Raw genomic sequence first — 72,089 nt, forward strand, 5'->3', positions numbered from 1 at the left:
CCGCGTTTATGATGCCCATGCACTCAGCTTGGAATACCGTGTTATGGGCTCCTAGCGGAGTGGTGATTGACATGTTCAGGTCTTCTGAGAAGGTTCCAGAGCCCGATCCGCTGTCTGTTTTGGACCCATCAGTGAAGATTCTGAACTCCCAAGGATTGAGTCCTTCGTAATTGTCGTCCTCGTATAACTGTATTTTGTACCTTTTGTCGAAGATAGCTTGTTTATGAATCCGATCCGTGCCCGAATTGAGCACTGGAAATTCGTCATATACCTTATCCATGCAAGTTGTGTGAAGAGCTCCGAAAGCGAATTTAGTAGCAAATATGTAGTTTTCTTTAGTGTGCTCCTTACTTACTACTTATTATTATTAAGTAAGTCTTTGTACGAACTTAAAATAATACTTAAGATTCCTAACATGTGTAAAACTCTTTTCTTTTACATCAGATTAACCGCCACTACTTGGTATCACTAGGTTGTCTTCTCAGATATGCTCTTCAATAAGTATCTAACTCCTACAAGAACGACATTTCGTAATCGGCGACATCTGAGGGCCTACCGCGAACCACGTTCGACGTGTTGCCTCCCTGTCACACTTACATACGAATTTACAAGTGCGATAGAGAGGCAACACGTAGAACGTGCTTCGCGGTAGGCCCTCTGATAACGACCCGCAACAAGCTTTTTGCATAAACATAAGCCTACAATATATGACGTGATCCAAAGTAGGTATGTACTAACGATATCCAATCATAATAAACATCTTATTATCATGGAAGGGACCATCTAAAACATAAGAATTGCATTCAACTTTATACTTATTAAAGCAATAAAATCTTACATCTAACTACTTTGGCTTAGGCTGCGTCTTACGTAGGCGAACAACTCGCGAACGCGAAGCGAAGCGACGCGACGCGGCGAGGAAGAAACAAACCGTTGATACGTATGAAAGTGTCCTAGGTGAGCGTTCTTCGCGCGAACGCGAAGCGGCGCGGCTTGTCCGATTCCGAAGTGGGCGCGTCTATAATACACGTGTGCGGGTTTGATTCCAGAAAGATATCGACCTTATTCTTATTTAATACAGATTTTTGTATTGTGTGCTATAAATAAATATACTAGAAATAAAATTACTAGTGGCTCTGCGAGTTTTTGTAGACCTCGCAATAAGCTTCATAAGGTTAAAAATTTAAAAATAATGAATCTTAATTAGTTGAGTCATTATCACAGTGTATTTACAATAGTCTTAAGTGTCATTGACGTTACAGGCACTAAAGTCCTTTATCTCTATTTCCCCCATTTTGAACATTAACATAAATAGGAAACGACAAAAAAATATATCTAACTATCAAACAGGCTCACATAATTTCACGAAAATCGACAATCCGGACAATCGGAAACGGAGACCTTCGCTAACGCTCTTTTAATAAACGAAACTAGGGGCTCTGTGAGCTGTAGACCTCGCAATTAGCCTAAAAAATTTAATAATAATAAATAATTACTTTTTCTAGTCATTATCACAGCGAACTCACAATAGTTGTAAGTGCCATATGTGTTATTGGCGCTTAAGTCCTTTATGCCAATTTCCGTGCATTTCAATATTTTCAATATTCTTTTATTTCTTTTCTCTATAGATTACAGTAAAAACCTATAAAAAAACAAATGTGTTGACTAATCTAATCCGTTATTTTAATTTATATATATAAACGTAAAAGTCCTCACTGACTGACTCACTCAAATCAACGCCCAGCCCAAACCGTTGAACCTAGAGAGCTGAATTCTTCACAATAGGTAGTTTTTATAACGTTAGTATCCACTAAGAAGGGGTTTTTCAAAATGTATCTTATTATATTTTATTTTATTATTTATTATGTGCAAACAAGTGTCATTGTGAAGGACGAGGAATTGGAATTGGTTGATAGTACAGTTTTTCATATTGATACTCTTTCGAATAGACTGAGTTCTGCAGCTTTTGCAGCGAGCAAAATCCATGATGGGAAAACAGCTCGATTAGTATATTTTAGTTACTTCCATAGCGTTATGTCATATGGTATTTTACTGTGGGGTGGTTCTTCAGAGATAAATATCATTTTTGTTCTGCAGAAGAGGGCTATTCGAGCAATATATAAAATGAACCATGACTCACTTAGAGATAAATTTAAGGAAATTAACATAATGACAGTGCACTGTCAATATATTTATGAGAATATTCTATATGTACATAAAAACATTGCCAGTTTTAAGAAAAACTGTGACATACATAAGATTAATACTAGAAATAAGCATAAGCTTGCAGTACCCTTCACTCGGCTCCATAAAATTAAAAATCATTCATGGGTAATTGTGTAAGATTTTATAATAAACTTCCAAATATCATTACTGAATTCTGTTAATAAATTTAAAAAATATGTAAAACGTAAACTTATCTCTAAAGCCTATTATAGCACACAAGACTTCATGAATGATGAAACACCGTGGGACTGTGATTGAAAATAATTAATTATTTATTATTATGTTAATAATGATGAAATTGATAATTCAATGAATACCTATATTAGGTAATCCGTATTTTTTGACATTTAGATTTTTATTCTAGAAAGTTTCTAGTATAGTATTTTTTTTATACAATTTTGGAATAAATTGCTCTGACATTTAGATTAAGGTAATATTTAAAACTTGACAATTTAAAAGTGCTTGTTGCTAGGCCTATTTGAATAAAGAATATTATGACTTGACTTTGACTTTGACTTATCCCCTAAGGGGATGAAATGAGGGTCCAAAGTTTGTATGAGGTTCAAGTTTTATTTTAAGCTATGAATTGTAACCTTGGGTAAAAGATATATTTTGAACATTCATCCCCTAAGGTGGTGAAAAAGGGGTTGAAAGTTTGTATGGAGATCTAATATTTTATTGAGTGCGGGACTTGAATCTTTGTATAAAGGTATATTATTAGCGTAGAAGAAAAGTAATTTCAGCGATTTTAAAAATTCACCCCTTAAAGGGGTTGAAAAGAGGCTGAAAGTTTGTATAGGGTTAAAATTTTATTTTAAGCTAGGAATTAGAAATATCGTATATAGGTATATCATTAAAAGAGTAGAAAACTGATTTTAGCGTTTTTGAAAATTCATCCCCCAGGGTGCTGAAAAGGGGGTTAAAAGTTTGTATGGAGATCAAACATTTCGTTGAGTGCGGGACTTGAATCTTTGCATTTAGTCGTATTATTAGAATACAAGAAAACATATTTCAGCGTTTTTAAACATTCTTACGGGATGAATTTTTAAAAACGCTGAAATAACTTTTCTTGTGGTTAAAAAGGGGTAGAAAATTTGTAGGGGTCCTAATTTTATTTTAAGCTAGGTACTTGAAACTTTGTAGAAAGGTATTAAATTAAAAAGAAAACTTATTTCAGCATTTTTGAAAATTCACCCCCAAGGTTGTAAAAAAGAGGTTGAAAGTTTGTATGTAGATCAAACCTTTTTTTGAGTACAGGACTTCAGTCTCTGTATAAAGGCATATTATTAGAATACAAGAAAAGTAATTTAAGCGTTTTTAAATATTCAACCCCTAAAAGGGTTAAAAGGGTTGAAAGTTTGAATCCATTACAAATGCTTATTGAAACTTCTTAGCATCCATTGTATAATATTACAAAAAAAAGTTATTTCAACGTTCTTAATAATTCAACCCCTAAGGGGGTTAAAAAGGGGATGTAAGTTTATATGTAGTACAAGTTGTCGTTTAAGCTAGGAACATGAAACTTGGTAAAAGGGCATTATATTAAAATAGACGAAAACTGATTGCACAGTGTTTGAAAAGTTTGTATTAATAACGTTTGCATCGGGAGTATTCGGGAGCGAACATTTTTTTTTTAATAGTAGACTTGAAAATCTAAGTGTTCAGAGGGATTATATCGAGAACAATTTTTTTCAGTTAAGGGCTTGAAACTTCGTACTTTGCAAAAGACAAATTTCACGCGTTGTATAATTATTAACAAATGATTAACCGTCCCTACTGATATCTTTTGCTGCATAATGTTCTATGCTCATGTAAAATACATAACCACCAACATACAAATTCACGCGTACGAAGTCGCGGGCAACAGCTAGTCATAATCATAAAATCAAATGGATTAATCGCGCCAATTTCGCTTACCTAGGACACTTACATAGATAATAATGGTTTGTTTCTTCCGCGCCGCGTCTCGCCGCGCCGCCCGACGTTCGCGTGCAAATCGCGCCGCTTCGCCCCGCGTAGCGTTCGCAACGAGATAGGACACTTCTATGGGTATCAATTAGGGATGTTGCGGATGCCGATTTTTTGACATCCGCGGACGCGGATGCGGATGCGGATGTCGAGATTAGGCACATAAAAAACGTCAAATATTACACTTTAGTAATTTTTGTTTAAAAAAACGAAACTTTTAGTACCTATTTGAACAAGATTATAGGTGCCCCACAATCGCATTACTATACTAAAGTCCAAATAAAACAATCTTTTTACTTCTTGTCGCTGTCTGTCATAGGCTAAAGTGCTCGTTCGACAAATCACAAAAACGAAACTAGATTCCTATTGGCTAATGAAGAAATTACCTAGCACTTACGCCGCCGCTAAGAAGTTCCTGTACCTACCTGTTCCACATCCGCATCCGCATTAAGCTCCGCATCGATTTTATGCGGATGCGGATGTTGAAAATAATGCGGAAGTTCCGCGGTTGCGGATACGGATGCGAATATTCGCAACATCCCTGGTATCAATCAAAGGATTGATTTAGCCGCGTCGCGCCGCTTCGCTTCGCGTTCGCGCGTTGTTCGCCTACGTAAGACGCTACGTTACCGAGACTGATTGGCATAATTAAGTACTTTTTGTCATCGTCATTTTAATAGGGTTCCGTACCAAAAAGGTACAAAAGGTATCTGTCCGTCTGTCTGTCTGTCTGTCTGTCACATAGCTAAATATCTCAAGAACTACTAAAGCTATTGATTTGAAATTTGGAATAGTTATGAACAACGCTAACCCAAACACATTGGAAGGATATTTTTTTATTTCGTTTTTATTAATTATGGAAAATGCCCAATATAAAGAGGAGGCAAAATTTCAAAGTTTAGTTACTAGGTCGAGTGGGATATCATTTGAAAGAGCTCGAATTTAACATTACAAAACAATTTTTTTTTTATACTGGAAAAAAAAAGAATTATGAAGGAAAACTAATTAAATTAATTGAGGAATTATAAAAAAAATACCAGTCCCCCCCCCCCTTTGCTCCGGAGTTTACCAAAGAAAAAATATGATATTTTTACATAATAAAGTATGGACACGAAAAAATCTGGTCATGCATGATATGGTAAATCTTTTAAATGAATAAAGATTTTAAAGAAGCACTTTTTTAATGATTACAAAACATTTTTTTTTTATACTGGAAAAAAAGAATTATGAAGGAAAACTAATTAAATAAATTGAGGAATTAAAAAAAAATACCAGTCCCCCCCCCCTTTTCTCCGGAGTTTACCAAAGAAAAAATATGATATTTTTACATAATAAAGTATGGACACGAAAAAATCTGGTCATGCATGATATGGTAAATCTTTTAAATGAATAAAGATTTTAAAGAAGCACTTTTTTAATGATTTGTGGATATCAGACTATATAACAAAAATACAATCATAATATAACGTTAAGTTGATTGTGAGTTTCAGCATTACCCAAGTAGCAAATTATGTCGAATAAGCTTCACTCTTTCGACTATTAAGTCGAAAAACAGTCGTATGAAAGATCTCTCGTTATCAAAAAGCCGTATAAAAGCAACTCTCTCGACTGTTTAGCATTGAACGCTTTTTTGTCGCATAAACTTGTCGAGTAAACGTGCTCTCGACCAACTCATCGCTTTTACTCGATAATTGTATAAAGGTATCTCTCGATCGCCTTCTTACGACTGATATGTCGTAAGAAGGTTGTATAAAAGTAACCAAATTGCTAATTTGTCATCAAAACAGCTTTTATAGCGCCATCTTTCGACATTCAGTTCTGACAGCAGAATTGTTGAGTAAAGGCGGTTCATTCAACCAAATAGTCGTATAATGGCTGTCTGCAAGACTTTCTTTCGACTTGAATATTGAGGTTGAGAACATTTAATCGCTAATTTACAACATTTAATCGCCATTTTGTTGATGATAACAATAAAAACCGCGTTGGCTTTAGTTCAATTTAAAATGAATTACAACAGGTGGAAAAAAATTAAAAGAAGTGGTGGTTTCCGACCTAAAGTTTATAAATTGTACACTCGTATGATAGATCATACAACAGCGACATTGGGTGCAGCCGCGGGTGAAGTGCCATCAAAAAAATTGAACGAGGGTTCAGTAGAAAATATTCTCGATATTCCTGAACATGATTTCTGAAGCGTCTACTAGTTCTTGTACCGGAAATATCCCCATTAATCAAGACTCGGATCCTAATATTGAAAATAGTGATAATGGCAGTGAGAAATCGGTTCGGAGTACGTCACTTTCGGAGTACGTCACTTTCTGAGTATGTCACTTTATGAGTACGTCACTTTCGGATTACGTCACTTTCTGAGTATGTTACTTTCTGAGAAAGTGACATACTCAAAAAGTGACGTACTCCGAAAGTGACCTACTCAGAAAGTGACGAACTCCAGTAGTGACCTACGTAGAAACTGACGAACTCCAAAAGTGACCTACTCAGAAAGTGACCTACTCAGAAAGTGATATACCCAGAAATTGACGTACTCAGAAAATGACGTACGCCGAAAGTGACGTATTCCGAAAGTGACCTACTCAGAAAGTGATATACTCCGAAAGTGACGTTTTCGGAAAGTGACATACTCAGAAAGTGACGAACTCCAAAAGTGACCTACTCCGAAAGTTACGTTTTCAGACAGTGACATACTCAGAAAGTGACGAACTCCAAAAGTGACCTACTCAGAAAGTGACATACTCAGAGAGTGACGTACTCCGAAAGTGACGTACTCGGAAAGTGACATACTCAGAAAGCGATTCTGATGACTATCTTTCAACTATTTGGCTATTCAATGACACTCTTAAGATATTCTTTCAACTAAAAAGCTGAAAGAAGTGCGCCCAAATCGCCTCGAGAGAACGTCGTCGGATCCTTCTTTCGACCATTTACACAGCTATCTCTCGACCAAATAGCTGAAAGAGAAACGTAATGGTGCCTTTCTTACGACATAATTTGCTAGTTGGGTATATATTCCACCGTACCTATATTTTGTTAAACAGCGTTTCTGATAATCTTCACTCGCTTCCTACTACAATGCTACAATTGTATTAATATTTTCACAAGTTGCTTTGCGCTCAAACCATCATCATCTTACCAAAAAAATACTTGTTTTAACACTTTTCTACTGGAGGTAGTCAGGAAGACTTTCTATTCCAAGCACTGAAAGTTGTTTTTATATGGGAGGCATTTTTCTGTAAAAAAGGCAAATACACGATAATTAAAACACCGCCGAACTATCTCAATCTGAGTGAAGTCGACTAGAAAAATGTTAGCTATTGTGAAATGACGATGTAATAGGGTATAATTTGAAATATCAAGTTCCAAAATATTTGGTAAATACATATAATACACGGAACACTAAAAACAACTAGGTATATCATGTCAGTTATCTTAACAATTTCAGGAAAACCTATAATAAGTCATTAGAAGATGAACACAACCTTATAATTATAATACATATACATAAGTTCGTTTGCTTTGGTATGTCTGATGTACTTAATAAAAAACACATGAGCATAAAGCGCCAAAGATTTGGCTGTTTTTTTTTTTACTTCTATAGTACTCGTACACGCAAAATAGGCGCCAGTCGTCGAGTTGCGGAAAATCGCCCAAACTACAATAGTACTCGTAATTTGTATCCTTCTCTATTTATCCGCAAGTAACTAAATATTTTTATTAATATAAATACTACCTAATCAGTACGTATGTAAAGATAAGTTTCAAATACTTGTTGATATTAGGTAATGGAGTCACTGTGGCAAGTTGTTAACCAAGTAACGTTTTGCTATTAAGAAGGAAAATAAAGTGTGATATGGCCTTTATTGCAAAGCCACACGAGCAGTTCGGCCGAAACGTGTCTACGCGGAATGGCTGGATAACTAAGTCAGGAGTGCGTGCTTTATCGTCAGTTGCCCACACGCCGGCCTATCGGCGCATATTGCATGCCGTAGGTATGATACGTGCACTGGCTAACTATAATCACTTGCTCTGATTTACTAAGCGCTACCGCTGTCCACTTTACTGTTGTAAGTGCATTACGTTATCTGCTTAACCCAAAAGTTGACCAAGCGATAAGGTCTGCACAGAACAATGAGTCCACGTGACATAATGCTTTGTGCTATCAATATCCTAATTGATGGTAGAATAATCTAACTTCCTGGTCTATATTGAAAATAGACGTAGGTAATCTATCTGGAATAAAGAACAAAGACTTCAAACATATAATTATGCCGTACCTACCTAATCTGTATTAAATATAATAGTTTTCATACAAGACTGAAGAATGATGAAGATGTTTGTTACAGGTTACAGAAAGCAAAGGCAGCAGAATGTTCGGAGGCAACGGGGGAGGGTATGCGGGCAGCGGCGACTGCGCCGAGGGCTACGGGCTGGGCTACGTGGCGGGAGGAGGCCGCCTTCAGCAGTACGCGCACTTCCCGCACCAGAACGTCTGGCATCACCATCACACTCCGCACCACGACACTTACGGTACGTACCACTGCCACAGTATTCCCGGCGGTCGAAAAACGTCCGCAGGCCAGCGATTGGACAAACCAATTGTTACGGTCGTTATATACGGGCTTTTATGGGGTCGTAGTTATAATGTTCCCCTTGAGTCGAACAACCGACTGCGTTCGGCGGTAGGAACTAGGCGCGGAAATACGGAGCTATAAGCACAGAATAAGTAATAGTATTATCATACAGAAAGGCCACGCACCGCCCCGCCCCGACTCGAGTTACCTCGCCCCGCGATTGCTGGCTTTTCGCCGGCCGCTCAGTTCGGTTAGCGACGCGGTCACGCGATGATGGAACGTCCAAAATGCCGATGTATTGTGCGATGATTGCCTATCAAATTGAAGAAATAAAGTTTTTTTTTTAAATATGTACTTAATAATACTTATACCTACGTGTAGTGTACCTAACATGTAGGTACCTATATAATACTGATAATACATCAAATAACGCGTTTTCTACAATCACATTCATTATTATTACTACAATTTGTCGAAATCGAAAACGTACGTCAGTGTACGTCAATATAACAGTATAAAAGGTGTGATAATATTTAGATAGGTACCTACCTACCGATTTCAACAACCTGTTCGTTGAACTTGTGAATGTTGGCTAACATTCAACTACCTATAGGTAGGTACGTAGTAATCGTAAATATTTTGTTTTTGTTACACTTTTATTATATCAAATAAATATAATATCTACATATAATCGTTTAAATTTATAAAAACAATAATGCAAATACCTATTTATAATAATTCCGCTTTCAAAGTATATTACAGTTGAGTGTAAGATTATAAACCGAACAAGGACCAATTGCTTGGTGAACGGTAGATTGCCCATACAATTTCGTTTGTTTACGTTTCGGTCGGGTTATCCTGCGTGTACACGGCGGACCGCGGCCTGCTCGTGTCACTTCAGCAGGCCTCGAGAATGTTCGGCTCCGCCTTCGACGTATGTCAGCGCCGCAAGAGCGCTGTGTGTGTTGTATTTGAAACTTTAATAGTGTTTGATGTTATTACTTCTTGGAAAAAGATAAATTAATTTAATGTTATACTTTTAGTTTTCAATTAAGAGCATTGTCCTGCAAATACAACATGTACTTTTCTTTCACATTTTGTGCAAATAATCCGAGGAACTCAAACCATGATTAGAAATATGAACGCTGCGCTGTTTTCTCATAAATATGACGGGCATAAATGGGAAGAATAGAACTGCGTAATGTAAATTTTGCGAACTTAAAAATGGTTTCTTTAATTAAGGAATAAAAATATTTAGATATTTACATTAAGAGTATTACGATCCAACGCTCCGTGAACTCAAAAACATCTAAGTGGCAGCCCTAAGCAGCTTACGCACACAATGACGCGTGTACAAACGTGCCGTTCACACATATAAACGCAACTAACGCAAGCGAGTTTTGATGTATGGCGTGTCCGCCCTGTGCTATAAGCACAACAAAGCAGACGTGTTACAATGCTTTTGCGAAATTGATAAAAATGTCCCACGCAATGCGATGTTATGTTTTTTATTTGTTTGTAATATTTTATTAAGCATAACCTGGTACTATCTGTTAAACATAGCTAATGAGGAAAATGTCTCGACAAACTTCCTGTACCTGCGCATCTCATGACAAGCGGGTAAATTACGATAGAAAACCAAGAACAGTCATCGAAAAACCTGGAAGATTTACAATAACATTTGTGATCGTCTCAAATTTATGATTCCCTTTAGTAGGTAGGTGCCTAAAGAGCGACCTTAACGTGTTCATACGCCGAACGGTACAATGACATGTTTAAATAGGCATCAATGTTAGTAGTCAGTAAATCCTATTTAATACTTAGGTATTGTATGAACGTATGCCTTATGCTCCGACGTACCAGTAGGTATCAATAGTACAAGTAGGTAGCTAGCTCAATGTTGCTGAATAAACATTAATTAATTGTTAAATGAATATTATGTAAAACTTATACAATTTTTTATTATTTTCCCTTCTATTTTTAGAGTATCAATTACGCACAAAAAATACGTTGTCAAAAAAAATAAGAATATTATTTTACTTACCTATACATCTTTTACAAAATTTCATTAAAAATTAAAACTACAATCTACGTATTTACTGTTCAGGAGCGGAAAAGCTATATCAAAGCAACTAAGATGGTTTAGATACGAGTATCTTTTGAAATAGGAAGGGCTATTGGTTACGGGCAACTAGGTTTTATAGGTATAGTTACATAAATCAGTTATTTCTTAAGAATTAAAGATGACACAGCTAAAATTATTATCAGCAAATAATGTATTTTTCATTTAAAATTAAAAATACGTCATGTATTAAATTATTTTCGGAAGGCCCTTACTACTTAGAAAATACCGATTAGAGAAAATTATTTAAATATAAAGTAAAATGTTTCCTCTTAAACTGTACATAAAAATGATTGGTGGCAAAGTAGGCGATTTGTCGTTCGCGTGAATCAGAAGCGATAAGCACTGCAGACGTAGGTAGCGCGATCAGGCCGTGGCTGATGTCAGTCCGCGCCCCGACCTCTGACCGCCGAGTCGCGCTATCGGTCACACAGCCTTCAGCTAATTTATTCCGATACCTACATCTCGGTACTACCTGCAATGGATACCATCCCATTACTGCCTCCGAGCTGGTTACAAAATATTATTATGACAGGTCAGTTACCTATTTACATTTTAATTAGTAAGTAAAATTTGTTTTAGATAATGTAACTAAATTCACCGGTTTTATTAATGATTTTCTTTTTATTTGGTTATACATATAATAGATGAAATAATATACACCAAGCAAACGAGGTCCACTAATGTTTATCTTGTTAGCAGGCAGTAGCAGCGTTGGTGGCGTCAGCTCCATGGCCGGCGGCCTGTACCCCCAGAACATGGTGATGGGTTCCTGGTGCGCCCCATACGACGCACTGCAGCGCCCTCCTGCATACGGTAACATATTTACCTTATATTTTAGGGTTTATCTGACTATTACTTAAACGCTATAATTTTTTAATAACTTTTAATAAACGCTATATTTTAATATTATATTTAAGTATAATATAATGGACACAGACATCAAAACGGCTGAATTGATTTTAATCACATTCATGTCCTATTATTATTACATAGGACGTGTTGGACCAGTAATCTTATATCAATAATACAATAAATATTAGTGTTTCCTTACAAAAAAAAAACTTTTTTGGGGATGTTACAGCTAACTATATAGTATGTATATTGGTTGTTGGAAGAATGTCTAAGATAATTCGAGCGTTGACGTAAGCGATACGAAATGGTTGTCTCTTTCTTCGTATTTTTTTATGACTTAAATATTGTATTGCTGGGATTTCTAGCATACTATCTAAAACAACCCCGATAATTTTTGCTTTTTTCTGTAAAACAAAAAATCTGTCAAAAATTTTAGTACGTTATGCAAAATGCAATAAATAAGTTTATATAGGTTAATAAAAACTTTTATAAAACAAAGATAAACCGACTTCAAAAAGGATGAAATAAAATATTATTCTTTTTAGGGTTCCGTGTTTAAGTATATGCGTTACCAACTGATATGTTTGAAGTCGGTGCCAAGCCAAATTTTGAACCATATATTCATAGTGATTTTGGTGCAATTCGATAAGGGTGCGGCTATATAAGTATGTACGTTGGATTGCCTAACGCAGCGTACTACGTAGGCGAACAACACGCGAACACGAAGCGGCGCGGTACGGCGCCTTAATTAATCCTTTGATACCTATAGAAGTGTCCTACGTGGGCGATCTCGTTGCGAACGCGAACACCTTGGGCCGGCCGCGCCGCGCCGCGTCGCTTCGCTTCGCGTTCGCCAGTGTTTGCCTATGTTAGACGCAGCGTTACACGACGACAATAAACGAACTTTCTGTAGGTATTTAAGAACACACCTCAGAACAGAATACACGGTTGAACCTTCTTGGCGCAGTTCGTACCATGTTTGTCGGCACATTAGTGTAAATCTAATGCGTTTATTTGTCGTCGTATTTTTTAACGAGCATTTGTTACTAATTCTTGAACAGTCTATAGCACGCAAGTATGGGAATGGGACTGAGTTATTTTCTGTCGCTTATCCAGAGGACTACATTTCAAAATATAAAACAATTCATGGAACCTTCATGCCAAATTTCAGCTAAAGCGGTTCAGTTGTTTAGCCATGAAAAGGTAACAAAGAGGCAGACAGAATTACTTTCACGTCTATAATATTTATTTTTGACTGGTATTGTTACTACTTGGCTTGGCAGCGACTTCAAACATATCAGTTGGTAACGCATATACTTAAACACGGAACCCTAAAAAGGATAATATTTTATTTCATCCTTTTTGAAGTCGGTTTATCTTTTTTTTATGAGTTTTTATTTTTCCATTTTTAGTTTTAAGTCATTGTTAAGAGCGTGACGCATGAATGAAAAACATAATCATGTTTAACTCTAAATTCGTAAACTTTATTAAATAATCAAAATTTCCCGCCACTGACCCAATCCTTCAGACCCCCCGACCACTCAACCTCACAGCACATCAATCCCTGATCACTGAACCCCTCGACCCTAAACCACCAACCCTTCAACCGCCATTCCCCGACCCCTAACCCCAGACCCCTTAACTCCTAACCATAACCCCCCAATCCTTTAAGAGGCCGTAGTCGATTTTGGAGCAAAAATGTAAAATTGATAGATTTAGTCGTTGAAATTATACACGTTTTGTTACGTAATATCTAAATAACAAGTATTGATTTCTATTAGCACGTCTTCTCATCTTGCCTTTTAATAATGAGGTCGCGAGCGTGCGTCACCGGTAATGCATGAAGAGAAGGGGCAGTTTTTAAAAATTCATCAAAAAATCATGGTGGTAAATAATACAAATTTATGTATAAGAATAGTTTCAGCAAATGTTGTAGATTGTTTAAGTATCAAAATTACGTTGAAATTAAGTCGATTTTCAGAGAAATTGACACTTATTTTGAAGTAATTTCTGGAAAAAATTGATTTCGTCTAACTTTCATTTACACTACTTCAAAGTCATAATAATAAAAATGTAGTCTGATAAACGTCAAGTACAGGATATGTGTAATACAAAATTACTATGTTTAGCAGTCCAAACTTTACGAAATTTACAAATAAGAGCGACAAAATCAGTGCTTTATGCGCGTTTACCTAAACGTCCATCAGAAAAGCAAACATTACTAATTTAGTGAGTCTGTTTTCAAAAAAATGATCTGATAAAAGGTAAGATAAGAAGACGTGCTAATAGAAACCAGTACTTGTTATTTCAATTAGGTAACAAAAGGTGTAAAATTTCACGGACTAAATCTATCAATTTTACATTTTTGCGACTAAAATCGACACCAGCCTCTTAACTCCCAACCCCTCAGTCCCCGACCCTTCAACTCTCCTCCCCTCAGCCCCCAATCTCAAACCCCCAAACACTAATACCCTCTACCTTCACCTCTCACACCTACCCCTCACCTCTCAGTCTCTTTGGTTGTTTCCAACACTCCTTACATCAAAAATCATAATACACATACGAGGGAAGTTCCACATTTCGTCCGTGGTCTTCATTATCAGTAGCCTTACCGCGAGTTTGACATTGATATATTCGCTATCATGTGCGTAACTTACTGTTTATGCATCTCGCTCGTACTGGCGCATGGCTCATATTAATGTACAAAGTAAGTTACGAGGACGCTAGCGAATATTTAGTGTCAAACTCGTGGTTAGGCTACAGTTGCACTACATCAAATTGTTGGTTTTTGGGAGGAAATGCTTGAGTTACTTAAGAAAACACCAAAATCACCATACACGTGCCTTTAAAAATTGAGGTGTTCCCTCAATTCCTCACGGATTCCATCATTAGATCAAAACCTAAAATGTTACGAAAACACCTTGGAGGTAACTTCTTTCAAACAGAAAAAGAATGATTAAAATCGGACCATGGGTGAGTAATCGCTGAAATCATTAACATCAAAACAATCATCATCATCAGCTCCACTTCATCAAATTGGTGGTTTTCGAGAGAAAATGCTCGAGTTGCTTAAGAAAACACCCAAATCACCATACATGTGCCTTTAAAAATTGAGGAGTTCCCTCAATTCCTAATGGATCCCATCATCAGAACAGCACCAGATTAATGTGGGACCACCTTGGAGGTAGTTCCTTTCAAACAAAAAAAGAATTGTTCAAGTCGGACCACGGGTCTCGGAGTAATTGCTGAACATCCTACATTAAGAAAAGTAGAAACCACACAAGTATGGTGAGGAAATGTAGTTTATAGCCTAGCATAGACCGTAATTTGGGACTAACCTGATGACGTGGTAGACTTTCTCCAGGGGCCCCTGATCTTGGTTCCTTCGATGATGAATGTAGCAACCTCATAGGCTGGAGTCGACAGACGATCTTCTATTTGTGCTGGACACTTGGTATGGTTTTGATATTGGGTTTTTGAGCTCAAGCTTCGGAGCGAGCGATGCGACGGCGGTTTTCGTGTTTTCGATGTTTAAAATTCATTTGCTTACTTTACATGTTCGTCTTTGGGTCACAAATGTACATATGTTTACCAAAATTCAACTTAATGGTCCAGTAGTTTCGGAGAAAATAGGGTTCCGTTTTTTCCTTTTGAGGTACGGAACCCTAACCAATAACCATCATCATCATCAGGTCCACTTCATCAAATTGGTCGTTTTCGAGAGAAAATGCTCAAGTTGCTTATGAAAACACCCAAAATCACCATGCATGTGCCTTTAAAAATTGAGAAGTTCCCTCAATTCCTCAGGGATCGCATCATCAGATCAGAACCAGATTAATGTGGAACCAACTTGGAAGTAGCTCCTTTCGAACAAAAAAAGAATTACTCAAATCGGACCACGGGTCTCGGAGTAATCGGTGCATACATTAAAAAAAATAGCCACAACCGAATACAGACATGGTATAGTATCTCTGAAGAGGAGTAATGTAATGCTGATAATAATGCCATCTCCTGGTTATGCTGGACATCTATTCCTCAGCCGTGGTGCCCTGCTGAGCTAAAAAGCGGTATCTCAATTGAAGATTGAATGCAAATAAGTACCTTAAATTTTAATCATAACGTTTCATTTCCAGTTCACTCGTTTTTGAGATACCGCCTTTTAGTATAAGGAGGGCTGAGTGTGGCTAGATATAATTATTGTGTGTAGATGGTGGAAAACAAAATATACCAAACAAATATTTAAGCAGGTATCTTAATCGTATTTAATTAAATCTAGAAGAATATTATTTTAATAAAAAATGTTTTGATAGTGTTACTAACCTTACGTTGCAAATGAACTAGGAAACAAATTAAATTTGCAACGTAAAAATAGTTTTTTTAATATGTAGTGCAAACACCGTACAATGACAGATTGACGTATTATCTATACATATAATAAAGCGGAAGAGGGTCGAAAGTCTGTACATGGAAGATATTCGAAAAAAAATTGGCTGGGGATACTTAGAATCGATAACAGAACACATTCCAACAGTTTTTAGAATTTTTGTCTGTTTATCTGTTTGTCTGTTTATCTGTTTGTCTGTTTATTTGACCGCGCTACAAATGAAAACGGCTAAACGGATTTTGATGCAAACTTTACTAATCTGTCGAAAAAATCCACGGCCAGGTTATAGGCTATAAAAATTTGAGAAATTTTACCCCTAAGGGGGTTAAAAAGGGGATGAAAGTTTGTATGGAGTTCAAGATTTATTTTAAGCTAGCAATTTGAAACTTCGTAAGAAGATATATTATTGAAATACAAGAAAACTAATTTCAGCGTTTTTGAAAATTCATCCCCTAAGGAGGTGAAATAGAGGTTGAAAGTTTGTATGGAGTTCAATTTTTTTTTGAGTGCGTTACTTGAAACTTTGTATAATGGGCATATTATTATAATACAGGAAAAGTAATTTTAGCGTTTTCAAGAATTCGTCCCCTAACAGGGTTAAAAGGGGGTTGAAAGTTTGAATCCATTACAAATGCTTTGAAACTTCTTAGAAATGTATGATAGACGATTACAAAAAAACTAATTTTGCCGTTTTTGGAAATTTAACCCCTCAGGGGGTTGAAAAGGGGATGAAAGTTTGTCTTGGGGTGCAAATTTTATTTTAAGCCAGAAACTTAAAACTTTGCAAAACGTTAATTATATTTAAAAGCAAGAAATTTTTTTTCAGCGTTTTTAAAAATTCATCCCCCATGGAAAAAGGGGTTAAAAACTTTATCTTGATAACTATATCATTTTAGCTACTAGGCCAAGTTAGGTATCGTTTTTGTATAAATCGGGTATGCCGAATTCATTTATGATATCAAAATGACACCATTCCCGAGTGAAAACACAAAAAATATGAAAAAAACTTTTTTTAATTTCTCTTTACGCTTAAACCGCTAAACCGATTTAAATAAAATTTAGTATAGAGATAGTTTGAGTCCCGTGGAAGAACATAGGGTAGTTTTTATCCAAAAAATGGAGACTGCGTTTGCATGGAGAAGCGGCCGTGCCCTTTCCTCTTAATAATGGTCATGAAGGTGGGTACTTTAAAAAAAAACATTTTTCAGTAAATGTTAAACGATTTGGGACTTATACGCGTTACCATGCCTTCCCGAAAAAAATCGAATCTTTCGCGAGTCTCGCAATGCATTGCGGCCACAAGGGGCACGGTCTCAGGAGTCTAAGAAAAACCACGGTGCGAGACTCAGTGGCGCTCTAGCCAGGCAGGTCGCTTCGCTTTCGGCTGAAACGGCAAGCCAGCGCGAGTCTCGATTGTGATCCCAAATACATTGTACGCAATACATATGTAGGCGCAGATCCTGACGGAGTGTGGCGCCGGAGAAGCCGTGTTCATCCTGCGTATCCCCCTCATTCCGAGCAACTTCCCGTTCCGCTTTAAGCGCCTACAGGTCCCCGTGAGCGTCTGCTTCGCTATGACTATCAACAAGTCGTAGGGGCAGACGCTACGCAGTTGCATTTCCCACCCCGAAAACAAAAAAAAAAGGGGCAGACACTGCCCGCCGCCGGCGTCATGCTTAGACTGATTTCACTGGAGGACCGATTTGGATGACATGATTTTGATGGGAACACCCAAATATTCCGAAATACGTTTTTCCGATTTTTATAACCACGACTTTCATAATCCCGATTATTTATAAGTCCGAAATATCAAAATTACGATTTTTAAAAACACGATGGAATAAAATCACGAATGTGCTATTTCCGAAAACTTTAAATCCGATTGTCACTTGACAGAAAGCTTAAAGTTCCGATTTTACACTTTTCCGAAAATATTTTTTTTCCGAATTCCTAAATTCCGAAAAATCATTGTCCGATCGCAAATAAAATAATTCGGTATTCCGAAATTCGGTTTTTTACAAGATTGGAAAAATGAAGTCCGTGATATTCAAATGAAGACTCACGTTTTAGTAATTATTACGGGTACCTGTCGTGCCGCGTCATGTTAAATTCGGCATAAAATATTTTTGGCATAAAAATTCGGCATAAATAAATTAGACAGAACTGCGAACCCGAACTGTTGCTAGAAGTGGGTTAGGTTAGGTTAGAATTGCGACCCCCAAGAAAACGAACTGTTGCCAGAAAAGTGGGTTAGGTTAGGTTAGAACTGCGACCCCCAAGAAAACGAACTGTTGCCAAAAAAGTGAAAATTTAAAAATTGGGATATTTAAAATAGGAATCACGTTAATTCGGAATAAGGGCAATTCCGAATTCGTGATTTTGAAAATCGTAAATGTTAAATTCGGTGTTTGCCACCATCGGAATTGTTATAGTCGGAATTATGTAGTTCGGAATTTACAAAATTCGGCTTTTTGGGTTTTCGGAAATATAAATCTTCGTGATTTTCATCATTCGTAATTATGACAGTCGGAATTTTGATGGGTCGATCATTTAAAAATCGGAATGATAAAATTCGACATTCTAAAATTCGGAATAATTTTTTTTCGGAAATATGTAGTGTACCCGATTTGGATAGGTACAGTCAAGGACGTAAAAATACAAAAATGGTACTGTATCGTTCGATATACACCTACTACTCTATGCCGTTTAAATCACGTCAAAAATTTGAATAAGGGCAAAAAAAACATTTTGGAGTGTAATTTTATTTAGTGGTAGCAAAGAGGATGTAATATTATAGAGCGGTACTGTCATAGTAAATTTTGTAACCACACTAAATTCACTGCCATCTATCGACACACTTTAAAACTAAAAATGAAGATTTATAAAAATACGATAAAATGTATTTAAATATGGATAAATGTTTTTTATTTTATTTGCATTAATTATTTTTATTATTTTGACCCATGTTCTTTCACTGATATGCGTTAAAATTGTTAAATAATAACAAACGAAACCGTTAACGCCCTCTATACGAGAGTAGGCAAAAGGTAGTAGCGACATCTGATCGAGAATCAAATTTTCGTGATTTTCGAGGCACGTTTTTTCCTTAGACTGTATCCATCTATTACGGAGTTATATCTATCTTTGGTGGTAGGTACCTAATTGTAAAATATTTTATCTGGACTACAGTCCTCTAGCGTATCCATTTGTCAACTTTACTTTAAGTTCCGTCTCCAGGGGACAGGGAGATAAATTAGGGGTGAATTAGCCGCTTACTGACACAGACCGAATTCCACGCAGGCGAAGCCGCGGGCACAGCTAGTGACGAATAAAAAAACCAAATTACGTTTGGTTTGACGGGAAATTTTGAAATTATTTCTAAGTTGGTTTTTAATATAAATTCCGTTTAAACATACTTTAGATCAGATTTATGTTAAGATATTAACTAACAGCGTTTCTTTATATCACAACCAACCTTCTGAGTTGTGTTGAGCTTTTACTCATTCAACCAAACCAACGCAGGCAAGATGAAAAGCAATGGCGGCCGCGCCGAATCTGTGTACCTTCTTGTATGTACATCGGTACAAGAACAAGGTAAGTAAATTTTCGAGTATATATATAGTGCTCCGGAACATTTATTTATTATTTCATCTTTATCAAAAGCTTTGATAGAGGCTTCGGGCAAAGCATATTTATGAAATGTTGGCGATGGAACATTGTAACATTTCAATAACAACCGTTGAACTAGCACCATTCTTAGTGCCCGTCTTTAGATACACGTTGCTCTGATTATCATAACTAAGATACTGTTTTCCGTGGCTAGGTCTTAATCTGATAAATCAACTACAACCTGCCAAAATTGGAAAGACCTACATCTAATGACAAAATCCAAGCACAATACCGTTACCTTTGTCGACATTTTACATGAATTATATCCCGATTCACTGATTTCTTGTTACCTAACATTAAATGTGACAATAGCACACCCTTAAAATGCATGCTCAACACTTGTCCTGTTTCGCTATAAAATACTCTTTTTATAATTTTGATAACATCTTAATTGTAAATATATTTTCAGGTACGAGTATTAAAAAGCTTCAAGAATAAAGTTGCGACACGGCAGGTATCGATAAGTTTTTCGATTTTGTCAATGGCAATTTCAGTAAACCTAAAAAAGGAAAAATCTACCTATGCGTTGTAACACCCAGATGACCGCACCACAAATTGTGGTTAAAAAGCTGGAATGTTCTAAAAACTATTAAATATGCGACCAAAAATGGATCAAAATGAAATCAATAAAAAGTTGGATCAAACTATCAATGAAGCTTTCCAAGTTATTTTGGGATCATGAAGAAGAAATGAAATAGGTTGCCTCTAATTATTATTTAAAACATAGTCAGGAAATAAATTGTTACATACTATATGTACATACCTACTCGCTGTTAAGATATTTTCACGCTGTATTTGCATTTGTCTTAGTTACTTGGAATGGAACGTATGTAAATAAGTAGGTACTTATAAATAATATATTGTACTTGATTCAACATAAGTTTTCATTTATTTATTCTGAAAAACTGATTTATGTAGTTTTCTAAGCATATACAATGGAATTTGGTACGACAAAGAAAACTACATAAATCAGTTTCCAATATTAAAATTGTTACTTGTAGGTAAAGAACCCATAAGTATGTGTGTGTGAGTGTACATGTGTGCGTGTTTACTGCATATACAGTCTCATTAGTTGAGAGCAGGACCGCTAGGGGCAGCACTAGTAGAGACGTGAATGTGAAATGTCCGAGAGTTTCTTATCTATTACAGTAATAACATATACTAATCTATGTACAGAACCTCCTCCTTCTATGAAATTGAAGTCGGTTAAAAATAGCACTGAATACGCTTAACGGCCATTCTCACAGAGTCTGGTGTTTTTGGGTTCTTTCAACTCAGAATTACTAGCATATTCAATCCTGTTGAGACAAAAAAAATGTCCCAAAAATTTGTATGAAAATTGTACATTCCACTACGTCACGAACATGCAAGTGAAAAAAATTTCTCACTAAATCGTGACGTAATGGAATGGACATTTTGGGACATCTTTTTTAATGGCAAGATCGAGATTCTTAAGTAGAATGAGCCCAAGAACGTCCAGATTTTAAAGGATTAGGTTTTCAATATTTATTTTAGAAAACGCCCACGTATCGAAATACTTCACATTCGAGCATCATTAATAGTAATTACTAATAAAGTTTTTTCAGAGAAATACGTATTCAAATATTAAATTGTGGGTACGAGTGCTGAAACGTGTTAATTTTTCCTTGACATGGACTTTATAGTATACAAAGAACTTTGTCCTCATGCTTTGGTCTTCCCGCTTATCAGTCTTTCTTATATCTAATTATGAAACGTTGTATGTTCATAACGAATTATAAGTATTTACCCACTACTTACATAAATCCACATAGGTATGTATACTACTTAATAAACTTTATATCCTTATCTTTAATGTCGAATCAATACATGTCTAGGTTATATGTACATCCTTTGTTGGAATCAGTAGAGTAGTGTCACACAAATCAGTAATGCTCGGTGAGGAGACTTATTTAGGTACTAAGGTACCGACCTGCGCCTATGGTATTTTTTTATTTTTGTAATGTTTAATATGAACTTGCTGGTTTGTCTGTGGCACTAGTGGACATGGACGCAAAATTGGAACCCATTCACAGTTATAATAAGTATGAAATGAAGTAGGCAAGCTTAAGAACCGGGTCTTCTTTGACGCAGGTAGTACCTTATACGATACCGCCCGCCCCACATCCCTTAACAGCTAATAGTCATTTAACATTTTAATATGAAATTTATTGCGTAAGAATACGATAAACAATAGCGAGAGTTTTCCAATGGAGATGGGTGATTTGAAGTATGACAGAGTATTAATTTAAACATATTAAACTAACATAATTTTCACTCAGACCTGCCTGTGACCACGAACGTTACGTCACGTGCACGCGATTAAATCCCATTTCAGTTTTAAAATTCTGGCTGAGTACCTATTAGCATAGAGTAACTTATACTAGAGCGGTACTGTCATAGTAAATTTTGTAACCCCAGTAAATTCACTGCCATCTGTCGACACACTTTAAAACTAAAAATGAAGATTTATAAAAATACGATAGAATGTATGTATTAAATATAGATGAATGATTTTTTTTATTTGCATTAATTATTTTTATGATTTTGACCCATGTTCTTTCACTGATATGCGTTAAAATTGTTAAATAACAAACGAAACCGTTAACGCCATCTATACGACTGTAGGCCAAAACTAGTAGCGCCCTCTGAACGAGAATCAAATTTTCTTGATTTTCGAGGCACGTTTTTTCCTTAGACTGTATCTATCTATTACGGAGTTATATCTATCTTTGCTATTAGTTTAATACGTTCTAATCTGTATAAGGTGCTTTGGGGTATATTCGAAATATTTTTAGGCGAGTGTAGAGTATGTTAGGGTTTGGGCTCGTAAGTCAGAACCTAAGAACTATTCCTTCCAAGTAATGACATCTTTGCGAAATTGGATATATTCGTTTGTGAAAATAGCGTAATGGTACGGAACCCTTCGTGTGGGAGTCCGACTTGCACTTGGCCGGTTTTTTTATTTATTTGCATCAATTATTAGGATTGATTATGTTATTAGGTAATAAATATTTTAGTACATACCTAATCTATTCGAAAAAGTAAAAAAAAAACATGCATTTCTTACAAACCATAATATTTATTTGCGCAAAAATCAACTGATAAGATAAACATAAACGCGCTCAAATATAAAAGGGTTCCGTACTTTTTGGTATTCGTTGTTATAGCGGCAACAGAAATAAGGTCAGTACGGGTAAGTGTACCTACGAGGCAAGTGTAACTGACCTTCATATTACGTAAAATAATTGACTGCTATAATCTGTTGTAATGAGTAAATAAACTATCAATTGTAATTTATTACTAAAGGTGACGTTGTCAAGCAATTTTGAGATTATCGTCTTTAATAATTTCAACTTTTTGTCTTTTTCGTTAGGTGTTCATACTCGCGCCGTTTTATTTATCAACAAAGCTCTTAATTGTTAATTGTGTCAAAATGTTACACTAACACTGGCCATAACCAAAGAGGATATAATAAGATAAAGCGGTATTGTCATAGTAAATTTTGAAACCTCTGTAAATTCACTGCCATCTATCGATAATTCGATACTTTAAAACTAAAAATGAAGATTTATAAAAATACGTTAAAATGTATTTAAATATGGATAAATGATTTTTTTATTTGCATTAATAATTTTTATATGATTTTGACCCATGTACTTTCACTGATATGCGTTAAAATTATAAATAACAAACGAAACCGTCAACGCCCCCTTTACGAGAGTAGGCTAAAACTAGTGGCCCATCTGATCGAGAATCAAATTTTCGTGATTTTCGAGGCACGTTTTTTCCTTAGACTGTATCATCTATTACGGAGGTATATCTATCTTTGCCATAACGAACCACATAGTTACGTCCAGAATACAAATTTACCTTGTATATATATAGAATATTGTACACGTTCGATTTTATCTGTTTTGGTCGCGTCACTGCATGCTAGGAAATTACTAAACTTGGCGTTTAAGACTATTAGCCACCAGAAAAAAAGTTATGAGCTAAAAACGATTTACGCGACGACGTACCTCATTCGTACGTCACCAGTGGTGGTTAAGGGTTATACATATTTCCAAAAACATTAGATATCTATATTAGAATCTATATTCGGTTTTGCGAGCCATATACGTGCTCATCAGAGGAAATTGTAAAGGTCGCCGTTGTCGGACACAATATGGAGGACTATATATATTAGAAGGACTTGACTTTTTAGGCAGGTACTTCCCTACAGGAGGTTAATTTAATATTTTGTGTAAGATTTCTTTCGATTAATACCATTAACTAGTAAGACTACAATTAATTGTATGTGATAAACCCAGAACTTTGCTACGTACTCGTAACCGGGATAAGGATACATTAACAACATAGGCACTTACTGGAATCAATTGTTGTTTCCTTAATTATTGAAATCTGTTGTTACCCGACCACAGAATAATCTTTACAGTTTCAGCTCCCCGTCTACAATTAATCACAATTCCACCTACAATAATAAGGAAACTTTTAAATGCATAGGTACCTATGTACTTACGTTAGCTTATTAACAATGAATTTGCTTATGTACTACTTTAGCTCCTTATTCCCAAAGTAAAAATAACATTCCTGTGAATCATGTGTATCGTATGCTTGATTCTATTTTGTGAGCATGGCTGAGTGTCATCAGATTTGTCAAAAGGAGGCCAATTTGAAGATTTTTTATGATTAGGTACTCGAGTGTATTTTAGTTAATTCCAGTAACTTTACTCGCTGAAATGCAATTCGCCAAAAAAAAGTGAAATAGTTCCTTTATGTAACTTTGTTATTTACTTGCCGGTGTAAAGCATACTTGCAACCTTGTTATTTTACATTAAGAACTCCGTTATTTAAGTACTACAGTTCGGCTAGTTATTACTAAATATCTCTTGTTTAGCGTTAACAAAACAAAACAGTAAAAATATTGTAGGTATTTGAAAAGATAGGTTTTAATAGTCCATTGGCGAACAGATGGCGGTCTGGAATCTTACGAAGAGGGTCGTGAGTGTGTTAACTGCGGCGCCAATAACACCCCGCTGTGGCGCAGGGACTCCACGGGGCACTACCTGTGCAACGCATGCGGCCTCTACCACAAGATCAACGGCGTGAACCGGCCGCTCGTCAAGCCCAGCAAGCGGCTGGTAAGTGCAACAAACACATAGTAACGCGCTCTGTTTTGGAACAGGTGCGGACGCGGAGCTACTGACGCGCTTCTATAAGGACGGCTCCGTGCAGAGATGGATGAGTGTGGAGGGCATGGCCAGGGGCATGAAGAAGGTGAGTCGGTGGCGTGTAGACTAGTGCATGCTCCCTGTCCGTATCCTTTCGACACCAGCTACACTCCTCGCACGCGCTATCAACTTCTTTTCACATTTTTTTGGCTTTAGCGAGTGATAGGAAACTACACGCCTCCGCTCCCTTCCCGATAGCTGAGTCAGCATTTAGATTAATGTGGGATCCGTTTTTGTTATAATGTCACTATTTAAAATAAAACCCTGTGTTTATAGTTAGATAAAGTATAGCATTCTTAATGAAGCTTCGGAAATGTTCTGTCGTATCTCGGCACGCTCCGTGTCGCCCACGAGCGTGGCTGATAGCAAAGTGCTACGTTTTGCACTCTCGCGATCATAAACATAAACATCACAGTTCAACTACACGTGCCAAGATAATCTAGGTATCTTATGTAGCTCCTAGGGTTCCCTAACCAAATAAAAATAAAAATCGGATATGATATCAGTATTTCAGCAAAGCCATTTTACAAAGTTGAAGCGAAAATAACGGCTTGTCTTTCGCGACACTGGGACTAATCCTCCTAAAGCTCCTAATACCCTTGGGGTGGGTAATTGGTTGCACGTGCTTGTTTGTTTGTTTTATTTTATACCTACATAGATACCTAACTAAGTATGTTACATCGACATACTAATCATCAGATAGATAGGTTTACTGCTCGCAGATCCTTATTTGGTTAATGCAAGGTCATAACTAATTGCAAAAAGGAGAGCATTAAATAATTGAATGTCCCCTAGTGAAAAAATAGCACTATAATATTACATTACGCGAACCCAAACACTACTAGGACCAACGCGATTACTGCGACAAGTAGATAACGGAACGTACATGATAACGCAACCAAGCCATACACAGGGAGCACTTACCGGGAGACACATTCGCCGATTGCAGGACATTATCGACATTGAATATTGAACCTTGACTAGCAACCATCAATGGCTTATCACGATGGAAATGGGCGACGTTCACAATGCGTTGATAGAGATAGCTATGTACGCATAGTGATGATAGAACCAGAACGTCGTCGGCCTATAGCGTGCGGCTCCGCCCGCACCCGCGGTCGCGCGCCGCGCCGTACCGTGTGCGCTCTCGGTAGCAAATACGGATTACGGAACCGTTAATATACCGCAACTCACCGACGCGGTGGACAGTAACATTGCTTGAGTAGGCGTTTATAGACAGATTTTATGAAGCTTTAATTGTTGTACACTTGTCATACTTATATACTGTCAAATTTGGTGATGGGCTGATGGCGCTTACATAATTTTTAAGGGTTTTAAGACAATAGCAATATGTAATTTATTATACTTACAATGTTCGTACCTCCGCAATGTGCAATACATTTTCCGACCATTTGTTGGTACCGGTATCCGACTAAGATGAAATTTTAAATATTAATGTATACTCGGTGCCAATTCTATAACACTGCAACCTAATCGAATTTTGACTTATTGGTGGAAAGTACATGACTATTTAAAGAAGACGATAAAAGCTTATCTCAAATTAAATTTTACATAAATAATTGAGATAAAGTACTCCAAGTAATTAAGTAGGTGAATGTTTGACCATGATGACCACGCGGAAATAAGTCCTACCCAAAGGGTAAAATCGGACCCTTATTACTAAGACTCCACTATCCGTCTGTCTGTCTGTCACCAGGCTGTATCTCGTGAACCGTGATAGCTTGACAGTTGAAATTTTCACAGATGACGTATTTCTGTTGCCGCTATAACAACAGATACTAAAAATTAAATTTATACGGAACCCTCGGTGGGCGAGTCCGACTCGCACTTGTCCGTTTTTTTTAACCGCTAACTTAAGTACATTTAAGGAAACTAAATAGCTGTTAATTTTCAAAAATTTGTATATTTTTATTATTTTTCATAAAACATGATTACATGCTGCATATAGCGTTGTTGTACCTGGCATTAACTCAACCAAACAATTTAAAAAACTATGACATATCAATATCATTTCGAACATCGATCGTCCGATCGTATAGATAATACTTGTGTTCACTAGCAAACTATGTATAAACTTAAACTAAACACTAATCAATGTGTAATTAGGCCCCAAGGCATGTGTATACGCTCGTAGGGGCCTTATCAGATAACAATAAATTATTGATTATCTCAAAAATGGAGTTACCTAATTGGAATACCTATGTCTTTGAGAAAGTAGAAATGCACCCTTGAAATTAACGGAGCTTTGACAAAGCAGGGTGTATCCCTTTAACGGGCATAAGCGTATCAGAAATTACGGAAAATAAAACCCTGTCACTTTGTAATGAAGTTCAAAATCATTATTAAGTATAGGTTGGTCATTTTGCCATATAAAATCGAAGTTTGCCCGAAGGGGCATGCCACATGTTATAAAGATATTGTATCGTATGTAATTACGAGTACAAATAGTAGCAAGTAATCACAATAAGGCCCAGTTCCGTCATATCAATCTTAATGCATCTAATATTGCATGAATGTAAATGATCAAGTTTCGCTTCCTGATAATGTGCTGGGTATGTAGTTACCTACTAACCTCACCACTGCATAGCTAATTAGAAATGATCATTGTGGGTTAATTCGGGTAAACCGAGACCGCGGCATACGAGTACCTATATTCACGGTTTTATCTGACAAAACTCATATATCGAATCGGTACACTTATTTGCAGGCATATCATTATTTTCAAACCTGATCTGCACTGCATTAGGTTACAAATAATGAATTATAATAAATGAAGGCTACCGCGTTTAATTTCGCTGCTAGGGACGCTAGTGTAGATGGAGGTCTTTCAAAATGTAAATTGCATAGAAGTTTGGGGGATTTCAAGCTTTTTTATCGGGAATTTTCACTCCTTATTCATAATTGTGGTAAATGTTTGTCCATCTTTGATTAATCATGGTAAACAATAAATATAGACATGGTAAACAATAAATGTTATGGTTTAAAAAAAAACAACTAAAATATATGCAAAATTAAACAGATTGAAAAAATGACACATTTAGACGTTAAAATACCTTTGTGTATTGATTTTATAAAAATAAGCATAGAAGAATTTTGAGATCTGTTTTTCTGGACCTACATCTACAGTGGCGCCAACTGGTGAGCACAAAAACGGTAGTCCTCATTAAATAATGAATAGATTAAAAATATTACCTTGTTGCCGCCGTGATGTCATGCATGTAGTACCTACATATGTCAGACAACGCTATTATTAGAATAAAAACAAAATATTTATGATCCTAGTACCGTAAAATGGTCCTACTTTGCTCCAATATTTGCTCCACTTTAAGGAAATTTTGAATATTTTTTTAGACTGTTCAGTATTAAATATTCTTACGAATTGAATATTAAGAATAACATCTTATGTAACATATTTTATCGGTAAATCAACTTTATGAAATGTTGTTTAATATAAAAGGAGCACAAGATACCCATTGTTTGGGGTATTTTTGCTCCTACCTATAGTTTACTTAGGGGTGCAAAGTTACCCCATTGTGCGGCAAATTAATAGGCTTCGCCAAAAAAGAGAGATTAATTTTATGACTAACGTAGCAATTCAAAATATATATAGAATTTCGTTTATCTGAGTATATAAATAACCTACAAACAAAGAACCCGCCTAGCGGGTCGATGGCAGTGAATATTGTGCGAAGCGCTACGTCGTAGACCGTAGCAGCAGCAAAGATTAGTACAACGCTCGCGAACGAGCATTGACTCAATGTCATACGTCACTCGGTTAAACATAAAATGTGCTAGGCTAGACAAAGACGAGGGATACCGAGTATTGAAGGAACTGTTAGTCCGGAAATAAGGGGGTTAATGTGGCGTAAGAAGGTAGGTGTAGTGTAGTGTGTAACGGGTTGCGTTGTGCGTTGCAGTCGGCTGCGCGGCGCCACGGGCAGTGCTGCACCAACTGCGGGTCGCGCAACACCACCCTGTGGCGGCGGAACAACGAGGGCGAGCCAGTCTGCAACGCCTGCGGACTCTACTACAAGCTGCATGGTATTAATCGGTATGTACAAATACTTTATTTTTTTGATACAGTTTTATATGTATACATTTTATACCTTAATCCATTGCAATAATTGTTTATTTAATACAGTGCAAGCTTACAGTACTACACCAATTCACTTACACCCTAGAACAACAGATATATAAATGTCAGGAAAATTACAAAAAAGAAACATGCAAACAGATAAAATGTCAAGAAAGATACAAATTCAGTCAAATAATTACAATAAGTTTATAAAATGTCAAGAAAGATAAAATGTACAATTCATTACAATTAATTTAATTACAATATTTAGAATTTAGAAAATGTCTAGCAGTATTGCATAAGTATGCTAAACTATTAGCGAACATGTCGGCATCTGTGTACTGAGCGAACATTGAATGCAGTCATTAGAGTGCGCGAGGTTTGAGCGTGCCTCGCGTAGCATGTGCGAGCGGAAGACCGCTGCAACAGGCATGGCCAGCGGCGCGGCGCTACCGCCCCGTCCACGTCCTGGGCTATCCTCTTAGGAACTACCAATCTCAACCTCTCCAACACCTCTGGACTGTCGACACGATGATGAACGACCGAGAGATAGTGAACCAAGAGTAACAACTTCCTCCTCAGTTCGAGTGTATCCAGACCGACCATCCCCGAGACAAAGATGGAGGGATACAGGTACGGATAGTACCCATAGGCTTTTTTATATAACCAGCGAGCAAATTTGCGCTGTATTCTCTCCAACATTAGAGAGTACTTGTCCTCGTAAGGGTCCCAGACAACAGCACCATACTCTAATTTGCTGCGCACATATGCATTATATAGAACTTTAGCCACTCCAACATGAAATTGTTTACATATCCGCATAACAAATCCTAAAATTTTACTAGCTTGGTTACTAATTTTAATGACATGTGTGTGAAAGTCAAATTTATCCACAAGAATTAAGACTAGGTCGCGGATTTCGCTAACTCGCTCCAGGGTGACATCAGCTAAACTGTATTGAGTTAGGAGTGGCGAACGTTTGCGTGAGAAAGTTATCACCTTACACTTACTCACATTAAAAGGTAACCGATTTAACACACTCCACTCGGTTGCAGCATTGATATCAGCCTGTAATGTCGCACTGTCAGCTATACTACTGATACCTCGGAACAGCTTCAGGTCATCAGAAAAAAGAAGGCATTTAGCAGTGCGAGTCACGTCAGGCAAATCATTTATCATAAGGAGAAACAGCGTAGGTCCCAGAGTACTGCCCTGACTTACTCCAGACCGGGTGTAGTAATCGTCTGATTCAAAACCGCCCACCCTGACATACTGTTGTCGATTGGACATGTAACTAGCGAATAATTTTAAAAGTTTTGGCGTAAAACCAGCTAGTGCTAGTTTCCCCAACAGAATGTCGTTGTCGACCAGGTCGAAGGCCTTCCTGAAGTCGAAGTACGCAGCATCGACCTGGCGTCCCTCATCCATCTCTTTGCAGACATAGTCAGTGAGAGCTACGAGATTAGTTGTTGTAGACCGGGACTTACGGAAGCCGTGCTGGCTTGGGTGCAGACGCTCAGCCACCTGACGACTTATGTGGCGGTTAAGTATGATTTCGAAGACTTTTCCAAACACTGGTAGAACTGCTATAAGTCTAAAAGAGGTAACGTCAGTGTCCGTCTTCCCTTAGGAACTGGCGTAACTCTGGTGGTTTTCCAACAATTTGGATATATGGACTGATTTACCGAAAGGTTGTACAAGTGCAACAAAGAAGTCTTTAAGGCAGAGTCACAATCTTTAGCCAAGAATACAGGGATACCATCTGGCCCTTAATAGCCATCATGAAGTCAGTCTCACAAACAAAGGGAATTAAGGTCGACCTTGAGTCGCCCGAGGAGTAAGCTACACGCGCCGCCGCTGCAGCGTCTAGGCATGGCTTGTCCTGTTGGAACACTGAGCTGAAGTACCTAGCGAATGCATCCGCAGCAGCCTGCCCTCTCACTATCTCACCATCAAAACGAAAAGAGTCATCACCGTGATGTCGTTCCCTTTTTTTGTCCTTAACGTAATCCCAAAATTTTGCCGGACAATTCAGAATACTATTTTGGAGATTGATGATGTGTTGCTTATAAGTTTTATCAATTAAATATTTCACATGCGCTCTATAATATTTAAACAAATGTCTATTAAAATCTTTGCCCTCACTCCTGTAACGCTTCAAATGGAAAATCTCTCCAGTGTACCATTTTGGATAAACATATTTGGAATGGTGTCTAGAGCGATTTTTTAGGGGAACAAAACGATTGATGCAGGAGTAAAGTTTGGCATAGAACATTTCAGCAGCACTATCGACATTATTGGAGACTAAGAGATCGGTCCAATCAATAGCAGAAACGGCCAAATACAGTGATTCAAAGTCAGCCTTATGCCAGTCCCAGTCTGGACAGGAACCCGCGCGTGGAGACGGTGCCACCGCCTGCAGCGGCGAACGCACGCCGCACGGCAGTGTGGCTGAAACCATAAGTGGCGGGTGGTATGCATCCATAGGAACTAACATTTTAACTGCTCCCGCGTATACCGTGACTCTTTCTCCATCCAGATCACACAGCACGAGATCCAACATGCCTCCATGTTCATTTACAATATTTTGACACTAGTAGCACACGAATTAAGATTAAAATCACCGAACATTATAAAACACAGATCGGGGTACGTACATACTACATTTTCAATACATGTCAAAACATTCAAATATTGTTCCGCATTATAGCTTGGCGGCAAATATAAAAATACAACATAAAAATGTAATATTATTAAAAGTAACAATAGCAAATAACAATTCCATATCAAGCGTAAGCCCATCGATGTCATGGAGGACACGCATGGAATATGGCTCCCGCACAGCCAGCAGCACTCCGCCCCAGCCGGCGTCGCCCGCGCGGTCTCGGCGCGCGACGCGCCACCAACTGGGGAAAAGCTCGCCGTCGCTAACAGAGCTTGTCAAGAATGTTTCCGTTAAGGCAATAACGTCACAATTACACTGGCTAACATTCTTAAAAAACATATCTGTTTTCGATCGCAATCCCCGAACATTTTGATAATAAAACAAAAGTTTCTTATGCCGGGGGCGGGCCGCTGACGCGGCTTTTCCCCCGGCCCGAACGAAAGTTCTGTCACCAATATTAGACGCATATACCTTCGGCCCAGTTATTAGCTGACAGCACCAGCTCAGAGAACTTTGTGGGCCCCCCAAGTTTAAACGATGAATAGTTCCCACGGGGTTTAAGGGCATCAACCGTACACACATCACTTTCACACATAGTGTTCAAATGAGTCCGCACATGCTCCACTGTAGTACCCTCCTGGACGTAGCACAGATGCAGTTGCTGCAGACGCTTAGCAGATAAGGGAGTTGTGCCGGGCGGAGCCGTGCCGCGGCATACGCCACCTTCGGCGCCCGCTCGGCCCAATATGCGTCCGTTAACACTGCTACCACGTCTGTGCCCTCGGTCGCCGCTGCCAGAGTGGCTGTCACCCCCGGACATGCCTTCGGTACCATTACCACCTTGAACTCCATCGGAGGGTGTGTTAGACATCCGCCCTCTCTTGTACTGCACATTTTTCCAAACTGAGTCGTTATCTGCTATAGCGAAGGTATTGCCAAAACTATCATTTTCACTTGCATCACCGTTAACAAGGGTTACTTTCCTGCTCTCCTGTGTCTTGGCACTCTTGGCTGCAGGTTCTGAATGAACTGGGGGAGCACTGTCTGGAATGAGTTGTTGTTTAGGGCCAGGCGCAGTCAAATTGTTAGGGGAGTTTACTCTACCAACGGAGGTGCCAGTGGTAGAAATAGGCAAGTTCAATTTAGAAGTTTGAGGTTTGGGTGGTGATTGTGCAGATATATTTGCCGGCTGCGTTTTCTTACATGTGGTAGACGGTGTTACAGATGCCGGCAGGGTGGTGAACTCATTTAGTCTAGTTAATAGCGCGGCCTGGGTGTTTAGAACCTCATTCATTAATTGTGTAAGCTTGTTCGTCTTGGGCATGACGGCATCTAAGAGCCACGAAGGGTCGCCGTCAGTAAAGACAGCTTTAAGCTCTTCCCTTATAGTTCTCAGCGTCGCACCTCCTCATGCACACTTGGGCAACTCGTCCACTTGATTAATATTCTGTGAGTTCTGTGACTTGTACTGTCCTCGTCCTATGGTGACATTTAACAATAAGGTGGAATGACACAGCCACTTTGTCAGTAGAAAAGGCGGCAAATTTAAAAAAACGTAGGGACGAAGGGTTGACCTCCCGTAGAAAATTTGGCGCCTTTTTCTACTTAGGCCAAGCAATAAGAAGGTATAGAGGGAAATGCTAGGAACACAATTTTTGACTTCGTAGCTTTGTTTGGACTAGTTAGGAGGTGAACATATCAAGTCCCCGGCCGTAACCCTGGTGCTGGGGGGGAGAGTGGGGTTTGAAGGTTCCATTTTTCGGTTTTTCGTTTATATCTCGGAAACTATGCGTCTGAACGACATGGCCACTTATACAAAATGAAAAGTGATTTAATTTGTTATAAGGTTTATTAAGTCAAGATTTTCGATATCTTGTATAATTTTTGAGATATCCGCTCTTGAAGGTTTATTTAGGGCTCTCATTTTTATCTTGATTATCTACAGAGAAGCTGATAGGCCAGGTTTGGTAACGTTTTCGTATGAATCGGGGGTGCTGAATTAATTTATGGTATCAGCATTGACACCTTTCCGAAGTAAAAAGAAAATTAAAAAATGTTTTAAAAAATTGTAAATCGTGGATTTGTATGTTGGTGGTTATATATTCTACATGAGCATAATATAGAACATTATGCAGCAAAAGATATCAGTAGGGACGGTTAATCATTTGTTAATAATTATACAACGCATGCAATTTGTCTTTCACAAACTACGAAGTTTCAAGACACTAACTGAAAAAAATTGTTCCCGATATAATCCCTCTCGACCCTCTTAGAAGATTTACAAGTCGATTATTAAAAAAAAAATATTCGCTTCATAAACTATTATTACAAACTTTTCAAAAACGGTGTAAGTAATCAGTTTTCGTCTATTTTAATATAATGCCCTTTTTACCAAGTTTCAAGTTCCTAGTTTAAAAGAAAATTTGTATCACATATAAACTTACATCCCCTTTTTAACCCCTTTAAGGGGTTGAATTTTTAAGAACGTTGAAATAACTTTTTTGGAATCCTATACAATGCCTTTCTAAGAAGTTTCAAAGCATTTGTAATAGATTCAAACTTTCAACCCCTTTTAGCCCTGTTAAGGGATGAATATTTAAAAACGCTTAAATTACTTTTCTTGTATTCTAATAATATGCCTTTATACAAAGATTCAAGTCCCGCACTCAAAAAAATATTTGATCTCCATACAAAATTTAAACCCCATTTTTATTACCTTGGGGGATGAATTTTCATTAATGCTGAAATAAGTTTTAATCTCTTTTAATTAAATATCTTTCTATGAAGTTCCAAGTACCTAGCTTGAAATAAAATAAGGACCACGCCAAACTTTCAACCCCTTTTTAACCACTTTAGGGGATAAATTTCAAAAAATGCTGAAATCACTTGTCTTGTATTCTAATAACATGTCTTTATGCACAGATTCAAGTCGCGCATTTAAAAAATGTTTGACCTCCATACACTTTCTACCCCTTTTCACCACCTTAAGGGATGAATTTTCAAAAACGCTGAAATTAACTTTCTTCTCTTTTAATGAAATGCCTTTTTACAAAGTTTCAAACTCGAGCTTAAAATATAATTTGGACCCTATACAAACTTTCAACCCCTTTTTAACCCTTTTAAGGAATGAATTTTTAAAAACGCTAAAATTACTTTTCTTGTATTCTAATAATATGCCTTTTTTACAAAGATTCAAGTCCCACACTCACAAAAATATTTGATATCCATACAAACTTTCAACCCCCTTTTCACCACCTTGGGGGATGAATTTTTAAAAACGCTGAAATGAGATATTTTTTTTAATTATAACTAATTTATATTATAAAATTTGAACCCCAAGACAAACTTGTATCCCCTTTTTAACCCCCTTAGGGGTTTAATTTCCAAAAACGTCAATATTACTTTTTTTTGTAATCGGCTATTATATCTTTCTAGGAAGTTTCAAAGTATTTGTAATGGATTCAAACTTTCTACCCTTTTTTAACCCATTTAAGGGATGAATTTTTAAAAACGCTGAAACCACTTTTCTTGTATTTTAATAATATGCCTTTATACAAAGTTTCAAGTCCCGCACTCAAAAAAATTTATGATCTCCATACAAACTTTCAACCCCTTTTTCACCACCTTAGGGGATGAATTTTGATACCAACCAACCAAGCCAGAAACTGTTTATAAGTAATTTATAAGTAGATTAGTAGATAATACCAACCAACCAAGCCAGAAACTGTTTATAAGTAATTTATAAGTAAATTAGTAGATGATACCAACCAACCTAGCCAGCAACTGTTTATAAGTAATTTATAAGTAGATTAGTAGATGATACCAACCAACCAAGCCAGCAACTTTTTATAAGTAATTTATAAGTAGATTAGTAGATGATACCAACCAACCAAGCCAGCAACTTTTTATAAGTAATTTATAAGTAGATTAGTAGATGATACCAACCAACCAAGCCAGCAACAGTTTATAAGTAATTCTTTGTTGGGTGGACTTTGTGAGTATTTGATCATGATCCTTGAAAGCCTTGAAACATTGTCAAAAATAAAGATGAAAAAAAAAGGAATCTATAACGAATAATTCCAATAATTTATAATTATGTTTTCATTTTTCATACCTACTCATTGTGTAACTTTGAAGCGGGTTGAAAGTGATACGTTTCGACCCTAGGGAGTTTAACCTTTCAAGTTTATATTTTTTAACATTCGATAAGCAATTCGGTTTATAGTGAATTAGTTGTATAAGTTGTATAACTTCTATTCTGATATTTAACTCTCGATTCCATAAATAACGTTCCTTTACCTCAATTGTTCAGCGAAAGTTACATTAAGAAAAAGTACAAGATTAGGTAGGTATACATTATTTTTCTTTCCTCGTATCGAAATGTAGAACTCTCACAGAAAAGTGGTTTTGCAGTTTTACACGTGTGAAAGCACCCATTTCTGACCCGTGCCATTGGCCTATCAATATTTCGTCAGAAAACGTAGGGGAGACCAAGGAGACTTGAAACAGTTTTTTTCCTTTTTGGTCATAACTCAGTTGTATTACTCGTAGAAGCTACATTTACGAAGTCTGTATCATCTGATAGCAAATATCACAACCATTTACCACCCGAAATAAAAAAATATAGTACTTGGAACTATTTCAAAACAATTGTTTTCTCCATCGATCCGATCTGTTTCTACTCTCCTTAGCCAAGGTAACTTGAAACAGTTACTGGAGGTAAGATGACAAATCTATAATTTATGAATTTAAACAATAAATAGCAAAGTATCTGTAAATTATTTTCACCGGTAACCGCAGCTAGATTTAGAATTTGAGTTTTCAATTTCGTCTTTAGCTGGTTATAATTATAAAAAGAAAAATATGCTACATTAATCACTATTTTTATCTATTAGTTGTCAGTGACTGAAGCATTATGAAATGAAATACACGTATTTTTCAATAAGCTTTCAATTGGCAACCAAAATGCTAAAATAAAATTGAAAAATATGATTTCAACAGTGGTATGAATAGCCTCTGCCAAACTCAAACAAATAATTGACAAGGTAAGTTGTAACAAGGTGTATCAACATACCTCACCCTTGTATTTTTCAGATGGTTACACTTCTTTGCATTTTTATTTTACAAAACATGGACTTTACTTAAAAGTATATCGAACAAATTACAAAACCGATAAAGAAATGACCTTGAAAGAATGACGAGAAACTTACTTTTAGCAATATTTTATCTCTAACCGCAGTAAAACATCAACTGCTCATCTGAGGCCTAAACCATGTATGATGAAGTTAATTAGAATGGAAAATAAAGCATTTATTTTCTTGGGAGTCATACTTCTAGCGTCTATAGTTTGCGAGATATGGATACTGTCAACTTATCGTTTGTTAATCTACCTCGGTCTCCCCTACGTTTTATCTCTTGTAACAATCAACTTTTTCAGTTAATGATAGCAACATGAGTGAATTGGAAAAAAAATCTTATTCTTGTTCTTTCAATCAAAAGCAAAATGTGGTAACTATGTATGAACCGTAATAATGAAACAATACCGGAGGCCTAAAACTTAAATATTGTGCGCCTATACCCCAACACTTCGCAATAGGTAGGTACGTAGGTAATCAGATGCAGAGAAACACGATTCCCATCTGCTTAGCTGACTACTTAACTTTAGTACAAAATACGCTCACATTTTTGTAAAGTGGACCTATGAAACTACTGAGAAATGGAAATGACCACCTACATAATATACGTACATCACATATCGTCTACATTAGGGTAGGTACCTACACTACATCTAAATATTTATCTCCTAAATATTTTCGAAAACCTATTACAGGCCATTAGCAATGAGGAAGGACGGGATTCAAACAAGGAAAAGGAAACCGAAAAAGTCTTCTAATGGAGCTAAATCCGCACAAGAAAGTTCCAAGAAAGAAGGACAATGTTCACCCGGTGTTGATGGTAAATAAGATTAACTACAATAGTTATTTACGATACAAGTGCGGAAAAGAGGAAATTCGAAACGAGTGGCGATAAATTAAAACACGATCGCAGGGAGTGTTTTAAATCGACACGAGTTGCGAATTACCTATTCGCACGTGTATCGTACGTTTTACAGTACATATGGCCCTTTAAACTTTCGACATATGCACGAAAAGTGCTATTTTACGCACTAGTGCGAGAAAGTAGCACCATATGTACTGTAAAATTACTTTATCCTTTTTTAAAGTAGGTAAACGACGACTTAAAATCGCTCACGTTTTATAAATCGAAAATGGCTCGCCATGTTTCGCTCCATAACGAGTCTGCGCGCGCGCACTAGTTGAAGCTTCTCGTTATGTAGCTTAATATGTTGAGCAATTTTCGTGTAACCAGTTTTAATGTCATATTTAATATATGTCGAGTCAGGCGTTCATTTTATTAAATTTATTTTATTAAATTATTTTTTTATATGGATTTATATGCAAACTTTGTTTGTAATTTCCAGAAAGCAAGCCAAGCGTTTCAGAAGTGCCATTGCCTTTAACGGCATCCATGGCTAGTCATGGGTCCCTCTCAAAGGCCCGCGCAGAGGCACACTCGTCGGAGACGTCCCCTCACGCGCACTCCCACAGCCAAGGGCACGGGCACACGCAGTACCCCCTGGGCCTACCCGCGGCTCCTGGCTTCCTCTCCAACCCTTCGATCTTCAACATTAAGAGTGAGCCAAACGCCCCCAACAGCTACGACGGATATGCGACTCACTCTGGCAGCCATTACCACTCGCAACAGCACTACTTGCACGCATTACAGGTAAATAAATATCGTCTCATTTTTACAGCCCAATAACATTAAAAGGCGGGTCATGTTTTTCAAGTGAATGCATGTTTATGTTGTCTATGTTTAGTACCCTTTAGCCTAAACCTGAGGGAATGGATCGTACACATAATTGGTGGTTGTGTAATCAGCTTTCTCTTCCCTAATTTGAATAATATAACATATGTAAATAGGTACTCAAGTAATAGATATTTGTTAAGAAAATAAGCGTTTTCTCTATGTAATATTTAAATATCTGGTTGGCAACAGTACGGCCTCGGTAACAGCGAAGAAGAGGAAAGCAGCGGGTTTCTGCATCAGCGCAACGTGACCGCGCACGCCAAGCTCATGGCCTCCACGTAGCGCTCTCCGAGCCTGGCCACTGGACAACGACACTAAATCATAGCTACACTTGCATACTATCTCATTTAGGTACGTTTAAGTTATTAAACTCTTTGCACTGCCCTTACAAGGTTGCGAATAATTCCAATTGACTGTCGTACTTATTACATAATATGTACAGTGTACTCATATTACTTTTTGTGTTAGATATACTTATGTAGAGAATAGTGAACTGTTTAGTTTAAACAACATCAGTTCATAGTGTTCATACGCATCTCTGTGAAAAACAGATAGAGAGAATAACTATGTAGGTTATTATAGCGGCACGGTAATGAATGTCTTATAAACGTATCCTATCTATGAGTATCTACATACGAGTGTTAGTACTGTAAGTTTTTAGAATATATAAATGTCATAATACCCCCCTGATCTCTGATTTATAGTAATAGACATTGACAATCAATGTCTATTACTATAAACACAGTAGCTTAGCACATCAGGCGGAGTAGTAAGAGAAGTGAGTGGACTGTAATATATGTATACGAATAGGTAGGTACCTCGGTAGTTTGTCACGAAAATATTAATCGGTAATCGTTTTAATTTTACTTTCAATTCTATATGCATACCTGCGTACTTTCTTGCTCGCCACGCCTAATAAACATATGATTCATTCAAAAACTCAATAACTTTTATTTTTATATTGAACATGCCGTGTTAGAATGTGGGTCAGATCTGTAATTTATATTGAACATGCCGTGTTAGAATGTGGGTCAGATCTGTAATTTATATTGAACATGCCGTGTTAGAATGTGGGTCAGATCTGTAATTTATATTAAACATGCCGTGTTAGAATGTGGGTCAGATCTGTAATTTATATTGAACATGCCGTGTTAGAATGTGGGTCAGATCTGTAATTTATATTAAACATGCCGTGTTAGAATGTGGGCCAGATCTGTAATTTATATTAAACATGCCGTGTTAGAATGTGGGTCAGATCTGTAATTTATATTGAACATGCCGTGTTAGAATGTGGGTCAGATCTGTAATTTATATTAAACATGCCGTGTTAGAATGTGGGTCAGATCTGTAATTTATATTGAACATGCCGTGTTAGAATGTGGGTCAGATCTGTAATTTATATTCAACATGCCGTGTTAGAATGTGGGTCAGATCTGTAATTTAGTAGATAGAGCCCGTGTAAGCTAACTTGGACCCACTTGAACAGAACAAATTCAGGGAATGAACATGACATTATAAACGGCATATTCTCATATAAATTAGACAATAAGCATGCCAATGCCACACTTTGTCGTTGCAAATGCCATACAGTGTTAGCTTGGTCCAACTCTAGGTACACTTACCTACGTAACTTGAATGACAATGCAATGTTTGGGAGATGGTGGAGACCAAAGGCAAAGGTGGCCACAGGACTCTTGATAAAAGAAAAACAACTTCATTGACTTCAAGCTTGTCAGAATCGTCTGATGTTTGAGTTTCTACCAAAAATTACTGTTTCATCAAAAACTTTTGAAATGAAATGAAATGAAATATTTATTTGCTTAAACATGGTAATTACATACAGATATTATAAATTAATTGATTTAGTATCACATGTTTAGCCAAAAAATGGCATGCAAATTTAAAACTAAATAAGAATTTTTAATACAATTTCAAAATTAATATTAAAAAGCAATTTTATTAAAATGATTAATATAACATGCAAGTCACATATTTTTTTTATAACAAGTCACATAAAGTTTAATAGTACATACATTCAAGTATATTATTTAATAATCCATTAAGTATTATAATTATATCTAGTCTAGTGTCTAGTAAACAGAATCATTCAGAAAATCGTTTAATGAGTAAAAGCATTTGTCTTTTAGCCATTTGTGTAATCTGGTGGTAAATAATTTGTCAGGTAATTGTCTGATTTCATATGGCAACTTATTGTATACAAGAATACTCATTACATAGCAGTTATTCTTAAATAAAGAGGTGTTACATAGGGGCATCTGTAGCTAAAATTCATCCCTGGCTCCTAGTCTATTGTTAGTAGATGACGGTTTAAAATAATGTGGAAGTTTCCGTACTATGCACCCTAATTCTAGTATGTAAGTACATGTCAAATAAGGTTAGCAGTCCATGTTTCCTAAACAAAGGTCGGCAAGAGTCTCTCGGCCTAGCTCCGCATACCGCTCTAACACACTTTTTTTGAATCAAGAACGCTTTATTAATATCTGTTGTTGTGTCTATTTTATTCTCGCAATACAGAAGGTACAAGTTTAAATTGGGTTTCCATTGTTACAAGCGGTTGTTATGCGTGACAAAGCGGCGCTCTGGTACGTAGAGTATTTTTTAATACAGTTGCTTAAAAATGTGCTACTTTACGTAGCTGTTTAGCGTGCGGAAAGTTGGTTTTCGCGAACTAGTGCTTTTTACTTTTCCAATTTTTTTAAATTTATACTTGTTCCAATTCATGACTACTTATTGATGACTGGCACCCTGCACTGGCACTAGCATGACTGATGAGTGTTAATATTAGTTTCCTTTAAACGTCGTAACCTACATAAAAACCTACTGTTAATGTAAGAATACGATTTTTTTTTCAACACACTTGCTCGTAACATGGAAGTTATTGAACCGCTTTTAGGCTAATAATTCTAGATATTATTGCTTTTTAATTATATTATACGAGTAGCACCTGTGTGTAATGAATGATAATCTGACTGAGTTAAGAAGGTAACCAATTCCTAATAACATGTATAGAAACGGAGCCTTCTTAATTGGTAGAGTAATTTTTTTTAAACCAACTATTATAAGTAAGCGATCAAACATCAAACATTTATTCAGCAAATAGGCCACAGGGGCACTGTTACATGTCAATTTTTACAAGCAATAAAATTAACCAAAAATTACAAAAAACAATTACACATATCGATGGAATCAATAAAATATTAGATACTTTGTCAGAGATGTATCCAGTCTAAATGTCAAATTACACAAAAAAAAAACTAATAAAAAATATACAAACAACAGACAAGTACTAAAATTGTTTAGAGATGTAAAAGTCTCTAGGTGTCAGAGATAAAATATATACAATAATAAAAAACGATCATCAAATTATCCTTAGAGGTGTAAAGGGTCTCCAAGACTTGAATAGTTATATAATTAATAAAAAGACAAGATATTAAATCAGACAAACACAGACAAGAACCGAATGAAGTGTCTCACGTTAATGCCACTCAAAAGTAAAGTGTACATAGGTACTTATAAGTTATAACGTAACATGAAGACCGTATAAACTTAAACAGACCGGTCTCCACAAACAGCACCCGTTCACGAGTATGACGCGTATCTCAGCCATCGCCTCCCTCAACCTTTATTCGGGAAAGTGGCGACCCGATCAACGACGCCACCGTAAGCAAAGACTTTAAAGCGAGCATGACATGTTCAAGCTGCCGGGCTGTATTAATATATATAAAGTAAATTAATTCAGTGAGATACAACATTTGTGCTCGTATGTTACATTAAAGACGGCATAGCGCCACATAATCACAACATAATTCGTAATAAGTATGCCAACCTACAAATAATTAAATTACAAATTTAAATTGACATAGAGATGTAAAGGTCTCTGCCTGTCAGAATCATTAAAAATATAGGTTACATAAAATAATTTAATAAGGTCTCTAAGTGTCCAAAACTAAAATTAGATTTTAGAAGTTCAGAAGTTTTATCTCGCAAAACGTAATTTATCGATTACATTCTCTCGTAAATTACAATAATGAATAAACATAACATTTGTTCGATTTAGTCTAAATCCAGCATCGCTTATAAATATAGTACAGCGGCCAGATGGCCTAAAACACCATTCGATGTGACTGTACAGTACAGTATACTACCGACAAGTGGTATCATTGTGTTCGGTAGAGTCTACTGAGTACGTCATTGTCACAGTCATTGTATATACATTTTGGACTAATCCATTCAGCCATTTTCAATTTAGAGCAGTTCAAAATCAACTCAGGATTGTGAAATTTTTGAGCGTTTTCAAATAATTTGTTAGACCAAGTAGTGAAAACGTTAGACTATGTTATATATTTGTAATCTACTCACAATGCCCTTTCATTTGGTACCCCACATAGTATGTTTAAAAGAAAAAAGTTAAAAACTTTGTACTGCCGATTTTGTGACGTCACAGTTATCCCCCACACTCTTAGAAAGTGACAAGTTCTTATTTCGTACTCAGTAGACTACTGAACACAACAATATGTGCTACTCTATTAGTCATTTATATTTTTGATTGCAGGTTGTAGGACAGGACACCATATCGATTACCACATATAAATAAACTCAAATTAAAGAAAACTAAGTACATAATTAGTTACCTCTAACGTTATTGTTAAAAAGTCGCGCTTGACATGTGGAGTAGCGCGAGCGCGCTACAATCCAAGTCATGCTAAGCGGTCTGGTCTGGCATGACTGTAAAACCTGGTCTATCCCTAAAAGTCGCGCTTGACATGTGGAGTAGCGCGAGCGCGCTACAATCCAAGTCATGCTAAGCGGTCTGGTCTGGCATGACTGTAAAACCTAGTCTATCCCTAAAAGTCGCGCTTGACATGTGGAGTAGCGCGAGCGCGCTACAATCCAAGTCATGCTAAGCGGTCTGGTCTGGCATGACTGTAAAACCTGGTCTATCCCTAAAAGTCGCGCTTGACATGTGGAGTAGCGCGAGCGCGCTACAATCCAAGTCATGCTAAGCGGTCTGGTCTGGCATGACTGTAAAACCTGGTCTATCCCTAAAAGTCGCGCTTGACATGTGGAGTAGCGCGAGCGAACTACAATCCAAGTCATGCTAAGCGGTCTGCTCTGGCATGACTGTAAAACCTGGTCTATCCCTAAAAGTCGCGCTTGACATGTGGAGTAGCGCGAGCGCGCTACAATCCAAGTCATGCTAAGCGGTCTGGTCTGGCATGACTATAAAACCTGGTCTATCCCTAAAAGTTTCAAATTACAAGTAGGTACCTACCTAACTTTATTAAGTCTATTCTTTTGTCATGATCTTAGAATAGGTATAGAAAATAGAAACGTAGAATATTATATTGTATTAAGTATAATAAAAATAAAACACGTATTTTAGTTAAAATAATGTAAAATTTTAGTTGGAACGATTTTTTATTAGTTATTTACCCCACCGTGTTATCCAGCAAAAATTAATGTCAATCATTTGAATAAGTAAGTCTGCACTTTAAATGAAGCGTTGTTATAAATTAATTTGAAGGGAAACAGGCATTTGATACAGTATTCGCAGGCAACTGTTCATTGGGAGTTTGAGAACATGGTAATACTATACTCGTGATCTTGCCAGTTTTGCTGCGGTGATAGATAGGTATAGTAGCATAGGAACCGTCTGGCTGATATATGTATGTATATGAGCCAGTTCTTCCCGAGTGACAACTCGAGGATATTAGAAGCCTCGTAAATGTCAACTGCCGCTCCGTCAGTGGGTTGAGGAATTTTGCATATTAAAATTTAAAAATGGCGTTCGGCTTGGTTTTTAACAAAAACATTTTTTTTGTAAAATTGCACAGAGTAATTATTGTTTTATATCAAATTCCCCATCGAATGCGATTTTTTTGTAGCGAAATAAGGCAATGTCCCCCTTTTCTAGATTTGGGACCACAGTGCGTCCAGAGCCTTATGCAAATGTATATCCATTCAAAATTTCATAAAAATTTATATGTACAGTCGATGTTGAAGATATTCTGTACATTTATCGATTTATTATAAAATTTATAAAGGAGATTAACATTAAGGTAGAATTGTTGGCGCGCTTTAGTTTTTTTTGTACAACTTCCACAGTTTTTGTCGGAAATTAAAAATTTAAGCAGTGACATATAGTTGAATAACTGGTTTCTTTTATATTAGACGCAAAATTGTTATAACGTTTTTAGTTGAGCTATAAAATATATATACACGAACTTTTCTCAAAAAAAGTGGTTTTTCTTTGTTTGTAGCTCCTAAAATATACATTGTTTTTATAAATAATGTATTAACAAATCATAATATATTTAATAACCTTTCGTTTGATATAGCACACGTGTATGTATGACTCATGGTATAGTTATAATTTAGATTTTGCAAATTTCGGTAGTGGTCACATGTATGACGCCATTATTTGTCACTCAGGCACTATAGAGATTGTCTCCCAGCATTTTTATGATCCTTTTTATATTGCTAATAACATACTAGAAGCTTATGCGGATTATCCTGAAAATGACCAATTTTGATTTTTTTAACTTTAATGCATTTGCTCTAGCAAATACCTACATTTTGATGCATAATTTTCAGATTTTTGGGCTGATTTTGATTATTTTGATATCAGTGTATGGCTTGAGACATCAGCTTTAATTTTGTAGTACATTGTTTTAACGTCCGACTTTTGGTTTGGGTGAAAAACCCAAATAATCGTTTTTTTTTTTTTTATTTTTTTTTAAATTTCTCTTCTTATTGTATATTTTGCTACATAGTGTTATAGTGAAATATATAATATTTTATTGGCTTTCGTTTAATGTGTATGTGCAATGCATAGTTTGGGTGTAATATGCAATATTCGCACCGAGGCGGGAGTCATTTTGATGACGTCATTCCGCTGAAGTAGATGGCCGGCGCCGCTGTCTCTCGGCAGTTTTGGAGACCCAGTACCATACCCAGCAACATACTAAAAGTTGAAAGCGGTTTCCGGATCTGAACTATATTCCCATAAGGCAGTGCACTAACAGGCTTTTTGTAACGTAGGTACAACATTATACCGTTGCGCTATAATAGTTTATGCAACTGATACATAATGAGAGGCCTTAAAACACAAGTGTGGTTTTATGAAACGAGTGTCAGCGAGTTTCATAATAGAGTCACACGTGTGTTTTAAGGCCTAATTATGTACAGTTGCATACACTACTTTATCTACACACATATCATAAGTACTCTAAGATGGGTTCAGAAGCCGTAGGGAAATGACCTGCATTGCTACTAGTGCTACCTGTAAAATATCTGTAGACTATAGACATTAAAATAATGCAATAAAAATAAATTTGAACAAAAACAGAAAAACACAAAAACAAACTACTCATATGTTCAACTAAAATGTAAACCCTCCAGTGAATGAACAAATCACGTTTTTTGTCTAAAATAAGAAATATAGCAATTTCTACCACTTGTCGTATTTTTTTCCTATAAACAACTTTATTTCTTATGCAATGGCAACCCGTGATACATTTATTTTTGACCAGTTTGAATGTGACTGGCTTTTGAAGTTTACGTGTTTCTGGTATTGAAGTTTTGTATGGAAAAATTAGATCTCACATAAGAACAGTGTACGTTTGGAGCAACATATGAAGTGCTTATTTAATGTTTACCTGTACAAAGTTTAGTTATTTGGATAGATTAAGAGTTAAACCTTCTATAAATGCACACTTTGTCGACGTATTCTGCGATTTAGTCCTTATTTTTTATTGTTCCATTACTGGCTTATCAAATGTTCTGAATCCAGTAAATGAACGGTGTGTTCATTTACTGGTGTCGTCTAGATTCCATTTTTTTCTAAGTTTATATGTAAACGAAATGGTATTGAACTGGTTTTTTATGATTATGCATAGAAAACGATTCTGATTCATTTAGCCAGTATTGGAACAAACCAAATTTCTATAGTCTATTTACTAGATTTTTCATGCCTATGTATGAACAGTACAAAATTTGGCTTGTTAATTTATTGGGTTTCTACTAATTCTATGTATAAACAATGTAACCACGAACAACGCAATAAAAAACCTATTATTTTAAGCATTATTTGCTAAGCCTCACCTTATTTCATCTAAATATGCACGTTGTTTCTTGTTTTAAAGATTTGATTCTTTTTCTTATTAAAATGTAACAGATTTTTGTGTTATTGGTGAATAAACATCATTTTATTACATTCTAATATATTTAAAATCAATATGGAGGGGATAAAAAGATGTGAACGCTTTCGCTATACCTACTAAAGTAGAGCTGAAAACGGGTTTTGTGTTAAAAATTTTTTTTTAATGCTGATTAAAAAGATCGAAATTATGTTCATTCACTGGGTTTTGCGGTGTTCATTCACTAGTTTTCATGTTCATTCACTTGGTTTTTGGGTACTTTTTGATAAATTATGCTATAACTCAAAAACTATGAAGGTAATAAAAAATCGCAGAAATTACTTTCTTAATTATTAAATGAGGATTGATTAAATTGCAATTAATTATTCCAATTATTAATGAATGAGCTGAGAAATTATTTTTTAAACTTGGATAATTGCTTAAGCGTTCATTCACTGGTGGTTTTACCCTATACTTTTGTAACAGCAAAAAACCAACAAACAAATGACAACAGTAATGGCGGCAATTCGATCCTCCGTCAAGACGAATGTTGTTGTTTTTTTTAAATTATAGAAAAACGAATGAAGTCCCTATTCTCATGTCAGTCATGTCACTCAAGATCAAATGTCGTGCGGTTTAAAAAACATACTGAATAGACTATTTAACTAATTTTTGAAAATGGTTTTAATTTATTGTTTATGACTTAATAATTACACTACATTGATATTTCCGTAAAATTTCCTTTATTAAATATTTAAAAAAAACAATGTTAAAGTTTATTTATTTTGAACGCGCCTTAAACGCTGTTTTTGCAAAGGGGCTAAACTAAACTCAGTTAATCTTATGGTTTATGTGCATTGAATTCATTATTTAACTGTAAAATGGTATATAAATGGTGTATAGGTATAGTGCCGCAATGTTCAAGTACGACTATAAAAAATTAAGACAAATCGTTTGATTCCATTCCAACGAATCCCAATAAAAGTAAAATGTGTTTAAAACTAGCGCGAAGAGACCCAAAGAGCATTTTAGCGCATATAAATATGTGTCAAGACCATTTCGATGTAAGTAATATTTAACTGTAAATAAATATGGTAATTAAAGCAGCGGATTTTGTTATTTAACGAAACAAGATCTAGGTATTTAATGTATTACTACATAACCTCATAACATAGCTCTTTCATCATTAGTAGGTAGTTAGTAGCATACTTTTTCTTTCAAACTAAAGTGCAGTATGGAGATACTATTCTCGTCATCGTATTCTATATATATATCGTCGTCGTATTCGTATCATCGAAATCGAAATGTTCGTAAATAAACAATTTCTACGTATACTTACACAGCTGTTTTTACATTTCTAAGTTCCGCAGCATAGTAATCCGGATTATCTTTAAAGAAAAGTGCAACCATTAATGCGTCTATGTCTGGTAGGTTGCCGCTAACAGCTTTCACATATTTCGGCTCCATTTTGAGATTCTTATGAATATTGTGCTACTAGATATACGGATAAATCGGAATATATCAGAAAACTGTGGAACAATAACTAAAATTAACTAAATACAAATAAAACAGTTAAAACACTCAAGGCAATCAAGAATGTTTACCCGCGTGTGACGTCATCCGAGCGTTGACCAATCACAGAGCGTTCACGTCCCTGATGAAATTTCAAAAAATATTAAATTTTCTTTCGTTTATTTTCCAAAAAATAAACATAATTTACAAATACAAATAGTTTATTATCATAAAGGTTGTTTACATGTGCATCGATATATCCGTCAGACTCCAAACTAGGCTGAGCCTGTATCTTGGAAGCGATTGACAATTATGTCCACGTTATTGTACATATCTTAATACTAAAAGTAATTACTACAATACAAGCTAAAGAATACAGAAACTAAACTAAAAGATCTAAACATGATATTCAAGTTTGGGTGTGAGCGTGTGTTTGTGTGGGTGGTGTGTGTGAGTGTGCCAAAAAGGAGTGTGTGCATGTTTGCAGGTTTGTATTATGTGGGTAGGTTAAGCCTTCGTTGTCAGTTTTTCCGTCTCAGCATAAGATAAAGTATTCAACCATCTTGTCACTTAACTTTGACATTGTGAACCGACAATGATTTTATATCTAAAGCCCTACAAATATTGTTATAGGTGTACGGATGTGCGAAGTCTGGAGACTTTCTGGCCAACTCAGACCTAACTGGGGGTAGACGGGCTTTGAAGGTTCTCTTTAGTAGCATCTCCTTATATGACAAAGAGTTAAGTAAGGATCGGTGGGTATGCGTGACTGCTTTTAGGATGTAGAGCTGACGCACCCTTAGTAACTTGGACTCAGAGTACAGCCGATTGGTAGGGAAACGATAGCGTTTTTTGTACATAACTTTTATCACGGCTCTTTGTGCGCGTTCAAGTATTATCATGTGGCTTTTTGCTGTGCTACCCCAGACAGCCACTCCATATTGTATAACGGACTGGCACAGTGCAAGATATACGATGCGTAGCACTTCACGAGGGGCGCAATCCCGGAGTCTTTTTACGACGTAAATTAGTTTCCTAACTCTTGCGGCAAGGGTGGTAATGTGCTGGTTGAAAGTGAGATGCTGATCAAATAGTAGCCCCAGATACTTGACAAATACGCGCCTCTCAATTGCTTGACATGAGCAAGGTTGTTCTGGTGAGATGGATGCGGCGACAGGGTTTGATAGACACGTGTGGTATTTTATGACACGATCTGCCGAGGGAGTGAAATTTCGCGTTTTTGAAAATGTGACGAAGTTAGTTTTGTCTACATTCAGTGTGAGCAAGTATTACTTAGCCATGAGGCGACTTTAGTAAGTGCATTTTCCGCTTGACAGAAGGTTTTGTCCCATGTTTCGTCGTGAACCAGGATCACAGTGTCATCAGCGTAGCATAAAATATCTGTGTTTTTAAGTTTTATGTCGAAAATGTCATTGATATATATATATATATGAAAAGAGTTAACTTAGTTATAAGATATTGACGTGTAAACGGACGGACGAAATAGGTCTGTAGTTACTTGGTGTATCTTTAGTTCCATTTTTATAGATAGGGGTTACCAACTTTCCAACTGTTAGGGAAACGGCCGCACTGAAGACTGAGATTGCAAATAAAGGTGAGAGGTTCAAGAATAACTTCTTTCATTTCTTTTACAAGCCAAGGTTTTACGCCATCTGGACCTGGTGCACTATTTGGTTTAAGGTGAGAAATAATTCTATCTACTTCATACTTATCCGTAGGATGCATGAAAAATGAATGTACTACAGCTGTCTGGGTGGGTTTATACTTGGCTGATAAGGACTCTTGTGTTTCTGAGAGCTTGGTTAATATATTGTCAGCGAGTTTCTTCCCGTTTTCAGCAAAATACTGGTTGCAATTATTGAGGCACTCCAGTTTAGATTTTCCACTAACATTCGTGAGATTTTCAGCATCACTCATGCGTTTTGGATTCTGACAGATAGTTTTAATTGATTGCCATAGTTTTTGGGGGTTGTTCTTGTTGTTTGTCAGTTCTTTGTTTTGGTAGTCATTTTTTAATTTATATAACAGGTTATCGAAGAAGTTCCTGTATCTCGTGTAGGTTAGGCGTAAAATCGGGTTTTGTGGGTCCGCTCTAGCTCGTGAGTGTAACCTATCTCTATGCTTCATACAGCGCAGTAACCCCGGCGTAATCCAAGGCTTAATGGCGAATTTTGATCGACTAATTTTGACTGAGTGGGTATTGTTTTTGATGGCATTTGGGATTAGTTGATCTAAATTTGCGGCGGCCTCGTTTACATCACTCGCACCGATGATACTTGACCAGTCTGTTGACCTTAGTTCTTTAGCCACTTCTTCATAGTTAACTTTTTGTATGAGACGGTTACTCTTCACAGAATTATGCATTTTGCCGGGAAGCCGAAGCCCAGCCAAGGCTAAATCATGGTCTGTAACTGAACAAGAGCAGACAGCTCCTACTGATTCATGATTATATTTGATATAAATATGGTCAATACATGTCTTTTGTCTAGTGGGTTTTGTGATCGCAGGCAAGAGTCCGTGGGAAGACATTAGGCAAGAGTACTCAGATTTATTATTATCAAAATTATTAAGCAGGTCAATATTCATGTCACCAGCTACTACGATGTGAAGATTTGGTTTAATTTTGTTGAGTATGCCGTCGAGCGAGTTTAAGAAGCGATCAGTGTTAGAAAAAGAAGGAGAGCGATATAGTAAAATTATTTCGTCACATATATTAACAGATATACAGTTTGCATTATCAACAACCGGTTCAGTAGCCAGAGCATTGTAGGTGTCTTTGATATAAACAACAACTCCACCACTTTTGTTAATAATTTTGGTTGAGTGAAACGACTTATACCCGGGCAGTTGATCTATAATAGATCCATCACTGAGCCAGCATTCGGTTAAGATTATGGCATCGAACTCTACGTCCATACACTTCAGGTTAACTGCGAAAGTCCCAAAGTTGCGTTGTAGGCTCCTTATGTTTAAGGTAAGAAGTTTAAATTTATACTGAGTGGATAAGACATTTTTGCACTGATTCAGACCATTTAGCATATGACATTCAATAGTGATTGACTGTTCAACATCATCTAGTGTTTCATGTAATGCCATCTTCGTAGCAATAGCGTGTGGGTACATTTTTATAATACGTAATGGTCATAGCTTTTGTAGGAATAGGGACTAAAACAAACATTACACTTTATGAGTTCAAAAGAGAAACCAACGAAGGAAGGCAGAAAGAATAGAGAATTAATTGTTGTGTGTGTGTTTATGTATATGTGAGGTGTAAGTGTTTTAGAATTTGAATTATTATCTATCATGCAGCGCACACAAATGTACAAAAATATTACAGGCAACTGGAGATAAGAACATTTACTAACTACTGGTAAGAAAGTGGTCCTGCGGGATGAGGGCCGTGGCGCCGGCTTCCAGGATTTGCTCGGAGGGGGGAGGCACATCAGCGGAGGTCGATCTGAGGCAGCGTTCAAGGTCTGCAGCGCTCCTAATTTGAATTCCAGGGCAGTCATCCTTCTTGCGGATGCAAATAGTACCATTTCTGGTCCAACAGAACTTGTAGATGGCCTTACTAGAATGAAGTCGGGAGTCGCGAAATAACTCACGATTTGCTTTAGTGAGCCTTTCATTGAAGAACAGTTTTCTGCTGGGGCCGTTAATTTCGATGGCATTCGTGTCCAAATTTCGTCTGCTTTTGGCGGCCTTTAAGAATTCGTTCCTCTTGGCCCGGCGAACAAATTTTACAACTAGAGGGCGTGGAAGTCTGGTTTCAGATTCTGGTAACTTGGCCCCACGGGGACCCACGCGGGTTACTGAGTCTAGGTCACCTTCAGTCAGATTGACGCCCATTTTAATTGCAGCGGTAAGAACAATGTGTGTTCTATTTTCATTCGGAAGCTCGTTCACGCCTATTATTTCCATCTCATTGCTCAATCTGGCTTGTGCCTGTACGTTAAGCTGGTCTTCGAGCTGATTAACTTTTTGCCTGAGTAGGTTATTCTCACTTTCACATGCTTCGAGAGCCCGTATGCGATTGTTCGACTGTGTTAACGCTGTTCCAGGTCCGCAAATCGTGCGTTGCACTTATCCAGCATTTACATTCAAATATAGTGAATTATACTTTATTATATTGTCTTCGGTTACCGCGATAGTTACTCATGAAATAAAACTATGAAAACGGATTATATCGCGTATATTGAATTTATAATACATCCCGACGTTTCGAACTCTTTACAGCGTTCGTGGTCAACGGGTGACTGAGGAAAAATTACAAAATGCAAAAATACCCACATACTAAAATAATGAACAATCATAGACTACAAACTTTAAGGCTGGTTGTACATGCAAAATCGGTTCATAAGGCTAGTTATACACTATAATTATTTTTCAAGTAAAGATATATATATATACGCGATAAAAAACTATGCCGGCTCCAACCCTACACCACGGACCCGAGAAGATTTAATTCCCTCCTAAATTGTAGGAGGGTATCCCAATATGGGACCGGCAACAAACTCGGCGGGACACATCTTTTCAAAACATCAGAATGTCCAGCATCATCCAACACTACGGTCTCACAGTCTATGTCTCGCTTGCTCCTTTATCAGGTGGACTACAGGATCCCAAGCTGGTGGTAGAGAAAAGCCATCTTCCCTATTAAAGTTTGGATATTTCTTAATCTCAATGGCCTCGCGCAGCATTCTGGGTATGTAACGCTTCTCCTTGGCAAGAACCAGAGGCTTATCAAACTTGATTGAGTGATTGGCTTTATCCATGACATGCTCACAGACAGCAGACCTAGGTCGACGGTGCTTGACATCAGCTATGTGTTCCTTCACCCGAGTGGAAATGCTCCGTTTCGTCTGCCCGACATATGATAGGCCACACTCACAGTCCAGCCTGTACACTCCTGCAGTCTGTAGAGGGGTATTGCATTTTACAGGCCTCAGGAATTGTGACATCTTCTTCATTGGCTTGAAATATGTTTTTATAGAAGCACGCTTCAAGATGTGGCTGATCCTGTCCGTGACCCCCCTGACAAAAGGCAGAATGGCAGGCCTGCGCTCAACTGTGGGGATCTTAATGTGGGACCTCTGGTTGACCCGCGGTATCCTGAGCTCGTTTGCCTGGAGCGCGCGCCTGGCATGCTGGAGCTCCGCGGCCAGATGCTGGTCATCACATATCCTCTGGGCTCTCTGAAACAAAGATTTGCCTACTGTAACAAGTTGACTGGGATGGTGATGCGATTTGCCATTTAAGTACCTATCAGTATGAGTAGGTTTCCTATACACAGTGCGACCTAGGGTGTTATCAGGATTTCTTTTTACCAATACATCTAAGAAGGGGAGAGAACAGTCTTTTTCCAACTCCATAGTAAATTTTATTTTGCTATGGATGGAATTTAGGTGATCCAAGAAAGTTGAAACACTACTTTTTGGAAGTATAGTAAAAGTGTCATCTACGTATCTTTTAAATATCTTCGGTCGCACAGGAGCCAATGAGAGTGCCCTCTCCTCGAAGTCCTCCATAAAGATGTCAGCGACTACTGGAGACACCGGAGACCCCATGGCCACGCCGTCGACTTGAAGGTAGAATTCACCATTCCATAGCAAGTAGCCAGATGTAAGGCAATGTTCCAACAGCTTAGCATATTCCTCTGACATGTTCTGCTCACATAACCTCTTCTTGACAATTTCAATGCAGTCTTGTACCGGTAGGCTTGTAAATAGCGACTGGACGTCAAAACTGACCATGATCTCATCATCAGTCAATGTTAGGTCTTTAATCTCACCGATGAAATGGTAAGAATCCTTTGTATGCGTGCTAGTGTTACCACGTAATGCTGAGAGGGCTCCCGCGAGGTACTGAGCCAATTTATATGTGGGAGCATCTATCTGGCTCACTATGGGACGTAGTGGGGCACTAGGTTTGTGTATTTTTGGCAACCCATACAACTTTGGAGGCACGGGGCAGTCAGGAACTAGACTTGCAACATTCAGATCAAGGCTGTCCGAGTAATCACTAATTAGTTCTTTAGTGGTTTTCAATACTTTCATAGTCGGGTCCGTCTTTACATGTTTGTAGGTTGTAGTATCCGCTAATAATTCCCTAATTTTCTGGTTATAATCTGAAGTATTAAGTACAACCGTCGCATTTCCCTTATCCGCTCGAAGAATAGTAAGGTCTGGATCATCGCGTAACGTTTTCAACGCGGCCAATTCATCTCTAGGCAAATTCCTTTTCGGAGGCTTGGCTTTCCGTAATAATGACGAAACATCCTGCCGTATAGCCTCCAAATCTTCCTTCTTTACCTGATTTTTCACCAGACAGTCTTCTACACTAACAATAATGTCCTCAAAAGGGATCTTTCGCGGAGCCACAACATAATTAAGACCTTTTTCTAATACTGAAAACTCAGACGTCGACAATTGTTTACTGGATAGATTGACAACCGACCGATTTGACACTGACAGCGACGTTCCGTTAGCGCTATTATTCTGAAGCCCTCCGTTATCGCTGCGTCTCGTTTTCGATTTTAACTTGTCAAACTTGGCACTTTGTCGTTTCTTGCATTGTTCAAATGTAAATGCGTAACGTTTATTACCTTGTTCAACAACATCATTAAAATCGGTGCTTGTCAACACTTCCTGCAATTGACCGGTGCCTACCTTAATCTGTTGCTCAAGTCTATAAGCCGTGTAACGGTTGTTATGGATGGTTTTGCACAGTAATCTCTCACTCGCCCGGCGAAGTATGCGTTCACTGCCGATAATGTCCTTCTTCGGAGCTATCTTCACGCATGTAGGAATAAGATTTTCATCTCGACACCTCTTCAAGAAATGCAGAGCGCAACGAGCGCGTGCGAGCTTATTCCCAAGGTCTTCATGTCGCCGGATTTTGGTTGCAACTTCCAGTCCGTACTGGTGTACATAATATTGTCTTCGGTTACCGCGATAGTTACTCATGAAATAAAACTATGAAAACGGATTATATCGCGTATATTGAATTTATAATACATCCCGACGTTTCGAACTCTTTACAGCGTTCGTGGTCAACGGGTGACTGAGGAAAAATTACAAAATGCAAAAATACCCACATACTAAAATAATGAACAATCATAGACTACAAACTTTAAGGCTGGTTGTACATGCAAAATCGGTTCATAAGGCTAGTTATACACTATAATTATTTTTCAAGTAAAGATATATATATATACGCGATAAAAAACTATATAAAAAAAATACTTTATTAGTTTATTATCTTTCAACTATATAAAAAAAATACTTTATTAGTTTATTATCTTTCAGGATGACAGCAATTCGTTATATACTTTTAATGTTGTCAAATACCCCATTGACGTTTCGTATCGAAAACTGTTTTAATATCTATGAATACTAGAATAGAGACCCACTTGAGTTCCGACAGCTGTTCCAAATTTAAACTCATAACCTTACAAAAATCTATAATGTAAAAACAAAAAAATGTGTACATTAAAGTATGGATTTTACCTACTACCACAGATAAGAAAGTTCTCATAGTAAAATTGGTTGTAATAATGCTGGTCATTTCCTACGGTTTCTGAACGCATTTTAGAGCACTAACGATATGTGCGTAGATAAAAATACATAAGGCGCTACACATCCATACTAATATTATAAATGCGAAAGTCTGTCTGTCTGTCTGTCTCTGTCTGTCTGCCTGTGTGTTACCTCTTCACGTTTAAACCGCTGAACCGATTTAGTTGAAATTTGGTATACAGATAGTTTGAGTCTCGGGGAAGGACATAGGATACTTTTTATCCCAGAACTCACCCCTCACGGGGGTGGAAATTTGTATGGGGAATCAATAACCGCTGAACCGATTTAGATGAAACTTGGTATGAGTATCCCCATACCAAGTTTGAGCTGTGGGGAAGGATATAGAATAACTTTTATCCCCGAAATCATCCCTTAAGGGTGTAAAAAATGGGGTGGAAATGTATAGTGTGGACCAATTTGGGGGTGAAAAAAGGATGGATTAAAAAGCAGATTTGTTTAAGAATTAAGGTATCCAAATTACTAATTCCACGCAGACGAAGTAATACTATATACTACATATCTATCTCCAGCACCAGCTGCCGAATAATCGACCAATAAATAGTGAGCTGACCTTTTTTTCTCCTGCCCTCTTATCTATAGGTACTATGACAAATGGAGTTGGCAACTGTCAAAGGTTTGCAGAGATGGCGCCATCATAGCTTGCCCCTTTTCCTATGAGATTTGGCTTAAAAATCTGGCATCCAGGGCATTAAAAAAACAAAATATTGACACAATTCTAGGGCAAGCTATGCTGGCGCCATCTGCTAATTTTCTCTTCTCAGTTCTTGTGCGCTATTTAAAAAGGCTAGAACTATGCATTTTTTAAATAAAAACTGAATGAGACAAAATAAGGGTTTTTAACACACTCAATGCCGCGTTTTTAAATATTACAACGGAAGGTAGCTGGAGTGATCTCGCCCCCTCTTCTAAATTAAAATCTGATAGGAAAATACAGTCGGTATCAAATAGATAGAGACGGCCAAAGTGGCCAAATATATGCACGCTTTTTACGCTTAAAACTCCATCAATTATAAAAAGCATATATCATTGTAAAACTACACTCAAGAGCATTAAGTACGGGTCTCTGCGTACAAATTCTTCATACAGAATGATGCATTTTATTGCTCTCGAATATATTTCATAATTACTGCAAGGCGAATTTGTGTCGAATTATTTGAGGTAATATGTTGTATAAGTAAGTACTCGCACCTTGAGTATTTACCTATATGTATTTATAGCACAATCGGATTAAGTTTCACCTCGAAATCCTTCCAAACAGATGAAATTTGGTATGTATGTTAATTAAAGGTCTCTTTTTCATGTCCACACTATTTGACATTTGGGGACCTCGAGGAATCGCAGCCATCTTGGAAAATGTGTACCATCGTGGAGAAATTTGAGTTTTACTCTAAATATACGTTCTCTATGAAAATATGGTGTAAGGCAACATTAAACCTTATTAAATTCTACACAAAAAGTCCTAGATAACTTTGCGGAAAAAATACATCTTGTTATAGAAAATAATAGCTGAATCCAGATTTAGCTCTTATACCCTTTCAGGGATATTCTCTTAATATGAAACTTGGAGGAATATGAATTCCACCTTAGTCTATACATTTGTACACGTTCTACTCCAATATCAACATTTTACTCGACTGTGACTTAAACAGAAAGTAGGGTTATGGGTTTAAATACTGAAAATCAGTACATCCTGTAGCTTAGGATACTGGACGGATTTTTTAAAATGACATATCGGTAGAATCCTCTTGCCCTTCGCAACCTGCTTACACCTATTTTATTAAAGAAAAATAAATACAGCCGCCTTGAGAGGACGCCGAATAGTAAATAATATTTTTACTTCTAGCGCCTACACTATTGAGTGGATTTCAATAAAATAGACATCAGTAGATCCATAATTGGTACACGAGTGCTCTGCAATACAAATTTACTAAAATAAATGGAGGAAAAATGTGTAAAACTTAAAAATGTGACTACAAAAACAGATTTACGTCTTAAATGAGGTTTAAACAATAGTGACAGTAATGAAATTTGACACCTACAATTTCAGGGATCCCTGTTTGCGTGTCATAAAATTGGAGCTTTGGGGACCACGGGGATCAAACGCCATCTTGAAAAGTATGTCTTTTTTGGTTTTTCTTTTTTTCTCGGAATAGCTGGGTTTAATGTGAATACTGTGTATGGCGAAACGAAAGCTTATTAAATTCTACACTAAAAAGTTGTACAATACCATGTCCCAAAAACGAAGCCTTTTTCTAGAAATAGGGCTCAGAAGCTTACAAGTTTCCACACATTTTTTTTTTCTTGGTTGAGTAGATAATGTTATTGTGTTCCAAAAATTGGTAAAAAAAATCATACAAGTATTTTTTTCTGACCCGTATTAAAATAAAATTTTAGTAGGAGATGATAAGTATAACCTTTTGACTTCTGAGCCATATTTCTAGAAGAAAGCTCCGTTTTAGGGACATGGTGTTTTATATATCTTTTTTGTGTAGAACCTAATAAGGTTTTGTTTCGCTATACACAGTATTCACATTAAACCCAGATATTCCGAGAAAAAAAGAAAAACCAAAAAAGACTTATACTTTTCAAGATGGCGTTTGATCCCCGTGGTCCCCGAAGCTCCAATTTTATGACACGCAAACAGGGATCCCTGAAATTATAGGTGTCAAATTTCATTACTGTCACTATTGTTTAAACCCCATTTAAGACCTAAAATCTGTTTTTGCAGTCACATTTTTAAGTCCTAAACATTTTTCCTCCATTTATTTTAGTACATTTGTATTGCATATCACTCGTGTACCAATTATGAATCTACTGATGTCTATTTTATTGACAACATCCATTCAATAGTTTAGGCGCTAGAAGTAAAAATATGATTTACTATTCGGCGTCCTCTCAAGGCGGCTGTATTAATTTCTCTTTAATAAAACAGGTGTAAACAGGTTGTGAAGGGCAAGGGGAATCTACCGATATGTCATTTTAAAAGATCCGTCCAGTATCCTGAGCTACAGGGTGTACTGATTTTCAATATTTAAACCCATAACCCTACTTTCTGTTCAAGTCGCAGTCGAGTAAAACGTTGATATTGGAGTAGAACGTGTACAGATGTATAGACAAAAGTGGAATTCATATTCCTCCAAGTTTCATATTAAGAGAATATCCCCTAAAAAGTTATAAGCGCTAAATCTGGATTGAGCTATTATATTCTATAACAAGATGTATTTTTTCCGCAAAGTTATCTAGGACTTTTTTGTGTAGAATTTAACCCTTAAATGCATGATTTTTTGTATAACTTTTAAATAAATTGAAATAGATGTGTCATGCTGTATAAAAGTAATAAATGTGATTTTGGATAGCTGCATATTGAGCCACGGACCATCAAATATACGATGCATATATACATCATTATGCATTTAAGGGTTAATAAGCTTTAATATTGCCTTACACCATATTTTCGTAGAGAACGTATATTTAGAGTAAACCGCAAATTTCTCCAGGATGGTACACATTTTCCAAGATGGCTGCGATTCCTCGAGGTCCCCAAATGTCAAATAGTGTGGACATGAAAAAGAGACCTTTAATTAACATACATACCAAATGTCATCTCTTTGGAAGGATTTCGAGGTGGGACTTAATCCGATTGTGCTATTATTGTTTGCAGAAAATTTGTTAAATATCATTTCGAGCAAGATCTTGTTATGGTTACATCATCGAGATTAGATTAATTTTAAGTCTTTGCAGCGTGGTAAAGGGTTAATCGGTACACTGCTTTGCGATTGTTTAGCGTCACAATACATGTGTGTTACCTTCGTTACGCAGCGTATTACGTATTGAGGAATGGCAGCCACTGAAACGCGTAACACGGTCTTTCCAACGCGATACAACCGGCTGACGATTTGTTTTATTAACAATAGCATCTAAACTATCATCTGACAAAGTATCAAACGGGAGGCGATGACACCGATGACTGAAAATTGTTACATGTTCACCAGCTGACGGTCTTTCCACAGCGATACAATCGGCTGACGATTTTGTTTATTTACAATAGCATCTGAACTATCATCTGACAAAGTATCAAGTGGGAGGCGATGACAAAAAAAAAATATAGACTTTATTTGCTGCTATTCCACAACTCACCAACGGAGCTGACGCTCACGAGGGTTCATCATACATAGCCGTTAACCACTATACGAGTTTTCGCCCGTGAGGCGATTGGTCATGGAAATCTGTTCCTGGCCCGCGGTCTACAAAGACCAATGATGGGGAAATTTAAGAGCTATCTTCTGATGTGACCAGCAGGCGGCCTAGCCAAGGTGACGATCGCTTACGCTTCGCCATCGAATCGCTTTGTGTCTCTCTATCACTCTTCCATATTAGTGCGACAGTGACAGTTGCGTTTCGTTCGCTACGTAGCGTTAGCGATTGGCATGTTGTCTACCTATGGGGCCTGATGCGTTCAGCGAAAGGAGTGTTATCGGAGAAAGTGAATAAGTATGATCAACTATATATAAGGGGGCCAAGCCAAGTGACAATCGTTCGTGTCAAAACGCCAATCGAAACTTCAATAATATACCTAAGCAAATGATTACGTGACTTTTCGATCGCAGCTGTCATCCCGATACATTTTCACTTTTTCATTTGGCATTTGTCGATAGACACTTGTCATCTTGGCTAGGCCCCCAGAACAGATACTAGTCAAATGGGTAAAGCCTGACCAGAAATATATGATCACGCGCCATGTTGCGGAACTTCACTGGAACTGATATTTTATATACTGAACTGGTGACAGTTCAGTATAGTATGAAAATATCAGTTCCATATTTTCATACTAAACTGAACTTTCACCATACTCGTATACATGAAAATAACAGCGCCCTCTTGACAATGATCATATATTCCTGGTCAGTCTTTAGCTCTAAACGTCCTCCTCTACATTACAATGGTCCATATATTATACATATGGAAGGTAGAGGTAATTACACATATACATTTGTACATTTCGATTGGCATTTGTCGATAAACGCTTAGTCATCTTGGCTGGGGGCCTAGAAGAACAGATTGCAGAATGCCAATAGAAAAGTAAAAAATATTTACTATATTATTTTGATCTGTAGGTACTGAAAGCGACACCGTGTACAAAACATAATTCGATGTTATAGTAAACACCCCTATAATAGTCGTGGCACCGCACCGATAATGAGACGTAAAGCACAAATTCTGTAAAATAAGTATTTACTTAACATCAGTTTTCAAACACTGACTACATTTTACCATGGACAAGAGATAAAGCTGCTTAAGTTTGACGTCATATTTCTGTGTCTTAAAGAAATGGCGCCATGGACTGTAGAAAAAACCTGAATAGTTTGAATTTGTTGATTATCTTTAAACCAAGTGCAGTATATTTTATTAAACACGTCGAAAACATAAAAGATGAATGTCGTATTTATTCAAACGTGCAAAGCGGTAAAAAAAATACGGGGATCAGTGAAATATCAAAAATTCTCCATAGTTTCTCTTAAATGTCTCATGATTGGTGCCGTTACTATATGACATTTATGTTAGTATGTAACTATATAAGTAGGTAGTACCTAAACAGTTCAAATGGGGCCGTTCAGGAAAATCTGTTAGAGAAACTGATTAGTTTTCAGGTTCAGGTTCGAATGACTGAAAATTAGAAAAAATACTATAATGATTATTGTTAATTAAAAGATGAAAAAACCGGCCAAGTGCGAATCAGACTCGCGCACGAAGGGTTCCGTACCATTACGGAAAAAAACAGCAAAAAAATCACGTTTGTTGTATGGGAGCCCCATTTAAATATTTATATTATTCTGTTTTTAGTATTTGTTGTTATAGCGGCAACAGAAATACATCATCTGTGAAAATTTCAACTGTCTAGCTATCACGGTTCATGAGATACAGCCTGGTGACAGACGGACGGACGGACGGACAGACGGACGGACAGACGGACAGCGGAGTCTTAGTAATAGGGTCCCGTTTTTACCCTTTGGGTACGGAACCCTAAAAACGAGTAGATTTCTTGTTCATTTTTTAACCGACTTCAAGATTTCAAAGGAGGAGGTTCTCAATATTCGGTTGTATGTTGTTTGTTACTTCATAACTCCGTTGTAGGATACGCAGGTGAAAGATAGATAAAAACTAGGTTTTATAAGTGAAAATATTAGAGAGTGCTCGCGTGTCGCGTTGTGAGCAGATAGGTAACAGTAAAATTCGCCATTTTCTTAGGTTAAGTATACACGCCAGCGCCCTCTGTGACTTTATTTTTAAATATTCACATAAGAGTGTATTAGTCTCAACAGATGGAGTTAGTATGCACGAAATAAACCTTAACAATTAAAATTACAACTAATAATATAAGTAGCTAGGGTTTTTTTAAAACCTAAACTTAAATTAGACATGAAATAAGGAACTATCGCCTACATCCCCGCCCCTTAGTGCTGATAAGCACTAGCCAAGTAGCCATCAACTGGGGACAGTAATGCGACGCGTGTGGCAGGTCTGCGCAGCTGACCTAAACGTGTGCGCACATCTACCACACGAATACGGCCGTCACGGCCAGCGTGCGCCGCGCTCACTACACCGTGTCGCCAGGAGCCGCGCTCTAAATTGGGATCGACCAGTACTATATAATCTCCTACTTTTAACGATCTAGATTCCCTAGTCCATTTTTGACGAGGTAGAAGCGTAGGTAAATATTCTTTTATCCACCTAGCCCAAAACATATCTGTAAGACGCTGAGCTACGCGCCACCTTTTGCGAAGGCAAAGGTCAGAATCGTCGTACTTACCGATAGGAGCTCCAGTAGATGAACTACCGATTAAAAAATGGTTAGGCGTTAACGCTTCGGGGTAACCGGGATCCGTCGAGACGTGTGTGATAGGACGGCTGTTTACAAGAGCCTCCACTTCTGACATCAATGTGCAAGGGTCTCAGGATGTGGTGCGCGCTCTTTCATGATGTCCTTGAGCGCCGTCTTAACTGTGCGGACCATACGCTCCCATGCGCCGCCCATTTCAGGGACTCCGGGAGGGATGAGTCGCCATTCAATCCCTCGGACGGCTCCATCTTCGCGCAGTTTGTCTACGTTCAGTTGCTGAAGACTCGTCTTCAGCTCGTTGTCGGCTCCCCGTAGATTTGTGCCATTATTTGAAAATAGAACCAGCGGGGTGCCACGGCGAGCAGACATACGTATGAGCGCCATAATTGCAGAGTCCATGCTCAGTGATTCTGTGATCTCGATGTGAATGGCTCGCACAGTGAGACATGTAAAGAGCATGCCATATCTTTTCTGTCTTCCTCGACCAATGGTCCTTTCCATAGGGCCGAAAAAATCAACTCCTGTGTATGAAAATGGCCTACGACTGTACTGTAACCGCGCGGCAGGTAAATCACCCATTCTCTGAGGCTGCGGTCGAGCGCGTCGGTAGCGGCAAAACAAACATTGCGCGGCGACGCTGCGTACAGTTGGACGCAGATTCACGATCCAGTAAGACTGACGCAGTTCATTGACGACATGTTCATTTGCCACGTGCATGGCACGTCGGTGGTAGTATTCAACCAACAACCGAGTAGTTCTGTGTTTTCCATCCAGGATCGGTGGTCGTGTGGTTGACAATTCTACCCCTGCAGTTTATCTATGCGGCCGCCAACACGAAGGATTCCATCGTCGTCTAAATATGGAGCCACTTTTAGTAGACGACTGTTTGACGGCAGCGGTTTGCCTTGTGTTACACAGGCAATCTCGGCAGCAAAGGTATCACTGACACTTTTTTATTATATGTTTTTCTGCGTTTTTCATCATTGCAGAATCGAGCTGTATGTGTTTTTATTCTTTTCATTTTTCTTTCTTCTTTGATTTAGTTTTCTTTCTTGGCACTTCAGTCTACATATTTTTATAAAATATAAAACTCTTGCAGCAGTGCGTACAAGTCGGATCCAGCTGGAGAAACGTCCTTCATCGGGTACAGGTAAGTGTATTTCAAGTGTACTAACCACATTAACACTTCTTTTTTCACAGGTAGCCTCTTCGACGATCTTCGCATTCTTCAAGTCCTTTGGCCACTGATCTTCGGGTTGACGCAGGAATGCAGGACCTTGAAACCACGCGTCACTGTAGTCCAGCGGAGGGCTATCCGTCTTGGTAGCAATGTCAGCTATGTTCAAACGAGATGGCACGTAATGCCACTCATTGGCATTAGTCAGCTCATCGATCTCCCCAAGCCTATGAGCAACGTAAGGCTTGTAGCTCCTGGGGTCACTTCTTATCCATTGTAAGACAGTAATGGAATCTGTCCAAAAATATCGCTTACTGGGCACCAGATTATTTTGCTCAGTGGCAATAGTCCTTGCCAACCGTGTGCCAAGAAGACATCCCTGTAATTACTCATGACCGAAATCGGACGTAAGGGACTTACGCGGCTTTTACTAGCAGCCAAACATACTAGTACGAAACCATCCGCACGCGTATAACGCCAATATATAACCGTAGCGTAGGCTTTAATCGATGCGTCACAAAAAATGTGCATCTGTATATCCATTATCTTCTCGCAAGACGCAGACGTAGACATCAGTGAGTCATAGCACGGTGTCCAGGTGCCGGCGCGCAGGTACCAGCGCGGTATACGCAGCGACTCCAGCTGTTTCAACTCGTCGAGCCAAACTTTCCAACGAGTATGTTCTTCAGGCCGGATGTGGCACTTCCAGTCGACTCCGCTTCGATGTACGTCTTGAAATAAAATTTTAACCTTAATAACAAACGGAGTGAGAAAACCATGTAAGTCATAAATTGACATAATAATGCTTAGCATTTGTAGGCGGAACGCTTCCGTTTGAAATCTCGGGCGAGATCTGCCCAGTCGACACTTTTACGCTAAAGGTGTCGTCAGCAGGATGCCACATTAAACCGATAGCGCGCTCAGTCATATTCGTAGCTCCGTCCTTGAACTGAACAGCTGACTGAGCCAGCGCCGTGGCCGGTAACGCGTTCAAAACCGTTTTGCTGTTGCTAGACCAACCACGTATCTCGAAGCCGCCCATGCTATGTAATGTATGTACGTAATATCTTTAATTAACTGAATAGCATTTTCCTCACTATCTGTGGAATAATAACAATCGTCCATATAATGCGAATTTATAATCACTTGAACAGCTTCGGGATACTGGTCTTCGTATTTAAGTGCGTTTTTATTTTTTATATGTTGCGCGATAAAAGGCGCGCAATTTGCACCGAAAATAAGGCTTTGCATCACATATGTTTTAATCGGATCACTGGCGGACGCTTGCCATAGAAATCGAAAAACATGTTGATCTTCTGGACGAATTTTAATACGTAAAAACATGTCCTTAATACCACCAATAATGATGCGATTCGATTCTCGTTTGTAGCTTAGGGAATGATTAACCCGTAAAGCTTGTTGCGTGTGAGCCGTGTGCTCCGTTAGTGGCATTGTTTCAGCCCGTATGTGGCATTGTTTCAGCCCGTATGTGGCATTGTTTCAGCCTGTATGTGTCCACAGTAGTTGACGTCGCTGCGAGTCAGTCGTACTGCTTCACCAAGTGCGGTAGACTTAGAACAGCTCTTCCCTCAAGTCACTGCTTTACTGCGTAGAAACGGACTCCCCATGATGATGAACTCCTTCTCGCGTAATCTCAACATTATACCTAAAAGCGAGTTATATAAATCAGGCCCAGTCAACAGATAATCATTCAAACACATGTTATTCCTAGCGCGTGCGCTTGAATCGAAAACCAATACCAATTACCGGGTTTATTTACATTTTGTACGCCAAAATGCGAAATATACCATACATGATTGACTGAGAGCTCGTTTTCCTGTAACTCACGCGCATACCCCTCGGATAATAACTTACTTATTTCCTCGTGGTACCTATTCGCGTAAACAGGGTCATATTCGAATTTACGTAATAAAGATTGCATGCGAGATAATGCATAGTTATAAGTATCGGGCATAGTAAAGTCATCCTGTTTAAATGGCAAACCTACTTCCCATCGGTTATCAATCAAACGTGCAGTTTCGTCTAAAATCTGTATAGCACGCAGATGTGCCTTATTCTCGCGACATAAGGTCGAAACTCCTATGGAGTCTAGGCAATACGATTGCTTTAGTAGGTCATTAAGTGAACTGGTATCAAGATTAGTAGTACTGTCGATCCCATCATAAGAGTGAGCGAGATGGCAAACACTGTGACTTACCTTAGACGCGGAGGAGTGAGCGCGACTGCAGTAGCCGTGGATGCACCATCCCAGCCGACAGCGGGTTCCATACGGAGTATTTCTGCCACCAGGAATGATCTCGAGCGGTGCTATTAAATAATAATTATCTTCACCTATAAGCAAGCGAGGCACAACACATTCTTTACAAACAACATTTTTTAATTTAGACAACTTGTTGCATGAAATTTGATTTACGGCGCCGGCGGTTAAATTTTGCGGTGGTAAATTTAACTTAGAACTCTTACGTAATATTATATCGTAAAAGGTATTGTCCCGTCCAGATATTTTGGCGCGAACTTTAGGCGCGTCTGGTTGATACATTTCAAGGCCGAACGCGTCTATGAGTCTTACCGCACTAGTACGCTCACTTTGTAGACCAAGTTCATCAGCTAGGCTAGAGTCCAACATCGAAAGGGCAGCGCAATCATCAAGTAACGCTTATATTATTTATATAGTCTGTATTTCACCACGGGGTCCGTACAATTTCACTGGAACCACTTTTAATAACACGTTTGCGTTCGAATCGTCCGTCTCATCGTTAGGCGTCGCGACGTGAGCGATCGTAGCATCGGTGTCACTGGCGGCGCGGCGCGGTTGAGCAAGCGGCGGGTCCGGCGGGAGCGGCGTGCTCGGTTACTCGTTGCTCACGGGAGTCACGGGATCCGATGATAATGTACTCGTAGAAGATGTAGCTTGTTTCCAATGAAGTAAGCGGTGATGTTTTAGTCCGCATTCCTCTATATCGCAGTCAGGTGCATCACAGCTGTTTATATCGTGGCGTGCGATTAAACATTTAAAACACAATCTTTGTGTTTTAACAAATTTCCATTTATCTCTTCGCATCGCACGTTTAAATACGCGACATTCGGGTAGTGAATCTACCCCTTTCTTACAAAATGAGCACGAAGTATGATCTATTCGTGACGTACTAGTAGCAAGTACGTGGTGCGTATAACGACTTTTGTCATCGTTTTTATCACGTTTAAAATGGGGCTCGGTGGGTGCTGGCTTTTTGACTTCTCGCGGCTGCACAGCTCCGGTAACCAGAGTCATGTTGGCTTCTTTCTTAAGAAATTGTGCGAGTATTTCTAGTTTGGATTCTCCTGCTAGAATCTTCTCGTAAGCATATTCAGTCCACTTTACCAAAAGTGTGCTCGGTAATTTACTTGTAATAGCGGACGCGAGCTCGGGATTGCGTAAATGATCACTTTGTTTTAATGCACGTATAGTCGCAACGCAGTTGTTTACTTTTGTGGCGAAGTTAACTAAATCTTGCTGATAATGCATAGGTAATGGGTGCAACTTACGTTATTGTGCAGTTATATTGCAAATAATAGTTTCTGCTCGTCCGTATTTAAGTTCGAGAGCATCCATGATATCCTTGGACGAAGTATTGCCAATCAGTAAGTCGGTGACGGCTTCTTTGGCTTCGCCTCGCAGTGCTCGTCGAAGTCTGGACAGAGTTTCGTATTCTGAGTACTTGCAGGACGATAATGATTCATCGTAGGCATTTTTAAAATGTAGCTATTGTAGACTGTCTCCGCTAAATATAGGTAGGTCGCGCGGAGTGGCCAGACGGCTGAGTAGACGTTCCTCGCGATGCGACGTTGATTGGCCCATCATATTCTTTAGGGCGTTCGCCAACTCCATGATGCTGCTAGCGGTGTCCACATGCTGTGCTGGTGCTGCACGATCGGAAACGGGCGCGACCGGCTCGGGGGGCACAGGTGGGCGGTACTCGTCAGCATAGTGTTGATCGGTCAACCAGTCCGACACTCGTTCTTGATTTATTTCACTTAAACTAGCGACGTCTAACTTTTCTTGATCTTCGGCCTCGGCGGCGGCAAGGTGAGCTTCTAGGCGTTTATCGATCAACTCCATCTGGATTCGAGCCTTTTCCTCCGCTGCTTGCAACTCCAGCTGTTTACGCCTTGCTATGGAGGATGCTGTAGATCTTCTACTGCTTGCAACAGAAGGTGCTGAGGTCTTGACTTCGTTTTTGGAGTTGGAAGCACCAGGTAACACGTCGGCCATGTCGCCCGCGTCGGCTGTAGGCGGCGGTTCCGAATTAGCCTTCGCGGCGGCCATTTCCTTTTGCCGTCGAGTTAATACCATCTTCGGTGGCGTAATAAACATTAATCGGCACTGTTCACATGAGATCCGGTTTGAAGACCAGCTTATTGTAGGATACGCAGGTGGAAGATGGATAAAAACTAGGTTTTATAAGTGAAAATATTAGAGAGTGCTCGCGTGTCGCGTTGTGAGCAAATAGGTAACAGTAAAATTCGCCATTTTCTTAGGTTAAGTATACACGCCAGCGCCCTCTGTGACTTTATTTTTAAATATTCACATAAGAGTGTATTAGGCTCAACAGATGGAGTTAGTATGCACGAAATAAACCTTAACAATTAAAATTACAACTAATAATATAAGTTATATAAGTAGCTAGGGTTTTTTTTACACCTAAACTTAAATTAGACATGAAATAAGGAACTATCGCCTACATCCGTCATTACTGGACCGAGTTTGAAAATTCTTTTTTTGATTGTAAGTATATACAAACAGATTCGTCCCGTTTTTATCCAAGCAGTTCTGATGATGAGATCCATGAGGAATCGAAGGAACTCCTCAAATGTTAAAGGCATACATATAGTGATTTTAGTATTTTCATCAACAAATCAAGCACTTACATTTAAAAAAGTGACATTTGATGAAGTGGAACTGCTGATGATGATCAGAACGGAACTCTTCAATGACGCATAGTTCACGTTTGGCGATTTGTCCTCTTCGTTATGTTTGTTAAGCAAGTTAAGTTTTCAAGAAACATTTTTGTCAAGCTCGAGTTCTGATGATGGGATCCATGAGGAATCGAGGGAACTCCTCAAATGTGAAAGGCATACATATAGTGATTTTTGTATTTTTATCAACAAATCCAGCATTTCCATTTTAAAAAGTGACCTTTGATGAAGTGGAACTGCTGATGATGATCAGAATGGAACTCTTTAATTACCCATAGTTTACGTTTGGCGATTTGTCCTCTTGCTTATGAAACCAGACCCAAACTTGGACACGGACTCGGACCCAGACCCGGGTCTGGACATGGACCCCAACTCGGACCCGGACCCGGACCGAACTCTGACTCAAACTTGGACCCGGACAGCCGGACACGGACCCGGACTCGGATCCGGACCCAGGCCCAGACCCGGAAATGCTACTAGAAAAGTGGGTTAGGTGGGTGGGTGGGGTTTGAACTGCGATTCTCACAGAACAGAACTGCTATCAGAAAAGTAGGTTAGGTTAGGTTAGAGCTGTGACCATTACAGAAAAGAAATGCTATCAGAAAAGTAGGTTAGGTTAGGTTAGAACTGCGACCCTTACAAAAACGAAATGCTACTAGAAAAATGGGTGGTTTTACCTCCTTTTCTACATAATTAGGCAAAAGATGCTGTCTTTTTCATTTCATTGTCTGGAATCTAAGAGTGCACCATCAACAATAAGTGAACGTCGGTTTTTTTTTCTTAAAAATTATGTTTTATTTATTGCAAAGGGAAACAAACAGCATATAATATACAGTTTAACAAATTAAGTTAAAACAACAGCCAGAACAGTTTTCACTTATAGGTAACGCAATTCTTGCTTATGAAGTTCGGTTCTCTATAACTCCACGGCAACAAAAATCCCTCATGAGCATATTTCATATTTTTTTTATATCAATGTTGTAATTCATGTTTGCGAATATAATATCTAACAATAAAATAAAATAAGTGTAGCGGAAGATTATCATAAGTGTTCGTTAAGACGCTTTAAGACTCGGCTGTGTTTTTCAGACTCATAATTAAGGCGCCGTGACTTCAGGGGCCAATATGACAACCGTTTGCAGAAAACAAAACCTTATGTTAGCGTTTTTTTATCTGCAAACTATTGTCATCTTGGCTAGGTCCCCGCCGTCCTTCTCCGGAGTCCGGACCAAACACCTATGTAACTCCGTATAAGATGAATACAGTCGAAAGAAAAAACGTGCCTTGGAAAACAAGAAAATTTGATTCTCGCACAGATGACCAATTCTCGGCTAGATGGCGTTGACGGCTTCGTTTGTTATTAAACAATTTTAACACGTATCAGTGAAGGAACATGGGTCAAAATCATATAAAAATAATAAATACCACCTACAAATAAAAAAATCATTTACCCATATATACAGGCTGGAATTTCTAAATGGGTCAGTGAGGGCAGCTACCAGATCCCGTGCTGCTACTTAAACTAAACTTTTTTGATGCCATGCGATCCCATTCCTATCCAGGATCAAAAGCTTGTATGGGACCAAAAAAGATAAACGGCTAGAATAGCCACAAATCGAGGAAAACTTTTCCCATACAATTTGTATAAAAATTAACTTTTATTTTTCACATTCTATTTTTTTATGCCAATCGATTCCATTCCTATCCAGTATCAATAGTTTCCTAGGGGTCAACTTAAGGTACTTCTCTTGCACGTTCCGTTTGGTTTGGTTGGAGTTAGCCGCGACCACGACCAGTGAAACCTGTGTTGAAACGTCGGTAAATAAAGGTAACAAAATAAATTCGCAATAGACCCGATTATAAATGTGATTTAATTTTCACGGTATAAACTTTTGTACAAAAATTGTTACAAATTTTGAATGGTGCGTTTTAGACGCTCGTGATTTTTTCTATCAAGCGAAAGTGGTTTAATCAGGTTTCGAATCGATTAAGTTCCTCAAGATTGCTATTCATATTGTTGGCAACCGTTCAAAAGGTTATTAAATACAAAATACAGTACATAGCGGCCCCCATTTTGAAATATCTATCGTTAAATTTAAATAATCACAATTAATTTACCAGTGGCGCTGGTGAGCACGTTGATGGGCTCTTACAAGACTTGGAAAGTTTTTTTAGCACAGTCTCGTAAAAACAAGCAGAGTTCTTCAAATGTAGACTCAAAATACTCGTTCCAATAAGAAAGGTAGTATGGTAGGTACTAAATTCTAGGTACCTACTAGGTAGTATGAATTGTTAGAACCATTACAATCTGTGAGTTTTAAAACGTCATTAAAAATACGTATATATATTTTTATTTGTTTACGAAGTTAAGAGCTCGAAGCTTCTTCAAATGTAGTTAGATTTTTAATAGCATATTATTAAGATAATAATATATAGGAACCTAAGTAAAAAAAAACTAAAAAAACTGCAAATATATCAAAGCTACACTAAAGAAGTTTGAACCGATTTAGCGCCCTGTGTAGTAGAGGAGAAAATTGTATTTTCAACCAAATTACTTGTTTGACGAAGTACCTACTCAGAGGGTCTACTGCGAACCTTGAAATTTCGTTATCTTCCTCTCTATGACTCAAATGTGAAGTGCAAGAGCGATAAAAAACAGATAACGAAACTTTGATTTTAGATGTTCGCGGTAAGCCCTGTATGCAATTAACAGCGAATAAGATGACCGACCCCCAGAAGATGAACCTTTGGTTTTAAAATCGTACTTTACACGCTTATCTGGTAGTATTTTTTTACTAAAACTGCTCTTCCCCGAGCCTTACATTACAGTTCTAAGACAATCAATCTACGTATGCGGTCGTGAGCGGTGTCGCCGTGTACATGCTTTGCGCCAAAAACATCGTTTGTATGGAAATCTAAGATCCGATGGCCGCTTCAAAACATAAGCCTCTATATATGATTCTGCTTCGTATTACATTCTAGACTATTCTTTCTACAGTTTATTTACTATTTTCTTTTCTATATTAAAATATGATAAATTTACTGTTCAAGTTATGGTTCCAATATATGTAGTGCGTATAAACCAATAGATGAAAGGTGTTCAACTTTTAAGCA

At 37.8% G+C, this 72,089-nt stretch overlaps 1 protein-coding gene across 4 annotated transcripts; it reads left to right on the forward strand.

The window, feature by feature from the left end:
* The first annotated feature begins 8,572 nt into the window (after positions 1 to 8,572).
* On the forward strand, positions 8,573 to 42,444 carry LOC134753697 (GATA-binding factor A-like). 4 transcript variants are annotated; one of them, XM_063689629.1, is made up of 8 exons: positions 8,573 to 8,736; positions 11,605 to 11,718; positions 24,803 to 24,972; positions 29,001 to 29,134; positions 37,654 to 37,778; positions 38,305 to 38,609; positions 38,883 to 42,188; positions 42,232 to 42,444. In XM_063689629.1, exons 1-7 carry the CDS (start codon positions 8,577 to 8,579, stop codon positions 38,973 to 38,975), a joined length of 1,101 nt encoding a protein of 366 aa, XP_063545699.1. In that variant the 5' UTR covers positions 8,573 to 8,576; the 3' UTR covers positions 38,976 to 42,188; positions 42,232 to 42,444. The 4 variants fall into 4 exon arrangements, with proteins under 4 accessions (XP_063545699.1, XP_063545700.1, XP_063545701.1 ...); XM_063689630.1 differs by lacking the exon at positions 24,803 to 24,972 and adding an exon at positions 25,017 to 25,108; XM_063689631.1 differs by lacking the exon at positions 8,573 to 8,736 and adding an exon at positions 11,180 to 11,437.
* The last annotated feature ends 29,645 nt before the right edge of the window (positions 42,445 to 72,089 follow it).

Source organism: Cydia strobilella, chromosome Z (genome assembly GCF_947568885.1).
Source record: "Cydia strobilella chromosome Z, ilCydStro3.1, whole genome shotgun sequence".
Taxonomy (NCBI): Eukaryota; Metazoa; Arthropoda; class Insecta; order Lepidoptera; family Tortricidae; genus Cydia; species Cydia strobilella.

What these genes read in the sequence shown, in the direction of transcription:
- LOC134753697 (XM_063689629.1), top strand. Translation starts at nt 8,577, where the DNA reads ATGTTCGGAGGCAACGGGGGAGGGTATGCGGGCAGCGGCGACTGCGCC. An exon ending in GCAGCGCCCTCCTGCATACG is followed by an intron (nt 11,719 to 24,802) that starts GTAACATATTTA and finishes ATTGGCGAACAG; the next exon opens with ATGGCGGTCTGGAATCTTAC. An exon ending in AAGCTGCATGGTATTAATCG is followed by an intron (nt 29,135 to 37,653) that starts GTATGTACAAAT and finishes AACCTATTACAG; the next exon opens with GCCATTAGCAATGAGGAAGG.